The sequence below is a fragment of the Jaculus jaculus genome, chromosome 9 (assembly GCF_020740685.1).
Source record: "Jaculus jaculus isolate mJacJac1 chromosome 9, mJacJac1.mat.Y.cur, whole genome shotgun sequence".
Taxonomy (NCBI): Eukaryota; Metazoa; Chordata; class Mammalia; order Rodentia; family Dipodidae; genus Jaculus; species Jaculus jaculus.
This window is the reverse complement of record NC_059110.1, coordinates 99,463,788-99,534,659: the sequence shown is the minus strand read 5'-3', so window position 1 is coordinate 99,534,659 and position 70,872 is coordinate 99,463,788. Positions and strand designations below refer to the sequence as shown.

Sequence of the window (70,872 nt, the reverse complement as noted above, 5' to 3'; positions counted from 1 at the left end):
GACTGATTGAGAGGGGGAGGGGATATGATGGAGAGTGGAGTTTCAAAGGGGAAAGCGGGGGGAGGGAGGGAATTACCATGGGATATTGTTTACAATCATGGAAGTTGTTAACTATATAAAAAAAATTTTAAACAACAAAACAAAACAAAAAACTCCAGACTCACGTGCCACCTTGTGCATCTGGCTTATGTTAGTCCTGGGGAATTGAACCAGGGTCCTTTGGCTTTGTTGGTAAATGCCTTAGTGGCTACGCCATCTCTCCGGCCCCCAGTTGTTCCTGTCCAGGAGCCTCTTGCTCACCCCACTTTTGGGTCCTGTTGTAGCCCCAGTTGTTGTTCATGCCTCCTTCAAAGTACCACCACCTCCATAACATGCTAGTTTCTTCCCTCATTTCATTCCTTCATTTCTTCAGCTTCTTCTTTCTACAACACTCAGTCCCTGCCCCTTCTCCTTCCCACAAACCTGTCTTTTCTGGGATGGGGTCAGAGAGGTCAACAGAGTAGAATAACCCCTCAAAGCTTACATAACTTTAAGCCATTCACTTAACTCTATAGCCTGGTGTCTTTATCTGTATTTGGGGCTAACGTTAATCTCTACCTCAAAGGACTGTGGTGTGAGTGAATCAAGTCCACACATCATGATATGCGCAGAAGAGCGCCTAGCACAGGACGCGTTCAATAGCTGTGGGCGTTGGGAATGATGACCCTGCATCTGCGCTCAGGCGCAGTGGGCTGAGGACCAGTGCCCGCGCTTCCTCCAGACTGCATGCGCCCATGGCTGCTTCACGTTCATCATGACACATCTAGAAATCATCATGCCTACATGCTCGTTGCCAGAGCTTCCGTCCTGGATAAGAACACATCTCATTCAATAGAGTTATTCACAAGCAAATCCCACAATAAACTCAGCTTTTTTACTTTGTTAATATTTTTTTTGGGGGGGGGGGTGTTGAGGTAGAGTTTTACTCTAGCCCAGATTGACCTGGACCTCACTGTGTATTCTTGAGCTGGCCTTGAACTCACAGTGACTCTCCTGCCTCTGCCTCCCGAGTGCTGGGGTTAAAACTGCACCACCACACCAGGCCTACTTTCTGAACTTTTCTGGAATGTGCTTTTGCTTCAGTCCCATACTCTGCCCTGGGTCACTCTGCCTGCCATCTGATCCTCCCCCGTGCTGGTAGGGTTTTTCTGAAGACTGGTGATATTTCCCAGCCTGTTAAATGAGGTGAGTGACTTTCCCATTGCTTAGAGAGTCAATTTTAAACTCGGCTGTAGTTTCCATCTGCAATGTCACTCAAAGGCCCATAAATCAAAGGCTGTTTGGTGCTATTGGGAAGTGGTGAGCCTTTAGGAAGTTGAGTCTGATGGGTAGTTTTCTCGCTGCCTCCCAGGAGGTCACTTGGTGGCATGCCCTCAAACGGGATAATGGGACCCCAGTCCCTTTTTCTTCTTCTCTTTCACTTCCCATCCATGGGATGCGTAGTGTGGGCTCAGCCACATGTCCCTGTCACAGTATGTTGCCTCATCACAGGCCCCCAAACAATGGATCATGGACTGTGCTTTACGTCTGGTTTTCAAGAGCAAGGCTTCTGAAACTTTTTCCACTCCTGACACCCCCTTACCCATGAAGTTTTTACATTATCCTAGGTATAAAGGAATATAAAACAGGTATATAAATCAAGCATTTACTGATAATAAATTGTGAAGCCAGGCGTGGTGGTGCATGCCTTTAATCTTAGCCCTTGGGAGGCAGAGGTAAGAGGATTGCTGTGAGTTTGAGAACACCCTAAGACTACCTAGTGAATTCCAGGTCAGCCTGGGCTAGAGCAAGACTCTACCTTGAAACACCAAAACAAACAAACAAACAAATAAATAAATAATTGTGGAGAAACTTGTTTTATAACAATTCTTTGTTATACATACACTTTTACCATTCATTAAAGAAGAAAGCAAATTTGCATACTATTAGATGATGTGCTTGTTTATTGTCATATAAAGATTCAATCTTGGCTGAATATTTGAGACCACATCTTCAACAGTTTTCAGAATTGATATTTTGACTTTATAATCATCACTGATGAAAATGCCACTTCCCATAGATATGCAGTACAACATGGCAATAATACGTTTAGGCCATTTCAGAAATCTCTGGAAATACTGTCCTAAGCCCAAGCCAAGATCTATCACATTCTTTATGGAACTCAAGTCAACAACCCAAACATAAACTTTTGAAATCCAACACTGGGCTGGGGAGGTGGACCCAGTAGTTCAGGGTGCTTGCTCAGACACCTAGAAATCAAGCTGGAGCTGAGCTGGAAGCCTTCTCCCTATAGACTATGTGTTAAGATGCTAAAAGGAACTATGCCGTCTGTTGGAAGAAAAAAGTCGCCAGTGGTCTTAACCAGTAATAGATTCTGCAAGCTACATGCCTGGGCAGCCAGGCCAAGTGTACCAACTGGTGCAATGGTGGCATATCCGTTATAGGGGAAACCAACTGCTCTCTGAGTGATTTGAGGCTCACTCCACAGGAGGGAATTCATGCCTAGGACTGAAAAGCTATGAAAAACCCATGGTTAGGAGGTCATAAACCCTAAGGAGAGGAGAAACTCCTACTGATATTTGGCTAAATGATTACATTTTACCCACCAGACTACCCTCTACTTATGTTTATGTCCATATATTAATGCTACTCTCATTAGAGAAGCTTCTCTTTTTAGAGGGTGGTGACCACTGGAGAGACTCAAAACTCACCATAGAGCTGAGAAGTGGCAGTGAGGTATTCAGCACTAAGTGAGACATCTCTATCACAAGGCTCAGGGACCATTGCAGAAGAATCTAAGAGCCAAGCTGGGGAGAGGGCTCAGCCATTAAAGTCACTGGGTTCCAAAACCTGTTAGATTGGATTCAATTCCCCAGTATCCATATAAGCCAGATGCACAAAGTGGAAGATGCATCTTGAGTTTTTATGCAGCAGTTAGAAATCCTGGCCTGGGATGGGATACCTTCCAGTGAGTTGTTGGCCAAGGAGGTCCCTGATGCCCCCAGACCATTACAGGCCATTGCTGAGGCTCTTGGTTTCCCACCAGGAATAGATGGTAAGACTCGGTTGCTGAAGACTCCACATGCTTGAGCTACAAGGTCACTGTGAAACCCTGCTGGAACTGAGCTGAAAACCTCCTCTGTGCAGACCAGCTGACAGAAAGCTGGAAAAAGGTACACTGCATGCAGTTCCATTGGAAAGAGAAAAGTCACCAGTAGAGATAAACAATAGTGGACACTGCATGCCTTAAATCTGACCAGCCAGGCCAAATGAGCCAATGGGTACAGTAGTGGCATGCCTGTTATAGGGGAAGCCAACTGCTCTCTAATTAGACTGGAGGCCCACTCCATGGGAGGGAATACATCCCTGATACTGAAAACCTATGATGTGGGAAGTCATGAACCCTAAGGGTGTAACATCTGTTGGTGCCTGGCTAAATGTATTTACTATGCTCACCAAGTTGCCCTGTAAGCCCCTCTGTTAATGTTCATACCGATATGTTAATGCTGCTCTCACTTTTGGTTACAGAAGCTTCTCTTTTCAAATGGCAGTGACCTTGGGATGGCTCAGAAGGCACCATGGTGGTGAGAAGTGACAGGAGTGCTCAGCACTAAAACGTCTCTATCACACCTTCCAAGACTCAGTGTTCATTGTGGAGGAGGTGGCAGAAAGAATGTAAGAGCTAAAGGAAGAGTAGGACTCCTTACAATGTGCTCTTCCAGACACAAAATGGCCTGGATATCCATGACCTCACAGTGCCTGACACTACCTACTCAATGCCATCAGAATAGGAGGAAAAGATCATGACCTCAAGATAAAAGAGAGACAGTGAGGGGGGAGGGGATATGATGGAGAGTGGAGTTTCAAAGGGAAAAGTGGGCAGAGAGAATTACCATGGTTTATTGTTTATAATTATGAAAGTTGTCAATAAAAAATAAATAAACCAGGTGTGGTGGTGCGTGACTTTAATCCCAACACTAGGGAGGCAGAGGTAGGAGGAGCACCCGGAGACTCCATAGTGAATCCCAGGTCAGCATAGGCTAGAGTGAGACCCTACCTCAAAAAAAAAATAAAATAAAATAATAATCCCTGGCATGCCCATGTACTTTCTTTCTTTCTCTCTCTCTCCTCCCTCCTTCCTTTCCTTCTTCTCTGTTTGCAAATAAAAATTAAATCAGCCAGGCATCAGAGTAAACACATTTAATCTCAACACCCAGGAGGCAGAAGTAGGAGGATTGCTGTAAATTCGAGGCCACCCTGAGACTGCGTAGTAAATTCCAGGTCAGCCTGGACTAGAGTAAGACACTATCTCAAAAAAAAAAAAGAAAGAAAAAAGAAAAGGAAAAATCAATTCAGACACTGTAACACAGTACAATCCACAGATATACTAATTTGATACTTACATGCTGAGGACGGATGGTAGGAAAACATTCCAGGGCTGTTTTACATAATTAAACCATTATGTTTCTGTAAGAACAGAAGACTTCACATGCACAGTAAAAACACCACAGTTCATGGCACGCGGTAGTCTTCTGTCTGAGCAGGGCGCTTCAAGCAGCTCTCCTTGGCACTGTGATGGCACGCACGGCGCAAAGCGCTTATGTTGTGAGTTCAGAACCAAGGCTGCAGTGAAGTCATGTGATGAAACACAGATGAGAGCTGTCAGAAACATTTCAGATTCATTACACACTGATCTTGAATTAATTTTTGGTCACTGGCCATTCAGAACCTTTTACAGTTGCCAATTTTTTGTGACCCTCCTTGCCCCCCGCCATTCAGTTATGCAACTGCATATGGTGGTCACACCTAGTTTAAGAAACTGGACTTGGGCTGCGGAGGTGGCTTAGCAGTTAGTTAAAGTGCTGCCTGCAAAGCCAAAGGATCTAGGTTTGATTCTCTAGGACCAACGTAAGCCAGATACACAATGTAGCATATGCATCTGGAGTTCGTTTGCAGTGGCTGAAGGCCCTGGTGTACCCATCCTCTCTTTCCCTATCTGTCTCTGCCCCTCTCTCTCTTAAAAAAAGAAATAAACAGGGCTGGAAAGATGGCTTAGCAGTTTAAAGCATTTGCCTGTGAATCCTAAAGGCTCTGGTTCAATTCTCCAGGTCCCACATAAGACAAATGCACAAGGTGGTGCATATGTCTGGAGTTTGTTTGCAGTGGCTGGATGTCCTGTTGTGCTCGTTCTGTCTCTCTCTGTCTCAAATAATTAAATTATGTATAATTATATAATTATATATACATATACATATATATATGATATATATACACACACATACATATACATATATATACGTATATATATTGGTTTTTAGAGGTAAGGTTTCATTCTAGTCCAGGCTAACCTGGAATTCACTATGTAGTCTCAGGCTGGCCTTGAACTCCTGGTGATCCTCTTACCTCTGCCTCCCAAGTGCTGGGATTAAAGGCGTGCGCCACCATTCCTGGCTATAAATAAAGTATTTTTTAAAAAGAAATAAATAAAAAGAAACTGGACTCTAGAGGAATAGAACCAACAGAATGTGTATATCTATCATATGTTAATTATATATCATATTATAAGGGAGACATATTAGATTGTTTTACGTGGTGGAAATTGGTTAGTCCAACAATGGCCGTCTACTGAAAACCAGGGAGCTGCTTCTTGGTAAAGCTGGAGGCCTTAATAGACCCAATCTGGCACCAAAACCTGGAAGATCCCTGGAGAATGGCTAGTATTCAGTCCACACTGAAAGGCCAAAAGGACAGTGTCTGGTGTCCATGGGAGAAATGGACACTTGCTCAGGAAATAGGGAAGGCAAGCAGACATGCTGCTTTTTTCTGGGATTTCTTTTTTTATCTGGGAAGCCCATTTGATGGTGCTGCCCACATTGAAAGTAGGTCTTCTGTGCTACAGAGATCGCTTAGTGATTAAGGCACTTGCTTGCAAAGACAAAAGACGCAGGTTCAATTCCCCAGTACCCATGTAAAGCCAGATGCACCAAGTGGCCTAGAGTTTGTTTACAGCGGCTAAAGGCCCTGGTGTGCCCATTCTCTCTCTCTTTATCTGAGTCTCTCTCTCTCAAATAAACAAAATAAAATTAAATAAATAGCTGGACATGGTGGCACACACCTTTAATCCCAGTACTCAGGAGGCAGAGGTGGGAGGATCACTGTGAGTTCGAGGCCATCCTGAGACTACATACTGAATTCCAGGTCAGCCTGGGCTAGAGTGAAACCCTAACTTAAAACCAAAAAATTAAAAATTAGTTAATTAACTAAAAAAGAATGTGGGTCTTTCCTTCCCAGTCACAGTTCCACATGTCAGTCAATCCTCTGGGGAGATATCCCCACACATGGGTTGGGGGGAGGGGTTGCACCAGTGGATGTTTCAATCCAACCAAGTTCACAAGGACCAGCCTTCACAGATTGGAACCTCCTAAAGCGTGATCTAAAGTTGCTCTCTCTTTGTAAGGTGATGGTCTCAGAAAAAACACATAGTTCGGGCTGGAGAGATGGCTTAGCGGTTAAGCGCTTGCCTGTGAAGCCTAAGGACTCCGGTTCGAGGCTCGGTTCCCCAGGTCCCACGTTAGCCAGATGCACAAGGGGGCGCACGCGTCTGGAGTTCGTTTGCAGAGGCTGGAAGCCCTGGCGCGCCCATTCTCTCTCTCTCCCTCTATCTGTCTTTCTCTCTGTGTCTGTCGCTCTCAAATAAATAAATAAATATTTAAAAAAAAAAAACAAAAACACATAGTTCTTACAGCAGTTGTTTCCAGTGTGCCCTTAATCTACTCCTCTCCTTCCTGTCACCATGGCATCCACTGGACTGTGCTCGAACCAGCTCAGGACACTTTCCTTTTCCATAGAGCAAGCAGGCAGGTGACAGTGGAAGCCTTTTTCTAGGTTCTGCTATGCCAGGCTCTGGTGACTGGGAGCTGTCATTATCTACAGTGAAGATGAAGCTGTGAAGGGTGTTGGGCTCCAGCTGGACCACAGACAAGATACTCCCTTGTGGGATTTCTCTAGCTCAGGGCCAGTGCCAGGATATTAATGGTATGCAAGGGCAAGCAGCTGGATGTGGTGGCACATGCTTTTAATCCCAGCATTCCGAGGCAGAGGTAGAAGGATCACTGTAAGTTCGAGGCCAGCCTAAGACTACACAGTGAATCCCAGGTCAACGAGACACTAGCTCAGAAAAAAAGAAAGAAAGAAAAGAAAAGCAAGGGATGTAACCACCCAGATGATTTGGGTAACCCTACCTCTTTCTCTCTCTTGGCTGATTAAAAAAAAAAAAAAGAAGAAAGAAAGAAAGAAAGAAAGAAATGTTTAAAGCATCACTAGAAACATGGAAGCAGTGACAGCAAATAGAGTGAATGAATGAATAAATAAGTAAAAAAATAGCCATTTGTAGGGGGATAATAATTAGGTGGATGTCTAGGGGGTTGAGAATTCCATGCCCACCTGAGAAGGTTCCAGAGCCCTGTAGACCCTTCCTCTACACAACATTTGCCTTCCTGGCAGTCCCTGGGTTGAGCAGGGAGCTTAGAGAGGGCCTGGAGCTCACCGCCGCGTAGCTGGTTTCTGCAGAGCTTCTGGGAGGTAGGGGATGTCTCAGAGTCTGAACCTCCCAGTCCAAAGCCCAGCAAGCCCCAGAGAGAGAGAGTAAATATTTGCCAGAGGACCAGCTTCTAACAAGTGGGTGAGACATGCCTTGTTTGCCCTTTACAAAAACCATATGTTTTTGTCTTTATTGGCAACAAATCTAGACCCTTGGATCCTGCCTTTCCACACAGAGGCTGCCCAGCTGGCTCTCTACAAGGCCTGGAGTGGAGATTAGACACAAATGGTGTAACCATTAAAATTGGTTTCAAAGTGCATTTAATATCTAAGAACAGTCCTGACACAATGTTATGGGAAAAGAATGTCACAGAAGACTCTATACAATATGATAGGCCGGAGAGATGGCTTAGCAGTTAAGGTGCTTACTTGCAAAGCCTAAGGACCCAGGTTCAATTCTCTAGGTCCCACCTAAGCCAGATGCACGTGGTGGTACATGCATCTAGAGTTCATTTTCAGTGGCTAGAGGCCCTGATGCACCTATTCTCTCTCCTCCCTCCTGTCCCTAATAAGTACATTAGAAAACAAAAAGATGATACCACATATTTGCTGCTAGCTAGTTACCACACAGAAGCCAAGACTAGAAGAAAATATGCCAAAACATTAGGAAGTGTTGAACAAGCACTTTATAGATAATTTTCTTTTGTTATTCATATTTTGCTAGGTCTTATAAATTTTCTACATTGAACATTTATCTATTTATGTATTTACTTATTTGGTGTATTTTTGTGTGTGTATTCAGGAACTCACAGGCCACATCTGAACCCAGGTACTCAGAGTTTTGTAGCAGGCATTTTATCCACTGAGCAATCTCTCCAGCCTACATTTTGTTTTTTCTTTTTAAAGGTGTGTACCACCACACCCAGAAAAGCTGGAATTCACTGTGTAGTCTTAGGGTGGCCTTGAACTCATGGCAATCCTTCTACATTTGCTTCCCATGTGCTTGGATTAAAAGCATGCCACCATGCCTGGCTAACATAAGGTTCTTTTAAAAAAATATTTTTTGCTGCGAGTGGTGGCGCACGCCTTTAATCCCAGCACTCGGGAGGCAGAGGTAGGAGGATCACCGTGAGTTCAAGGCCACCCTGAGACTACAGAGTTAATTCCAGGTCAGCCTGGACAAGAGTGAGACCCTACCTTGAAAAACCAAAAAAAAAAAAAAAAAAAAATATATATATATATATATATATATGTATATATATATATATATTTATTTTTAAAAAGATTTTTTTTATTTTTTTATTAGAGACAGGGAGGAGGTTGGAGGAGAGAAAGAGAATGAGAATGGGCACGCCAGGGCCTCTAGCCACTGTAAATGAACTCCAGACACATGTGGCATCATGTGCATCTGGCTTACGTGGGACCTGGAGAATCAAACCTGGGTCCTTGGGATTCGCAGGCATGTGCTTTAACCACTAAGCAATCTCTCCAGCTTTATTTATTTATTTATTTGCAAGCAGAGAGAGATAATGGGCATGCCAGGGACTCCAGCTGTTGGAAACTAACTCCAGATACATATGCTACTGTGCATTTGGCTTTATGTGGGTTCTGGGGAGTTGAACCTTGGTTGTTAGGCTTTGCAGGCAAGCATCTTAACCACTGAGCAATTTCTCCAACTCTAACATGGGATTTTCAAAATATACTTTTTTTTTTCTTTTTCAAAATTTTTATTAACAACTTCCATGATTATAAAAAATATCCCATGGTAATACCCTCCCCCCCCCACACTTTCCCCTTTGAAACTCCATTCTCCATCATATTCCCTCCCTATCTCAATCAGTCTCTCTTTTATTTTGATGTCATGATCTTTTCCTCCTCTTATGTTGGTCTTCTGTAGGTAGTGTCAGGCACTGTGAGGTCATGGATATCCAGGCCATTTTGTGTCTTAGGGGAGCACGTTGTAAGGAGTCCTACCCTTCCTTTGGCTCTTACATTCTTTCTGCCACCTCTTCCACAATAGACCCTGAGCCTTGGAAGGTGTGATAGAGATATTACAATACTGAGCACTCCAGTCACTTCTTTCCAGCACCATGATACCTTCTGAGTCATCCCAAGGTCACTGCCATCTGAAAAGAGAAGAATCTCTACCCAAAGTGAGAGTAGCTTTAATATAAGGGTATGAACATTAACAGAAGTGCTTACTGGGCAGTTTGATAAACATAGTATATACATTTAGCCAGACAGCAGCAGACATTACACCCCTAGGGCTCATGACTACCCCTGTTTTAAGTTTTCAGTATCACGGATGTATTTCCTCCCATGGAGCGGTCCTCCAGTCCAATTAGAGGGCAGTTGGTTTCCACTATGACAGATGTGCCACTATTGCACCCATTGGCTCATTTGGCCTGGTTGGCCAAATATAAGGCTTGCAGTGTCCACTGTTGAGTATCTTCACTGGTGGTTTCTCTCTCTCCCATTGAACTGCATGCATCATGGCTTTTTCCAGCTTTCTGTCAGCTGGTTTACATGGAGGAGGTTATCAGCTCAGTTTCAGCAGGATTTCTCAGTGGCCTTACAGCCCAAGTATGTGGAGTCTTCAGTAATAGGGTCTTATTCCTGGTGGGAAACCAAGGGCCTTGTCTGTAATATTTTGGGGGCATCAGGGACCTCCCTGGCCAATAACTCACTGGAAGGTATCCCATCCCTGGCACTGAAAATTTTTCGGTAACAATCTATGGCTCCTGAGAGTTATTGTCCCCCCCCCCCCAAAAAAAAGGATTCCATATGATTTATTTATATCCTCTTAGATTTTGATTAGCCCTCCCTCCACCTTTCCTTTAGTCAATCTCTTCCCCTGACCTCACTTTGGGCCTCAAAATATACTCTTATTAATTTTACTTGAGAGAGAAAGAGAGGGAGGGAAGATGGCACATCACAGCCTCTTGCTGCCACCAATGAATTCCAGATGCATGTTCCGTTGTACGTCTGCCTTTATGTGGCCAGCAGGCTTTGTAAGCAAGTACCTTTAACCACTGAGCCATCTCCCCAGCCCCAACATGGAGTAGTTCAACCCCATTCATAACCATTTTTGTTCATCTCCCAATGCTACACTAATATGAAAACTGTAGCATTTCCTTCCCACCGCTATCACTAAGTCTAAGAGGAAGGCAGAAGCTGATAAACTGGTAACTAATAACAGATACTGTGTGCCACTTGCTGACATGTGACATGTGTATCTGTTTCTGGGCCACACAAGGAGGAAGTTAGTTCTGTTGGGGTAGGGATCAAGGAGGGTACCATAGAATTGCTAGTGCGAGGGCTGGAAAGATGGCTTAGTGATTAAGGTACTTGCCTGTGAAGCCTAAGGATCCAGGTTTGCCTCCCCAGAACCCATGTAAGCCAGATGCACAAGGTGACGTATGTGTCTGCAGTTTGTTTGTGGTAGCTGAGGCCCTGGTGCGTCCGTTCTTTCTCTCTCTCTCTGTCCCCACCTCTCAAATAAATAAATAAAATATTTTAAGAAAAGAAAAGGGGTTCTCCATCATGGCGCAGGACCAAGGTGAAAAGGAGAACCCCATGTGGGAACTTCGCATCTGCAAGCTCTGCCTCAGTATCTGTGTGGGGGAGAGTGGAGACAGACGCCAACGTGTTGGAGCAGCTCACAGGCCAGACCGCTGTGTTTTCCAAAGCTAGATATACTGTCAAGTCCTTTGGCATTAGGAGAAATGAAAAGATTTCTGTCCACTGCACAGTCTGTGGGGCCAAGGCAGAAGAGTCTGAAGGTGAGAGAGTACGAGTTAAGAAAAAATAACTTCTCAGATACTGGAAACTTTGGTTTTGGCATCCAGGAACACATTGACCTGGGCATCAAGTATGACCCAAGCATTGGTATCTATGGCCTGGACTTCTGTGTGGTGCTGGGTAGGTCAGGTTTCAGCATCGCAGACAAGAAGCACAGGACAGGCTGCATTGGGGCCAAACACAGAATCAGCAAAGAGGAGGCCAGGCGCTGGTTCCAGCAGAAGTATGACGGGATCATCCTTCCTGGCAACTAAACCATCCAAATGGCCAATAAGATGTTTTCTGTGACATGTTAAAAAAAAAGAAAATGAAAAAGAAAAAAGAAAAGGGGCCGGGGGCTGGAGGGATAGCTTAGCAGTTAAGGCATTTGCCTGCAAAGCCAAAGGATCCAGGTTTTATTCCCCAGGACCCACGTTAGTCAGATGCAGAAGGAGGCACACGCATCTGGAGTATGTCTGCAGTGGCTGGAAGCTTTGGCATGCCCATTCTCTCCCCCCCCCCCTCTCTCTGTGTGTGTGTCAAATAAATAAATAAATAAAAATAAAATATTTTTTAAAAAGGAGCTGGGCGTGGTGGTGCATGCCTTTAATCCCAGCACTTGAGAGGCAGAGGTAGAAGGATCGCCGTGAGTTCAAGGCCACCCTGAGATGACATAGTGAATTCCAGGTCAGCCTGGGCTAGAGTGAGACCCTAATTGAGAAAAAGAAAAAGGAAAAAAAAAGAATTGCTAGTGCCAGAGCTGAGCTTTGACAGGTGGAAACGATTAAGTTGGGCAAAAACATAGAGGTAGGGCCCGAGGCATTCAATGACAAGTGCATATGTACTGTGGCCCCAGGGATAGATGGTATCTGCAGGAGGTGAGACTAGTAGTGAGGTTTATCTGTCTGTCTGTCTGTCTGTGAACAGCAAGGAAAAGTTAGGTGGTTAGGACTGTGAATGTCCTGTAACATAGAATTTAGGACTCTACTGTCGATGTGGAGGGGACATCCAGGGCTTCTAAAGAGGGAGAATACTTGCAAATTAACTGTGAAATTTACTCTGATCTTCCTGGTAACAGCAAGTGCTGAGGCAGTAAGGTCTTCAGTCCTTGGAGTAGTGGTTAGGTACAGCCGGCCTGGAGTTAAGCATTTGCTACAAATAATTCACAGAGATGAGAGGAGAGCTCACTGTTCTCTGGGCGAGGTGGTTCTGCGTGGCTTCCACCTCTTGAACTTCCTCTAAATCCTGAGCATATTATAGTGACCAAGTGCTCAGACCTTCGTGCTGGTCAAAAATGCTATATTCGTTTGTGGAAAAGCCTTATGTGATCCCAGTACTTGGGATGCTGAGGCAAGAGGATTGCTATCAGTTCAAGGCCAGTATGGGTCACAGAGTAAGTACTAGGCTAGCCAGGGCTACCTAGAAATATCCTGTTGAGAGAGGGAGTGGAGGGAGAGAAAGGAAGAGGGAGAGAGAGAAAGAGCTGCTCCTCCCTGAGTCACAGCTGACCTTTTTGTGACATGACCACCCAAAGCAATAGGACTAGGTTTCTGGGGGTAAGCCCCATTCAGCCTGTAGGGACTGCTCCCTTGGCAGCGGTATGTGGGTAGAGCCCAAGGCAGTTAAGTTCTGTCCCCTAGCCAGGCAAGTGCACTTTACTGTAGCTGGTCACAGGACAGTGTATCTAGTCAGTAACAGGGAGAAATCCACCTCCCACAGCATGTCTGCTTCACAGGAAGGCTGAGCTGAGACTTAGACATTGATTTATGGATTCAAGGATTGAATAGCTCCTTGTATAGATTCAAGGATTGTCATTTCCTCCAATAGCTTAGAATTTATTATCATTATTACTTATTAGATTGTTCTTGATTGAGCCATTTGATGTTCCCAACCTTCTGATATATTCCCATTTCCTTTGAACACTTTCTTGCTTCTTTTATAGTATATGTGTCTATGTGTCCACGTGGTGCCCCATGCTTGTGCCTGTAATAGCTGGAGCAGAATATCAGGTGTCTTCATCCATCATTCTCTTACTGATCCCACAGCTTAGTGTTTTGAAAATATTTATTTATTATTTGAGGGGGGGGAGAGAGAGAGGGAGAGGGAGGGAGAATATGGGTGTGCCAGGGCATCCAGCCACTTGCAAATGAACTTCAGAAACATATGCCACTTTGTGCATCTGGCTTAAGTGGGTCCTGGGAAATTGAACCTGGGTTCTTAGGCTTTGCAGGCAAGTGCCTTGACCGATAAGCCATCTTGCCAGCCCGTTTTTTTTTTGTTGTTGTTGTTGTTCTTTATAAGCTCCAGCTTGCTAGTCTCTGCTCTCCATGATAGAACTTGGGGTCACAGATGTGTGTGGCCATGTCCAGTTATTTATATGGGTTTTGGGCATCATACTGAAGCAAGTCTCTCAGGCCTCCTCAGGCCTATTGCTTAGACAGGAGATGGTCTTAACTGATGAACCATTTCTCCAGCCCACTTCCTTGTGCAATTAAGTGTTCGGCCCATTAGGGTAAAAATTGAATCAGACCAATCTATGTTAATCCAAGGGAAAATCCTGATGAGGACTAGGCTTTTTGGATAGTCTCATCTGTTTCCCCTCAGATTGCTTATTAGTTGTGTGTGGGGGGCATTATGTGGTGGGAGAAATTAGATAACACTATGAAAATTAGTGTCATGTCTGAGGGACATCCTGTACTTCCAGATGTGTCTCCCTGAGGACATATTTGCCTTTGCAGTATTCTAGCTAACAATATCATGAAGAAAAAAATGTTAGACAATCAACAAATTGAGGCTTTCCACAGAAAGAATTAAAAAGTAAGGAATATGTATCTTTAAAAATGCTTGGGAGGCCAAGGTAGGAGGATCGTCATGAGTTCGAGGCCACCATGAGACTACATAGTGAATTCCAGGTCCCTCTGGGCTAGAGTGAGACCCTACCTCAAAAATGGGGGGAGGGGCAGGCGCGGTGACACATGCCTTTAATCCTAGCACTTGGGAGGCAGAAGTAGGAGGATCACCGTGAGTTCCAGACCATCCTGAGACTGCATAGTGAATTCCAGGTCAACCTGGCCTAGAGTGAAATCCTACCTCGAAAAACAAAACAAACAAACAAATAAAAACCAGTGAATAAAAACGAGAAGCATTCCTAGCATATGGAAAGGCATGACCAAAGGTAAGGGCATGTGACATAAGTGTCATGACACCAAGGCCTGGCGCTGTCAAAAGGAGTGAAAGGCTAACCCTGGCCTTCCCTGGATGTGCAAAAATGCAGCTCTTCACAGCTCCCATCCGTCCGTCCTTTCCCTCCCAAGCACATGTGTGATTTGGATGTAGGATACAGGCCACCCTCGGAGGGGCCAGCACGGTTACCTGGGAGCACGACCCTCTGAAAGAAAACCACGGAGCTGACCTTTCGGTCTACAAAGCACAGGCTCGAGTGCCGAGGGCAGACGGGGAAGCAGCAGCCGTAGAGGAGCAGCGCTCTCCGCGAAGGAGCGCGCTGACCAGCACTCGACCAATCAGAACGCAGGATTCCCCAGCCAATCGCAGCTTGGCGATGCTCTCAGCGGGCGGGGCTGGCGCTCCCAGGACTCGTTTGGCTCTGGCCCACCCCCACCCCGGCCGTACCCCGCCCCGGCTGCAGCTGTGTTAGGAAAGAGGCAGAGGGAGAGGCTCACAAAGTAGATTACGCCAAAATGCTGGTCTAGAAGGGTGTGAGGCCTCTCGCCTCCATCCCACCTGAGCAAACGATAGTGCTCCCATTCTCCTTGGGAAGATTCCGGAGGGTGGGGAGCTGGCAAAAAAGTAAAAAGACGCTGGGGAAGCAAGGTGAGAAGAACCGCCTCTCCCAGATGCCCCCCCCCCACCTCCCCCCCAGGCATCAGCGCTCTCCGGGCTCCCAGCCTGGTGATGCTTTCCTGGGCTAACTTGAACTCTGCCCACCGTATCTGAGTCCAGCCTCATCTAGCTGCTTTTACTATCGCATTTTCTTGCTCCTGGGATGACACTTCAGTTCTAATGCTGGTGGGTACTGCCTCCCAGCCCGAACCTCCCGTCTGAAGTGCGGAAGCAATGCAGGACGGCACTCAGCAACTTTGCCAGGACTTCTGACCATGCAGTTGGTGTCTTTGAGCAAACTGTTGTTGTCATGACTGAGTTGAGAAGCAGGAGGACCAGGGGCCGGAAGGTGTAGCTCAGGGCTAGGGAATATTCTGTGCTGAACACTACCAAACAAAACAAAAGCAAAATAGGACAGGGTGGACGTAGCGTGTATTGAATTTGAGGTTCCAAACTCTATGCCATGCTCTGTGCTAAGCAGTTTTACACATTGTTATTTCTTTATTTGCCTGTGTGTGTGTGTGGTGGTGGTGGTGGGGTGATGTGCGTGCCATGGTATGCATATGGAGATCAGAAGACCACTTCAAAGTGCCTGTGCTCCACTTTCTCTGAGACAGGGTCTCTTGGCACTGCAAAGAGTCTGGCCTATGAGCTTCAGATACTCCTGGTTCCTCCTCCCACTGTATAGGCATATTGGGATCACAGACCCATGTCTCACTCTGTGACATCTATATTATGTGAGTGCTGAGGAACTGAGCCCAGGCCAGCAGACTTTGAAAGTCAAAGTCCGTTTACCTGCTGAGCCATCTCCCCAGCCTGGGCTAAACATTTCATATGAACTAGATCAAAGCTGTAACAGTTTGACTGTTATCAGCTTTATTTTACAGCTGAAGGCCAGAGGGGTTATAAATCTTGCCCAAGGTCAGACAGCCCCTCACATTGCTCAGGTTAGATTTGCTATATCCATGAATGTCAGATTCCAAGCCTCTGAGATAGTTATTTATTTATTTGCAAGGAGGGAGGGAAGGAGAGAAACAGAGAGACAGAGAGAGACAGAGAGAGAGAGAGAGAGAGAGAGAGAGAGAGGGGTGGGGGGGGAGAAAGAAAGGAGAGGAGAGGAGAGGAGATAAGGAATGGGAAAGGAATGGGCATGTCGGGGCCTCTAGCCCTGCAAATGAACTCCAGGTGTATGCACCACCTTGTGCATCTAGCTTTACATGGGTGCTGGGAAATAATCAAACCTGGGTCATTAGGCTGTGCAGGCGAGCACCTTAACCACCCAGCCATCTCTCCAGCACCCTGAGCTATTGTTTATAAGGTGGGTTGTCCCCATGTAGTCCCATGCTGCCCTCAAACTTGCAATTCTCCTGCCTCTACCTTCCAAGTACTAGAATTATAGGCATGTGCCACATATCTGGCCAAGTCTCTGCTCTTGGTCACAACCTGCAATGGTCCCTTGTCCCCTGCACTCCCTGCATCTGTCCTTCACACCAAGTGTCCCTTTGCTTTCTGAATCCTCCAGAGGCTCTCATCACGTACCATGGTGGGTGTTCTGGTCTCAGTGGTTAGCTCTGTGTTGTATTTCAGGCCTCCTCATCTATACAGGGCAGACTCAGCAAAAGTAATAGGTTTCTAGGAGCCCACTAATTTGGTACCAGAGATTTAGGGGTGTTGCAATGTTTGTTTTTTAATTTTTGTTTTGGGACCCTATAAGTCCAATATAAGAACCAGCCTCAGGCTGGAGGGATGGCTTAGCGGTTAAGGCATTTGCCTGTAAATCCAAGGGACCCCGGTTTGATTCCCCAGGACCCACATTAGCCAGATGCACAAGGGGCGCAGGCGTCTGGAGTTCATTTACAGTGGCTGGAAGCCCTGATGCACTCCATTTGCTCTCTCTCTATCTCCTTCTTTCTCTGATAAATAAATAAATAAATATAAAAAAATGTTTAAAACAAAAAGAAAGAGAAAAAAGAACCAGCCTCCCTTTCTGGTGTGCTGGGCTACTTCTATATTTATTCTTTTTTTTTTTCTTTCTGTATTTATTCTTGCAGGAGTAATGGAGCCTTGCACATGCTAGGGAGTGCTCTGAGCTACATAGTCCCATTCCCTTTTCTATTTCCTTCTTTCTTTTTTGTTTTATTTTTATTTTTTTTACTTACTTGAGAGCAACAGAGAGAGAGAGAGAGAGAGAGAGAGAAAGAGGCAGATAGAGAGAGAGAATGGGCGCACCGGGGTCTCCAGCCACTGAAAACCGAACTCCAGATGCGTGCACCCCCTTGTGCATCTGGCTAACGTGGGTCCTGGAGAATCGAGCCTCGAACCGGGGTCCTCAGGCTTCACAAGCAAGTGCTTAACCGCTAAGCCATCTCTCCAGCCCACCTTCTTTCTTTTTTAAATATAATCTCATGATTTTATTGTCTTCATAACAAAATCACTTGGCCCTTTCTCTTCTCGTCTCCTCCCAGTTCAAAATGCATCTCTTAATTGCCAGCATTCTCTTATATCTGCAGCTGGGCTCGACACAAACTTCAGCACAATCTTTTACATAGTTTTAGCCTTTTTCTGGAACATAGGCTTAGTCTGCCCACCACAGTCACTCTGCTTCCTGTCATGAAGTCGCGTTTCCTGGGCATATAGAAAACTTGTACCCTTGTTGTGTGTCACCATGTGGGGGTGGTGCTTGCCATATTTCTTGCAGAAAGCCCAAAAGTTTTAGGGCTGCTTACCATGTTTGTGGGAGTGATCTTACCAACAGCTCCCCCTTTTTTTTTTCTCGAGGTAGGGTCTCACTCTAGCCCAGGCTGACCTGGACTTCACTATGTAGTCTCAGGGTGGCCTCGAACTCACGGCAATCCTACCTCTGCCTCCCGGGTGCTGGGATTAAAGGCGTGCGTCACAATGCCTGGCTTTTATTTCTTTTTTTTTTTATTTTTAAATTTTTTTTTTGTTCATTTTTTATTTTATTTATTTGAGAGCGACAGACATAGAGAGAATAGAGGGAGAGAGAGAGAATGGGCGCGCCAGGGCTTCCAGCCACTGCAAACGAACTCCAGACGCGTGCGCCCCCTTGTGCATCTGGCTAACGTGGGACCTGGGGAACTGAGCCTCGAACCGGGGTCCTTAGGCTTCACAGGCAAGCGCTTAACCACTAAGCCATCTCTCCAGCCCGGCTTTTATTTCTTCTTTTGAGACATGGTCTCACTAAACTGCCCATGCTGGCCTTGAACTTGCAGTCTTCCTGTCTGAGCCTTCTGAGCAGCTGAGATTACAGGCCTGTGCCACCAGGCCTGGCTCATTTTTATCTTGGCATATCCCTGGTATACGAAGGAAAAAATTAACTGACTGAAGTTTCAGAGACAGCAACATTTAAATTGGACTCTGCTCGATGACTAGGGTTTATAGCAGAGGAAATACATTGAGGTGCTGGTTCTAGGGAGGGCACTCTAGGCTCAGAGACCAGCAAATGCAACTGCACAGCCTCCACTCCCTTTCTCTTCCCAAAGACCCTCCACCTTATTCTTGTTTTTTAGGGATCTCTGAGGTCAGAGCCTCTGGTGTTGACCAAGAGGCGGAGCTCCTTAGTTGGACAGGCACCATTGGAATCAGGGCCTACGTTCTTGGGATGGAATGCTGCGATTTCTGGAAGGGATGAGTCCCTCCTTTCATTAGGAAGCCTGCTCACAGGCCCATATTGCATGAGGGTTCCTTCCTAATGAATCCTTTTCTTTCTCTCTTCCTCTCTCTCTGAGACAAGGTCTCACGTATCTCAGCAAGCTGACTTCAAACTCTCTATGTAGCCAAGAATGACCATGACCTTAAGCCTCCAATCCTCTTGCTTTTGAGTGCTGGGATCAAACCCAGGGCTTTTGTGCACACTAGGGAGGCACTCTACTAATTGAGCTTGGTTCCCAGCCCCATGATTTGAATCTTATGGCCTTTTTGTTTTGTTTTGCGAGGCAGGGTCTCACTGTGGCCCAGGCTGACCTGGAATCAACTATGTAGTCTCAGGGTGGCCTTGAATTTATGGCAATCCTCCTACCTCTGCCTCCCAAGTGCTGGGATTAAAGGCATGCGCCACCACGCCCGGTTTTTAGGTTTTTTCAGTGACTGATTTTGTTCTTTATCTGGCCAAAAAAAGCACATCTCTTTTGCCTATTGACAGAAGATGAAATGATCACATCTGGTTTGAACGAGCAGCGTGACTGCAAGTCCCTGGAATAATCATGTCCAGCTCATGACAAGAAGACAGAGGTAGGAAAAGGGTTGAAGCCAACAGACAAGTACCTTGTCTGCAAACTCTATCTCACCCCTTCCGTAGTCTCTTGTAACCTCAGAGACTTCCTTGTCCCCTTCCCGTCCTTCGCCCCACATACACATGACTGCGTTCTCTCTGGCTCTTTTCCTACCATTAACAAAGGCCTACCACTTTTTTGTTTGTTTGTTTTTTGGGTTTTTTTTTCGCTATTTTTCTTTTTTTCCCAGTAGAATCTCACTCTAACCCAGGCTGACCTGGGATTCATTCCATAGTCTCAGGCTGGCCTTGAATTCACAGCAATCCTCCTACCGCTGCCTCCCAAATGCTGGGATTAAAGGTATGCAAACACGACCAGGCCCCTGGCCGAGTCTGTGAAAAGATGCTAGGGATCTTCAACTGTTGCTAAGGTTGACAAAAGCCTAGTTTTCAGGCTGGAAAAATGGCTCAGCAGTTAAAATGACTTAGCAGTTAAAAGTACTTGCTTGCAAAGCCTGACAGACTAGGTTCAATTCCTCAGTACTCACGTAAAGCCAGAAACACAAAGTGGCACATGCATGTGGAGTTCATTTGCAGGGGCAGGAGACCCTGGCACATCCATACTCACTCTCTCAAATAAATAAATAAATATTTTTTTAAAAGCTTCCCATGCCAGTCTCTGAAGCTGGCTTTTTCCTCCATATCAGGTATGTTTGGCTAGCCTTGGACTTGAACACTTACTGTCAGACTGAGCTGCTAACTTGACCATGTACTAAAAGGGCACATCCCTTCCCTTCTTAAACTCTCCAGCTGTCATGTCAAAGGAAGAGCTCCCTGGCAGAATGGAACACTTTTCTCAAACATCTACCTTCATATAGCCAACTGAAGGTTTACCTCACTGTGAGGAGACCCCCATAAACAAGGAAAATTTATTAAAAAAAAAAATCCCAGAAAGTCTTTCCTGTGTGGTTCAAAAAATTCACTCCAGGGCTGGAGAGATGGCTTAACGGTTAAGGCACTTGCCTGCAAAGCCAAAGGACCCAGGTTCAATTCCCCAGAATCCACGAAAGCCAGATGCACAAGGGGGTGCATGTATCTGGAGTTTGTTTGCAGTAGCTAGAGGCCCTGGCACACCCATTCTCTCTCTCTGCCTGTTTCTCTCTCTCTCAAATAAATAATAAAATCATTCCAGTGAATGTGGTTTCAAGTTCTTTTGTGATTGGAGAAATGGCTTAGCAGTTAAGACGTTTGCCTGAGAAATCCAAGGACTCAGATTTGATTTCCTAGTACATAAGCCAGATGCACAAGGTTGAGTGCATGCATCTTACAGTGGCCAGAGGCTGGGTGTGCCTGTTTGCTCTGTATCTTCCTCCTTTTCTCTCAAATAAATAAAATATTGAAAAAATCTTTATAATTTCTTTATTTGTGAGAAAAGGGAATGGATGCGCCAGGGGCTCCCGCTGCTGCAAACAAAATAGTACATGTACTATTTTGTGCATCTGGCCTTACATAGATACTGGGGAATTAAACCCAGGCCACCAGACTTTACAAGCCAGCATCTTTTTTTTTAATTGTTTTTATTTTATTTATCTGAGAGCAACAGAGAAAGAGGTAGATAAAGAGAGAATGGGTGCTCCAGGGCCTCCAGCCACTGCAAACGAACTCCAGATGTGTGTGCCCCCTTGTGCATCTGGCTAACGTGGGTCCTGGGGAATCGAGACTTGAACCGGGGTCCTTAGGCTTCATAGGCAAGCGCTTTACTGCTAAGCCCTCTTCAGCCCACAAGCCAGCATCTTTGACAGCTGAGCCATCTCTCCAGGCCCTCAAGTTATTTCTATGTGCTACTCAAGGATATATTTAGGATTTAGTAGGGAGGTGAAATGTCAAAGATACAGGTGAAAAAATTCCTGGCAAAAAAGCCAGTGGTGGGCTGGAGAGATAGTGAAGCCTGTGGTGCCTGTGAAGCCAAAGGACTCTGGTTTGATTCCCCAGGATCCACATAAGCCAGATGCACAAGGTGGCACGTGTCTAGAGTTCATTTACAGTGGCTGAAGGCCCTAGCACATCCATTCTCTCTGTCTCTTTCTCTATCTGCCCCCCTCTCTCAAATAAATAAAAGCTTAAAAAAAAAGAAAAAGCAGCCAGGCGTGGTGGTGCACGCCTTTAATCCCAGCACTTGGGAGGCAGAGGTAGGAGGATTGCCATGAGTTCAAGGCCACCCTGAGATGACAGAGTTAATTCCAGGTCAGCCTGGACCAGAATGAGACCCTACCTCGAAAAACAAACAAACAAAAAAAGAAAAAGAAAAAGCCAGTGGTGATTCAGAACCTGTCAAGGGCCTGTCTTGGGAACAAGGAAAACCAGGCACGTGGGCAGGTCCAGGAGAGGGTCTAGATTTCATGACGACCCAAAGCCCTTGACCCTCTATTCCTTTCTTGGGAACTCAGATTGCTTGTAGGTAGTCACCAAAGGAAACTGGATTTTGGGAAAAGCTCAGTCAGCACTCAGCCTTGGATCACTGTACACTGACCTGCCTGCCTGCCTGCTCTAGAAGGGCCAGAAGGTGATCCACTTACCTTCCAGGGGCAGGTCAAATGGGCTAAGAGTTAAAAGCCAAACGGGCACAGATGGTGGTGAAGTTTTTCAGGCTACAAGACTCTTCAAGGAAGAAGTGGAAGACAATGCAGAATTAAGGGCTAGATGCGTTATAGCAGGAAAGGGACAGTGATTATAGGCCCATAGACAGGTTAGATTTTCTGTCCAGTGGTCCTTGCTGATACTATTATGAAAACCTCCACTATCCCCTCTACATCTCAAACCCAGCTCTCCCCAGGACCAAACTACAGGGCCTCTGAAGAGCACAGATACCTGGACACCTGAGACTGGGAAGATTAACTAGCAACTTGGCAAAATAAAACTTCCCAAAATTCAAACGTGGTGATGCACGCCTTTAATCCCAGCACTTGGGAGGCAGAGGTAGGAGGATCACCCTGAGTTCGAGGCCACCCTGAGAATACATAGTGAATTCCAGGTCAGTCTGAGCTATAGTAAGAGCCTACCTCAAAAAATCAAATAAGTAAGCAAAAATAAAAACTTCCTTTGTTCCTAAGACAAAAACATCACAAGAAACATGATTCCTTCCATTGTGTCCAGTCAATAAAGACACTAAAGCAGTTGTCACAGGTGGAAAGCCTCAATTCTATATAAAACAGATGGGGGCATCCAAAACTTTTCCAGAAATTGATGTGTCATAATCACCTCCATCTTCAGCTTAGTGGTACTGTCACTTGGGTAATTGTGTTACCTGCCTAACAGCCTCTCTGGAGGCAGTGACCTTGCCCAATCACCTTCATGCCATAGTACCTGCCAACACAGGCACACTGTTGGTCCTCACTGGAGCTGCATGGCAGAGGTGCTTTCCCACTTGCCCTTCCTGCACCATCAAGATACCAAACAACCCAACACCACCCTTCCCTCCCTTGCACAGCCCAACGCTGAGAGGTGTGCACCTGGGGAAGAAGGGCTTCTTCAATCATTTTTCTACCATCACAGTGAACTCAGTGATGAAGCTTCTGAGGTATTACACAACCCATCATGATATTTGTGACTGGTTAACTTTAATTTGTCAAAATAAATCTGCAGTATTTTGCATGTTAGTAATACAGTGCTGGTATTGACAGGTAAAATCATCATCTGCTTACATAGAAACCTTCATTTAAGAGCATACCTTAGGAGGGAAATGGATACACAAAAGGCAAAAAAGGCAGGCCAAGCAGACAGCCCTAGAGCATAACAGGCTGGATGTCAGATTTGAGGATTATCTAATACAACTGTTTAGCTGCCAATCTGATAAAGGGACAAACATACTCTGTCTTTCCGTAGAGCGGTGGTCACCATGCCTTCCACACCTGGTTGAGTCAGTTCATCAGCATCACGACTCAATTTCACATCCAAGACACGGGGAAGTTCGTGCACAACCTGCCTGTGCCCTCTCTGCAGTGGCCCACCCTCATCTCCATCCTGCCCTCAACTCTCTCCCTCCCCAAAGACACGACGTGGCTTTATTATTGCAGATAAGCTTCTTAAGTGAATAAAGAATGCATACAAAATAGCATTTTAACTGAAGTCATACAATGAAGTCTCACTCCTGTTTTTATTATACAATTATAAAACAATCATTTCTAGTATATATCCTTTTTTTTTTTTCTTGTAAGAACTAATACTTTCGGGATTCTGATGGCCACGCTGCAGCCTGGGGGTAGGGCTCACACCTGCCCCCCATGAAGAATAGCTGTCTGAAACACTGTGGAGGGAGGCTGGGCTGTATGAACCATGAAGAACCATGACTGCCAGCACACCAGATAGATGACAGGGTCTGGCAGGCAGAGCCAAACCCAGCCTTGGGTCTGCATGCCAGAAATGTGGGTTTCCTCCACATATGGCCACTGCCCTCCCTTCCATACCAGGTCTCAGCAGGGCCACTCCTGGGCCTTTCCTATACAAGTCCTTCCAGTAGTCCACACATGATGCTCTACATATTAAAACAAACCATTTTGTTATGTGGGTAAGAACTGTTGTCACAAAGTCATAGCTACATATTTTTCTCTACATTTTGTTTATTGAGACAAACTAATTAAAAGGCACAAACATAGGGCATGTTTACATGGACATTATAACAAACATATACATTAAAAGTGTAGGAATGTGTTGCCTTCCTGCTACACAGAAAGTTCCTAAGCTTTAATATATACAAAAGTTGTACAATTTAATGTCCTAAAGTACAAAAGATCATTTATAAAATTATTTTACACTAGGTACTATTTATTTCATTTTTTCTCACTATGTAGTTCAACCCCCTAGAACTGTTTTGTATAATGACACACAGATACCTGTCCCTGATGTAGGAAGTCTGCCTCAGTATTTTGATGTTTGTACTGACACAGTGGGGTATAAACGGAAGTCATCCAGTTTGATGGTCCTGCAAGCATTTTGCAGGATTAACACAACTAATTTCCACTTCTCTTAACTGCAAGATTAACAAATGAAAAAGACCAAAAACATATTGCAATGTAAAAAATAAAAGTTACAGTGTCTTGATTTTAACTTTTCAACACAATGCTTTGAAAATATGAATGTGTGGCATGATGGTGTGGAGTATCTGTTTCACTAGGTTTTGGTTTCTACCTTATGTACAGGGATAAAACATCCTGCTAAGAAATAAAAAGCACATGTCTCACCGTGCACAATCATTACTGGGTTTCCATGTAGAGTACAGACAGCTGCATCCCTGAAAACACCACAAAGCAGATACAAGTGTTTTCTCAAAGAAAAAAAAAGGTGATGTCCATATTTACAAAGTTTAACAAATCTGCACAATACTTGATTAAACAGAAGGAGGAAAAAAAAAAGATACACTCTGCTTGTTCTGAAGGGGCATACTACCTAGTTAGTGGTTAGAATAAAAACTGTATACAATTTCATATAAGACATAGACTCTAGTGAGCATCTAACACATTTGTGCCTATTGCAACATCAACAGGCTCTGATTGGGAGAGAGAGGGGCCTATCACATCCCAGTGCCTCCAACGTCTTCCAATTTAAAGCAATATCTGAACGGTTCCAAAGTATGCCTTAGCTCCTGAACATGAGTCCCACTGGCCTGTTAGAAGCCTGCCTGCTCACACACCTGACTCCTCTGTCAGTTGTGGCTTTTTTTTTTTTTTTTTATCAAAACACAATTTGTATTTTTTAATTTTTTTTTTTTAAAAAAGTCAACTACAATGCTATTTTCCATCAGGATTAATATGCTGAGCAATATTTACATCTCCAAATATCAGGTCACAATCCCTATTATATGTTGAAGTTAGAATGATAAATTATCATATGCTTTGCATATCAGAGCTGGTATCACCTTTCCCATAGGGAATGCTGCTCAAAATTAACATATTCCCAAAGGTAAAATGCATATTCTCTGAAATGCATTTTATTATGACAATGCATCTATTTAGTCATAAAAACAAAAAAAACTCAGACAATTCTACACTAGCTCTCAATCTGGATTTAGAACTTCAGGTTAAAACAGCTACCTGTACTTTGTACAGAAGTATGAGTTCTGCTAGTGTTTAGAATAAAATTATTTCTTGGGATTAGAAACAATAATGCTGCCTTTTCCCTTGCATTTTGAAATGGGTTTTGCCTTTTTATGACTGTTTTTAATTCTGGCATTTCATCTTGCCAACTACTATGCTGTTTAAGCAATGCTGTCACCTAAAAGGAATTTCTGATTAGACTAAAATGGTCCAGTGATAAGTTACATATACACCCTACTTTGAACAAACCCAGCCAAATTGGAGCAGAATGCTACTACACTCTTATTAACTAGTGTAATAAAATCTTCCAATTTCATGGTTTGTGTTTTGCTTTAATCAACTAAAAGTAAATTGCTGGTAAGTATTTACTTGAACCCATACTTTGATTTCATAACACTGTTTACCAAGGCGGTGATGTAGGCAAAGCTTGGGGCAAGAAAGGCATGCTTTCTACAGGCCTCATTGCTATATTGAGAGGAGCAGCTAATGTCATAGGTGTGGGCAGGTTCATTGGAGATGTGATGGTGACAGGGTGTGCTATATTCACTGGGGCAGTTACAGGGGTGGGGAGGTTGACTGGGGTAGTGAGTGTTAAAGGAGAGGTCATGGATAATGGACTGGTTATAGTTACAGGATGCCCTATATTCATTGGGCTGGTTATGTTAACTGCACTTGAAACATTTACTGGACTTCTCATGCTCATTGCAGCTGCCACTGTGACTGGGTTTGACATAGTCCCAGACGACACAGAGGACGTTATATTGAATGGAGTAGTGAGAGTCACAGGTGTCGTAGCAGCCGTGGAGGTTTGGCACAGGTTGGCAGCTTCTAAAATGAGAAGACAAAAGGACCTTTAGACTCTCAAAACTCTGAGCAAAATTCACAATTCTGAATCACCCTTTCCATTAAAAAGGACCAGCATATAATAAATCCAATTACAGTTTCCTACCAAGTTAACAACAGGAAGAGAGGATCCTTCTAAGCACAACAAACCTGGTAGCCGGGGATCCCAGGGTGTGAATATCTTCTCTGATGTCTGTGAGGACTTAGGCAACTTCCTTAGCCTTGCACTTTTGGCTTCAAGTTCAGATTTACTTACCTACCTCACAATGATGGGAGGACCAGTTAACTTCTTCAAGGCACTCTGGGGAGCAGAGATACCAAGTAGGGCTAAATGTTCTCACTACCATTTCATACAGTTCTTCTGAGTTTTAAAGACTTTCCTGGGAAGAGCCAACCACCAGCAGGCCAGGCGAAAGGCTTGTTTACAGAGCTGAGCCAATGGTTACACAATAACAGATAATCAGAAAAATCTCATAAGGCACACTGTTAACTAGCAGAGAGAGAAGAGAGGTGTGTGTACTCAGTGACATGTTAAAGCCTTCTTAGATGTGAAGCCATGGTGTTAAGGTTTTAAAAATGCATAATTAGGGATGGAGAGACGGACGGCTCAGTGGTTTAATCTGCCAGCCTAGGTTGACTCCCCAATACCTACGTAGAGCTAGATGCACAAAGTAGAATATGTATCTGGAGTTTGTTTACAACAACAAGAAGATCTAGTGCACCAACTCTCAATCTGTTTCTCTCTCTTTGCTCATGAATACATAAAAATACTTAAAAATGCATACTTAAGCACATCTTCTTTAATACCAGCATTTGGGAGGCAGAGGTAGGAGGACTGCCATGAGTTGAGGCTACCCTGAGATTACATAGTGAATTCCAGGTCAGCCTGGGTTAGAGTGAAACCCTACCTCAAAAAAAAAAAAAAAAAAAATCAATGCTAAACAATCTATTTTAGTGTTATCTATCTGTTGGAGTCACAGGAAAACTGTTCAAGCTAAATAACCTTGTAGTTAATGATTATGTTTCTTCATTCAGAACTACTCAATAGTAGTTGATGGTGTTTGTTCCTTCTCACTCCCACTTCCTCTTCTTTCCAGTGCTGATAATAATCACATACTTTCTACCCAGTTATCATTTAATTGCATGTATTACACACACCACCAAGCATACCAAGGAGGACTAACCAAGCAAAAAAACCTTGTAGCACAATGCAGGGTCCTTGTTCCTTGTTATCCAGCAATGTCTAAACACTTGTGGAAGGAAACACCCCAAAAATGCCCCTCTAAGAAACAGCACCACCAACTAGCGTGGTACAAGATGGTGGTAAGGAATCAGACCAGTGCGCAGGTGGTAACCTGGCCATCAAAACTGAAGTGGAATCTCTGCATAGTCCACATGGGGTTCTAATAAACTCTGGTAGAACCTTTAGTCAATAAAGAACCCTTCTGCTGGACTGGAGAGATGGCTTAGCGGTTAAGCGCTTGCCTATGAAGCCTAAGGACCCCGGTTCGAGGCTCGGTTCCTCAGGTCCCACGTTAGCCAGATGCAACAAGGGGGCGCACGCGTCTGGAGTTCGTTTGCAGAGGCTGGAAGCCCTGGCGCGCCCATTCTCTCTCTCCCTCTGTCTTTCTCTCTGTGTCTGTCGTTCTCAAATAAATAAATAAATAAATAAAATTTTAAAAAAAAGAACCCTTCTGCTATCAGTATGACATTACTCTGGCATACTGTGTTGGATCATGAGTTTCCACACTTGACTGGTGATCAAAACCATTTGGGAGCTTTGTGTTTGTATGTGGACACATGCACACCATGGCACTTGTACGAGTGAGCACAACCTTCTGGTCAACCCTTGCCTTTCTACCTTACTGAGACAGGGGATCTCTGCTGTACTTTTTTTCTTTGGTTTTTCGAGGTAGGATCTTGCTCTCACCCAGGATGACCTGGAATTCACTCTGTAGTCTCAGGTTGGCCTCGAACTCATAGCAATCCTCCTTTGCCTCCTGAGTGGTGGGATTAAAGGTGTGTACCACAGCACTGCGCTTGCTATTATGAACTTCTAGGAAATTCTGGCTTCACCTCCCATCTCGCCATCAGCCTGCTGGGACTATGTAGCCTGGGAGTTGGACTTGAGTTCTCAGGCTTGAGCTTCTGTAAGTGCGTTACCCACTGCACCGTCTCCTCAGCTCCCCCACTTGTGTCTGCAGGTATGTGTGGTGGTCAGAGGACTCCAATGCCCTTCTCTACTGCTCATGTACTTACTTCCTTGAGTGCATAGTTCCTTGAGATGGGGTCTATCCCTCAACCTGGAGCTGGGTTTTCAGTGAGCCCCAGCGATTATCTAGTCGCCACTTGCAGACTTGGGTTACAGATGTGCATGACCAAATACAGCTTTTTTGTGGACTCTGGGGAAAATACTGGAGGGGTCTCAGACCCTCCAAAGTGATCATGCTTAAGCAGCAGGTGTTCTTAACCACTGAACCATCTTCCCAACCCTTTCCTGCAATACTCAATAGTGAAACAGAAAAAATTTAAAAGCTTCCTCAGTGATAATTTGAGTTTTATCCAGGTTTGGGAACTTATATACTTTTATTTATGTCTAATATTTAAAAGGACAAGTTTTAAATTTTCATTAGGTTTCCAGTTCAGTGGTCTTCTCTATGTTCAGAATGTGACATTTACTAACATGAACACAGCGGTTTCTAACATCAGTGGTCATTTCCAGAGAGATTCAGACTACAAATGGGAACATAATAGCATTTTGTTTCATGAAGGTCAGAAGATGAGCTAAACAATCAAGTCTTATTGTGCAAAGCAAACTGAAATATAATACCACACAGAAGAGTGCAGAGAGAGTGCCATGGGAGAGAACAACTTACTTCTGAGGTAATGTTACCACTGCTTAAAGTTATTCTCCTCTTGCTCTCTTTCCCTCAAAGAAGGAATTTTCACACTGAGTGCCAAGTCCCCACCTTTCCTCTAATCTAAGAGTGGTTTCCCCTCCCAAGTGCTCAGGATCATATCCATGGCACTGCATGTGAGAGGCAAGTGCTCTATCCCCGAGCTACTCCCCCAGTCCTGACAACATCCCTTGCTATAACTTAAAACACTCTTACTCCTTGTCTAGTTAAAATATTCTTCATAGTATACTTTCAACCCACGATACCATTATCCTCATACTACACTTTTTTTGCTCCCCACTACAAGTCCCTACTTTTCTTCCCATTTTCCACTACTTCACAAAAAATTTTATATCAAAACAATGACAAATTTTCATTTGGAAAATGGCAGTAAGATGTACTCTTTTCCTCCAATGCCAGTGGACGCTTGAAAACAGGAGTTATTCTTTTTGTTTTATCCTATATAGGATGCTTAGAAGGGATCTGGGGAAAGGAACAGCCACAGTACACACATAAGAGCAAAAGATGGAAGAAGACACATAGCAAAAGATAACATACGTAAGAGCCCTTAGGCAAAATAATCCTTCAGAATTTAAAATAAAGCAGCAAGATATGACAGGTGGGAGAAGGAGATAAAGAATAGAGGAGCTGTGGGCTGGAGGGATGGATTAACAATGAAGGTGTCTATTGCCTGTAAAGCCAGAAAAAAAAAAAAAAAAAAAAAAAACAGGTTTGATTCCCCAGGACCCACATTATCCAAATGCACAAGGGCACATGCGTCTGGAGTTCGTTTGCAGTGGCTGGAGCCCTGCATGCCCATTCTCTCTCTCTTTCTCTGCCAAATAAATAAATAAATAAAATAAAATATTTTTAAAAAGAATACAGGAGCTGTACCACAAGGCTGATATAACAGTGACAAAATGATTTACTTAACTAGAATGTCAAAAAATGCTCAGAAGTGATACTTTAATTGACCCTTTGTGAGATACACAGAAAAACTAATCCAACTATTACAATGATTAAGAGTAAAGTCCCTAACAGCAGAGGGGCAGACACATTAAACTCAGGCTAGCTCTGTAATAAAACTGAAGATGAGGGATGAAACCAAGAGAAAAGATGCCAGGATTATAGAGTGTGAATCATGCACTAAAACATCCAATGCAGAGCAGGGAATGGTGGTGCACACCTTTAATCTCACCACTTGGGAGGAATTAAAAAACAGCTGGGTGTGATGGCACACACCTTTAATCTCAGCACTTGGGAGGCAGAGGTAGGTGGATCACTGTGAGTACGAGGCCACCCTGAGACTACCCAGTGAATTAAAGAAAAAAGAACTCCAGGAAGTACTGAGGATTTTTACTTCTTAGTAATGCAAACTTATGTGAAGCTCTGCTGTCAATAAATGAACTTTAGCAAATACTCCCAATCATGTAGTATCTATATGCTTCCATGAAGCTAACTCCCTAAACTGCTATCACTCTTGTGATCACCTGGCACACTAAAGTAACCCTTCTCAAGTCACCCATGAACACCTGAAGCCCCTCCTTACCTTTCTTTCTTGCTTTGACAGCTTCTTCCCACAGTCTCAGTGTCTCTACCTGCTTCCCTGGCCAGCTTGTCACATGTTGCTGCTGCTGCTGCTGCTGCTGTTGCTGCTGCTGCTTCTGACTGCTGGTCTCTTCACTCATGCATGCTGCTCCAAAGATAAACCACAAACTCTGTGTTTACCTTGAAAAAGGTGGCCATTTAAAAAACCCAAACCTAGCGGGTATGGTGGTGCATGCCATAAATCCCAGCACTTGGGAGGCAGAGGTAGGAGGATCACTGTGAGTTCAAGGCCACCCTGAGACTCCATGGTGAATTCCTGGTCATCCTGAGCTACAGTGAGACCCTACCTTGAAAAACCAAAAACCAGCCCCCCCCCAAAAAAAACAAAACCCCAACCTAGGCACTGGGGGTGTAGCTCAGTTGGTAAAGTGCTTGCGCTGGGCATAATGGCACATACCTTTAATCCCAGCAATCGAGAGGCAGAGGTAGGAGGATCGCCGTGAGCTCAAGGCCACCCTGAGACTACGTAGTGAATTCCAGGTCAGCCTGGACTAGAGTGAAGCCCTACCTTGAAAAACCATGAAAAAAAAAGTGCTTGCCTACTCTGCACAAAGCCCTGGATTCTACTCTCAGCACAGAATAAAACCCAGCCTGGTGACCACTTTCCCATAATGCTGGCACCTGGGAGGTGGAAGCAGGACGATCTGAAGTTCAAGGTCACCCTTCACTATAGGGTGAGTTCAAGACCATGCATGAATGGGTGATTTGAAAAAAAACATGGGGCTAGAGAGATGGCTCAGAGGCACTTGCCTGCAAAGCCTAAGGACCAAAGTTTCAATACACCAGTACCAACAAAAAGCCAGATGCACAAGGTGGAACATACATTTGGAGTTCATTGGCAGTGGCTAAGGGCCCTGATGTGCCTATTTTTTTTCTATCTGCTTCTTTCTCCCTCTCAAATAAATAAGTAAATAAAATATTAATTAAAAAAAACACAAACAGCTGGGCATGATGATGCACACCTTTAATCCCAGCATTCAGCAGGCTGAGGTAAAAGGACTGCTGTGAATTCAAGGATAGCCTGGACTACAGAGTGAGTCCAGATCAGCCTGAGCTAGAAAATTGCTTAAGAAAACAACAAAAGCACCTAGATACTTTAACTTTTCCATACCATTTAACTAATAGCTCTTGTTACAGTACAGGTTTGATAAAAATAAGTAAATTTGGGGACTAGAGAGATGACTCAGTGCTTAAAGATCTTTACTTGCAAAGCTTGCTGGCCTGGAAGGGCACTGACAGCAGCAAGAAACCCTGGTGCGCGCGCACGCGCGCGCGCACACACACACACACACACACACACATAAATTAATTTTTTAAAAGTTCATTTAAAAATCTATAGAAGGGCTGGAGAGATGGCTTAGTGGTGAAGGCACTTGCCTGTGAAGTCCAAGGACCCAGGTTCAATTTCCATTTCCCAGTACCCATGCAAACTAGATGCACAAGGTGGAACATGCATCTAGAGTTCACTTGCAGTGGCTGGAGACCCTGGTGCACCCATTCTCTCTCCCTCTCTATCTAATAAAGAAAGCAGGGTTTCACACTAGCCCCAGGCTGACTTGGAATTCACTATGTAGTGTCAGGGTGGCCTCAAACTCATGGGGAACCTCCAACCTCTGCCTCCTGAGTGCTGGGATTAAAGGCGTACGCCACCATGCCCAGCTATTAAAAGTATATTTTTGTAAAGTATAGCATGTCAGATAATAAAGCAAATGTATTCACAAAGATGCAATAGTACGTCAGATTAAAACATATGCAACTTTCTCATTTACTTAACCCATCTATGGTCATCTGTTTTTTTTGTTTTGAGAATTTGACATTTCTGCTTCATGAAGCACATATATAGTAAGATATTGGGGCTGGAGGGCTGGCTAGCTAAGGTGCTTGCCTGCAAAGCCTAATGACCAGGGTTCAATTCCCCAGCACCCATGTAAAACCAGATGCATGGAGTGGCGCGTGCGTCTGGAGTCCATTTGCAGAGGCCCTGGTGCGCCCATACACATATTCCCTCTCCCCCTTTGTTTGTGTGTGTGTGTCTCTGATTGCAAATATTTTTTTAATAATTAAAAAAAAATTTTTTTGTTGTTTATTTATTTGAGAGCGACAGGGGGGGAGGGAGAATGGGTGCACCAGGGCCTCCAGCCACTGAAAACGAACTCCAGACGCCTGCGCCCCCTTGTGCATCTGGCTAAAGTGGGTCCTGGGGAACTAAGTCTTGAACCGGGGTCTTTAGGCTTCACAGGGAAGCACTTAACTGCTAAGCCATCTCTCCAGCCCCAGAAAATATTTTTTTTTTTACTATTTTATTTTTATTTATTTGAGAGAGGGAAAAGGGGGGAGAGAGAGAGAAAGGGAGAGAGAGAATGGTTGCTAAGGCTTCCAGCCACAGCAAATGAACTCCAGATGCATGTACCATCTTTGCATCTAGATTATGTGGTTACTGGGGAATTGAACCAAGGTCCATTGGTTTTTCAGACAAGCACTTTAACTGTAAGTCATCTCTCCAGCCCTAATTTTTTTTAAAAAGAAAGATATTGAAGGCTGGAGAGATGGCTTAGCGGTTAAGCGCTTGCCTGTGAAGCCTAAGGACCCCGGTTTGAGGCTCAATTCTCCAGGACTCATGTTAGCCAGATGCACAAGGGGGTGCACGTGTCTGGAGTTTGTTTGCAGTGGCTGGAGGCCCTGGCACGCCCATTCTCTCTCTCTCTCTCTCTGCCTCTTTCTGTCTCTGTCACTCTCAAATAAATAAAAATGAACAAAAAAAATTAAAAAAAAATATTGAATTAGGAAAATAACTTCCCTCTAGTGGTTAGGGAAATCTTAAAAAAAAAAAAAATTGGATAAATTCAATATTAGAAGCCAGGCATGGTGGCACACACCTTTATTCCCAGCATGCAGAGGTAGGAGAATCATTGTGATTTCAAAGCCACCCTAAGACAACATAGCAAATTCCAGGTCAGCCTGGACTAGAGTGAAACCCTACCTTGAAAAACAAAACAAAACAAAACAAAATTGTTTAGCCGGGCATGGTGGCATACGTCTTTAATCCCAGCACTCAGGAGGCAGAGCTAGGAGGATCACTGTGAGTTCGAGGCCATTCTGAGACTCCATAGTGAATTCCAGGTCAACCTGGGCTAGAGTGAGACCTACCTCGAAAAATACACACACACAAAAAAAAATTCAAGTATTAGATTTTACCCATAAGTCTCTGGAATAGTCTATCTCCAACTCTGAATTTAAGGCTACCAAAGTATTTAAACTGTCAAATGTATATGATATCCCATTTCTCTATAGGCTTTGGCTTGAAAAACTCTCTCTCCCCATCCCCCATTGGTTTCTTCTTTCTTTCTTTTTTCTAGGTTAAGACCTCCATGTGGCCTAGACTAGCCTTGAACTCTCTATGTAATTGAGGATGGCTTTGCACTCTTGATCCTCCTGCCTTCAGCTCCTAAGTGTTGAGATTACAGGTGTTCACCATCATGTCCAGTTGAAACTTATTCTAGATGTTTTTGAAACTTGGCCCAGAGTGGCTTTAGACATACTATGCAGCCAAGGCTAGTCTGGTTCTCCCTGCTTCAATTCCCAAGTGCCAAGACTCTAAGTGTGAACCATCACACCCAGCTGCTGCCTCAATGCTAACAACCAGAGCCTTTTATTCAAGCACAACACTAAAAGAACACAGTGAAAACTAGCTGTGATGAAATTCTGTTCTGTTGGTATAATTATTTGTGGGCAATGGACTGAAAGTAAATCCGTAGGAAGCTCATCAAAGCTGTCTGAATGCATGCATGTACAGTAGAGTTCTCATACTAACATGCTTTCTCCACTGGTGTCTAGCTCATTTTGGTGGCAGGAGGAAACATGATGATTAATATAGTCTTGAGAGCAGTGACAATGCCCTTGATATCTGAATAAAAAATGAGATTTTGTTAATATGAAATGCAAGATGCTGTGAACTACCACCTACTTTTGCTGATGCCTTGTTTACACGTGTTACAGTTGATACTTTGGCTTTGCCCATGTGTCTTTAAGTGGCTGGTGATGTATGCTGCACTCAGGAGTTTCCCACAGATGTTACATGAGACCTTGCCTTCGTGGCGCACCATGTGTGTCCGTAGTCTGTCTTTGGTGGCAAAGGCAGCAGTGCATGTCTGCATGAGGGAGGAAAACTTTTTTTAAATATAGACTATCCTGTTCAACTCATTTTCAAGTCTGTATATTTCACACATGACCCTAGCCACATCAGCAAGCTGACTGAGCTAGTTGGATTTTCATTGCACACATTACTTAGCATCACAGATCATACTAAAACATCTGGTGAATTCTAGATGGTTCCATTTTAAGGAAAAGAAAACATCAACATAATGCTAGTGAAAAGATCTGAGGCTTAGAATCAGTTAAAGCACAATTTACAGCTGGGGTATACAGCCCAGTGATAGAGTAACTGCCTCATGGGTTCAATCCCCAGAGCAGCAAGAAAAACAAAACAATGGAAAACCTTCTTTTTAAACTAAGTTTCACAATTCATGAAACAGTCTAATGTTAAGCAAGTGTTATGCTATCTGATGGATCTTTATCTGGACAATAAGTATAGTAATGCCTATCACAAAATTGCCAGTGGGTTAGGAGCCTTGCATACATAGCAGGCACTCACTCAAAGATACTAGTTTCCTTCCTTCAGTTAGATTTTTCTTAGAATTCAAATAATTTACTTAATAAAATTAGTCACTAACAAATTTAACTGAAACACTGAACAACTTCCAGTAACAAATAAGAATTAGTAATGCCTACTACAGTCATTTGATTTAGCAAAAATTCTTAACCCTTTCATTATCACAACTTAAGTCCAATAAAATCATTAATCTGAATGTATTTCCAAATAACTAGAAAATTTCCATTAATTTTCATTAACAGCAGACAAAATCTAGTCAATGATAAAAGGTGGAGGAAAGTTTGTTTTCTATTCCAATCTAAACATCCTTATCCATTAACCCAGAAATTAACTGAAAACTCTTCTTTTATTCATTTCAAATATACAACAATCTTTGCATGACTATAATTTTTTTCTTATATCAAAAATTACTATTGTCCAAGCAAAGGTAAACACAGCTTAGCAAAAATACACCTTTAGAATGATCTTGTCACACAGAAACAGATTCTGTCAGTCCTATTTTATAAAATTAGAATGTAAACGGACCCCATCTACTCAAACAAGTGATCTGAAAACTATTCAAGAACCATGAGCTTTGACTGGCTCAACTCTCCAGATAATGTGCATTAACAGCTATTCTAAGGATAAGTCATTTTAACTCTTACTTGGCATTTGAAGGGTCTTTCTGTTGAATGAACATGTTTTACGTGACAGCTTAAGTGGTCAGGCCTGTGAAAGAGAGTTTCAAGCAGAGGTTGTAATGGAACACAGATACAGAAATGCTACTTATGCGATGCTGCGTGCTTGGCAGATCAGGCGGGAGCATTTCACAGGAAGCCAGCAGAATCAACCAACTCCAACTCTCCCACTACAAGTCTCCTCACCTCTCTTAAACCACAAGCCAAAAAAGTCTTAATCCTTAACCTGTTAACTGTCTCCCAGTCAACATCAAATCATATTGTCTTGATTTCTGATATTTACAAACACCCAACGTTTTAGCTCTTTTCAAAGTTTTGTATTGACTAATTCTGTGTGTACATAGTGTATTTTGATCATAATCCCCTCCCATTACCTTTTTTTGTCCCCTTTCTCCTGTTAACTCTAATAGCCTTAAAAATATATCAAATAGTATCCACAGAAACATGGGGCAGGGTGGGGGGCATTCTCCTTAAAAATTATACTAAAAGTATAAAGTCATCCCAACCAATAGGACATAGTTTCTTGGACCTGCACAGTGAATGGCATATCTAGTCCCTGAAATGAACCTGAACTAATGGTTCTGCAGTGTCAAGTATCTACGGGCCAAGTGAAGGCCTGACTTTCTACCAAGGTGGACTTAAATGATTTAACAGGTTAATTGCTTTATCACCATTTGTCAACCACACCAAACCAGGGTTAGAAAAGGCATAGTATTTATCACCCACCTCCTCTAATACCATATGCATTCTTACATCTCAAATACAGCTAGATCACAGAGACAAATTTGAAGTTAATGAAAACATAATGGAAAATACAAAGCAAAATGCAGTACCTCGAGAAGCCTTTCCCACAAACACTGCAGGTATAGGGTTTGGTGATGCCTCCTTCGTGAGACCTCACATGGTAAGTCATCCGGTCCTTCCTCTTGAAACGCTGATTACAAATAGGACACTCAAAGGGCTTTTCGTCCGAATGGGAGAGCTTGTGTCGGTTGAGGTGGTACACATCTCTGAAGGCCTTTCCACACATCTCACAAGCATGGTTCTTCTTGACGGGCTTACTGGGTTTCTTGACAGACTGGGTCACAGGCATAGCTGTGGTGCTGGCACTGCTACTGGGGTTGGTGCCCGACGAAGATGTAGTGACTGTTGACAAGATGCCTGCAATGGTTGAGACCAACGAAGTTCGGCTGCTGTCCCCAGCGATGGTAGAGATAAGGGGAACCACCGTAGTGGGGGTTTTCTTTGCCCGAGACACCAACTTGATCCCTGTGTGGCAGGATTGGTGGCGCCTCAGGTGATAGCTGTCCCTGAATGCTTTACTGCAGTAAGTGCACACAAATGAAGTTTTGGGTTTTTCTTTTTTAATCCCAATGGTATCTTTTAATGTTTCTGGTGCAGTCTGAGGTTTCTGCGTTATTGGTATTGGAAGCAATGGTTTCTGATCGGGGGGCTCCACAGCAGAGCTCAGGAGGGGCAGCAGACTGTTCTGTGCTGCCTGCTGTTGGTGGTGGGAGGCTTCATGGGCCTAAAACCAAACATTTACACTTGAGAAACTCAGCCTCTCACAGTGAGCCAAACAATCGAATGTGGTGCACATAAGAGGGACCAAGAGAAAACCAACCAAGAGCCTGTGAGCTCTCCATGCAGCAGAGATCCAGCAACCACCGACTCTCAAGAGCTGCCAATATCCAACCCTGAAAGTCACTGTGCAGATTAAAACTTCTGCAACTATGCTGCTCACAGTGATTGTGCTTCCACAGCCAACTAAACTGCATACTACCCTGACTCATGAGGGGCATACTAATTGATGAAACCAGTTTGCATTAGGCTGTCAGTACTAAAACGAAGCTTAAATAACTTGTTAAGAAGACTCTCACCCCAGATTTAAGTATTAAGTAGTACCTTACACTGTAACTGACATACACATACACCACACACACAGAGGATATAATGATGTACTCATTCTTCCCCAGGAAAGGACAGGTACCACCCCACTTTCTTCTTTATAAGAAAACTTGGTGATTGAGAAAAGGGCTGCTGCTAAGTGCTGAAGGGAATCTAGTTTTCTGAATGCATATGCTAGTTGTTAAGTCTACTTGTAATGTCCACTCAACACTACTAAGATTCAGTCGAAATGATGCCTGCTATTGATCAAGCTGGAAGGCATCTGTGGAGGTTGCTAACACCTGCCAGTTATTTTCCAGAGCCTGTCATCTTCCGCTGCAGTCTGCATCTTTCAAGCAACATGCTCTCATAAGAGAAAAAACAAACTGCAACCATACTCATGTCCACTTCTTCGAGCAGCTGCAGGTTTTAATAAAGTATTAGCTATTTGCTGTTATAATGCATTCTCCCCTCCAAAATTGGAGGCTGGAGCACTGTCTGGAAAGTTTAAGAAATGATGGAAAAGTTACTGAAATAGCTCTTCCTAATATGTTGTTCTTTACCAACATGATTTTTGAAACTCTTGAGAGTACAACCAAGCCCCAATGTACTGTAATCCTAAGAAGACACAGGCTAAGAGTTCCTAAGATCCAAGGAAGAGCCCAGACCAACATCTTAGCTACTTTAGACAGTGTTTCTCTCTCTTTCATCACTTGAAAGGAAATACAATCACAAATCCCACAAGAAAACCCATTTAGCTCTTCTCCTGACAAGAGCAAAAGCATCTATCTCACATTGTTCCATGTTTACTTGACATCAGCACAACTACACCTGGAACTGCTCTCCCCGAAATGGTTAGGAGATGTGGTACCCATAGTTAGAACTTTCAATTTAATAATTCTGACTTAAACACACTTCAGGTTTTGAACGGACACTCAGAAACCACGTGGTGACTTACAAGCGAGTATTTTTCTAGACTTAATGCCCTACTGAATTACAGTCCACCTCTCATCTAATTTGTGGAGCTCTTATGACTACTGGAGTCTACCTACCAGGTGACAGCAGGAGCAGCTTTAATTTGAACTCAAATCTTAGCCCTTGCCCAACCAAGCTGTAGGATACCCAAGTTTCCATACAAAATACAAACAGTTAATAGTTGAAGATAGCTTGAGATATACAATTTCAAAGGCTAACAGATCAGATAGTATGAAATGCAAATCTTCTGGACAAAGTTCAAACTTTTAACATTTAGAGGCATTTTCCAGTTCTAAACAACTTTAAATATGGTGGGCTAAAAAGCACCTATTGCTATTTTACCAGTTCAGATGTCTGTGGCAATACAAAGTATTTACAGCACTGCTAACGCACAACCTCACAGGAGGGTCACACCGTGTCTCCGTTTCTTGAGTGAAATGCTGGACAGCCACTATGAGAATCTGTCTGAGGGTTCCTAGGATCCCTGGACTTCTACATGGTGCCAAAATGGGAGCTGACATTTCCCAACCAGTCTGACTTCAGTTACTGATTTATTGCAAAAATGTAACTTCTAGGTGGGTTTTTATTTGACTAGTGGCATCAAATCAAAGTTTAAATTGTGTCTTCTAAGTGCAAGGCTTTTTAGCTCTGCCCAAGCTTTCCTTTTTTCTGGGGCTGGCAAAACAAAACAGAAATGTTATTTCATCACCCAAGGTGGTAGGATATAGAACCATGAAATCTCCAGTGCCAGAGGGTAAAAGATTTTGTACTGAAACAAATTAGCATCGGTGAGTCATATCTTGAATGTCCTGTTAGGAGAATCATCCATCAAACATTTTAACAGCTATGGCTTTCACTTTCCACCAGGTTCTCTGGCATTCAAAATCACTTTAGACATATATTCAACAGGATGCTCCAAGAAACGTAGTTTAATTCTCCATTTTCCCAGTGAAAGTTTCTTAAGATTGTAACTGATTGTCTATCCCTATCTTTCTGCTCATCCAACAGTCCTCAAGTCTACGTTTTCCAACTGTCACTGCACACATTGCAAACACAGGGTCAAATATTAGCCGTCACATTTCTCCATCAGGTGTAAAAAATTCAATAGCTTGGCCAATGTTTTATCCAGGAAAATAAGAAACTTAAAAAACTACTCCACAAATCTTTAAAATAGATTCCCAAAGGTGAGTTATTTTTTTTAAATTTATAACTTGTTTTATTCAATCTCCATTAAACTTACAGATACAAGGTTTAATATGGCTTTGATCTCATAAAAATCATTTTAATGGCCCCTCAATCCTTTCCTTTAAAATGACCACGTGAGATTCTTAAAGGCACGTGCCATCTTTGCAATAATCCCCATGCCAACTAGTCATGTAGATTTCTTCTGATGCATTAAGTTGACCAGTTTTTTTTTCTCAATTTTTATTAACATTTTCCATGATTATAAAAAGTATCCCATGGTAATGCCCTCCTTCCCAAGTTGACCAGTTATTAAGCTCATTAATGCGCAATAAAAATACTAGATCAGAAGGAGAAAAGGGGGCAGTTCATAACAATTTTAAGAATTTTCAATTAGGACACCCATTGATTACTTAAAAATCAAAATGTCTGCATTTGAAATATATCATAATATGATAAACCATGTTATACAATAGGTAATTCTGAATTCCCCAATTCCCCATATTAACTTCATTGGGATGAGACCATATGCTGAGAAGGTAATGTTTTGAAGATTCTGCATTCGTTCTTGGTTAGTTCCCAAAGGTCTCCAGCGCCCAAATTACGCGTCTGGGATTTCACAAAGTAGTCAAAGGAAAAAACTCTGGGGTCGGCGGGAAGGACACTCTTAAAAACTGATGAGCTTCCTAACCTCCTTCGGGTTCCGAAGTTTCCCTGTGAGCTCATCACTACTGCCCACTAAATGCTTCGTTTGCAAACAGAAACGAAGCAGAAGGGGGAAAAAAAAGTTCTAGCGTATCTTACATCTTCCAAACGGGGGAGGGGAGAGGTCTCCCATCTAACGTGGTAGGAGAGGGATTATGGCCAATCTATGGCTGCTGTCACTTTTTAAAGTTTCTTGCAAAAAGCGAAGCCCAACAACCCAACGAGCGACTCATGGGGGCTTCGTCAGCGAACCAGCGTTCTGCACTTTCCCTCGCTCCCCTAGGCTGGAGCAAAGGCTCGCGCGGGCCGGGCCGGGGAAGCGCTCCAGAGAAAGAAGGTCGGCGCGCAGGAGTCCGGCCCCGTCGCTCCCCGCGCCCGCCCGCCCGCCCGCCCTGCCCTGCCCTGCCCTGCCCTGCCGTGGCCGGCTGGGGGATTCCCCCGGCTGAATGGGACGGCGGGAGAGCTGGACAGAGGAGAGGGTGCCAGCTGCCAGGGCTCCGGAGAGGAAAACGAGAACCGAGGGGGGAAAGTTTCTAGGAGGGAGATGCTTGCGCCCCCCCCCCACGGTAAACAGCAGGGGGCGGCGGAAAGGGGGAGTGGCGGGGAAGCCAGAGATACCCGCTATTCGCGCGAGGTGGGAGGAGGGTCAGAAAGTCAACACACACGCAGACATACAAAAAGAGGCGAGACCGCGAGCGAATGATGGGGGCACTCGGGGCAGGACTTGGGGACCCCCTCACTCCACCGTGCGGCCCGGGCCGGGCGCGCAGCGGCCCCGGCGGCCCGCACGATGCAGCGGCCCGGCGGCCTCCTTTCTCCGGGCCGCGGGGTGGTGACAGCGACCGGCCTCCTCCCTTCCCCTCCAGGGCGGGAGTGAAGGGAGTGTGTGGCGTGTGTGCGTGTGGGGTGTGCGAGGGGGGCCCGGGTTCACCCCGAGGCCTGCGCTCTCCCCCGCACCCCGTGAGGCCGCCTCCTTTCACCTCGGCAGCCCCGCTCGGCCGGGGCGGGCGGGCGGAAAAACAAAGGGGGATTAAGGCCGGGCCCGAGAGCGGAGCCCGGAGGGAGGGGAGGAGCGCCCGCCCGCCCGCCCGCCCGGGGCCCGGCCCCCCTGTCCCCCGTGCCCCCCCCGGGGGGCCCCCAGTACCTGGAACAGGAACGCGGTCCAGTTGGCCTCCATGGCTGCGGCGGCCGACCCCCTCCTCCCCGCTCCCCCCGCTCGGGGAGCTTCCTCAGCCGGAGGAGGCGACAACAAAGCGGCGGCGGCGGCGGCGGCAGCGGCAGCGGCGGCTCCTCAACATGGCAGCGCAGAGCGCGGCCACTTCCGGTAACCTCCGGGACGCACCACCGCGGCGGCGAGCGCGGGCGGGGGGGGAGCCCCGGCCCGGCCGCCGCCGCCCCCAGCTGCTCCGACCCCCCGCGGGCGTCCCCGCCGCCGGCCCGCCGCGTCGGAGCTCTGCCAGCGCCTGTGGGCGGTGGGGTCGGGGCCCCCGCGGGGGGGCTGGGGTGGGGCCGGGGGCGGGGATGGGGCGCGGCGTCCCCCCCCGCGGGGGTGTGTGGTGCTGCGGTCCGCGGCTCCGGCAGCTGGAGCAGGGGGAGCTCTGGAGAGAAGATGGAGGACACGCCAGGGTCTGGTGCTGGCCCGCTGGGCACCGCCGGGCCGTCTCGCGTGACTCGGACGGTGTCCGGCAGCGCAGCGCGTCCCTAGTGGACCTTCCGTGGAGGGCACGGGCCATGTCCGTCAGCTGGCTCTTCAGTCACTTTGCACTTCACAGCCCCCACCTCCAAGCTAGGGGACTCTGGCTCCCAGCCCTGGCGGTTCATTCCCGGCCCGCTAAGCCCTCATTGCCCTGAGTAGCCTTCAGACTCAACGCGCAGTCCCTAGTCCCAACCCGGGTACAGCCTCACACCCGCCTAGTGTGTAGGGAACTACTTCCCACGCGCTGAGATGTCATTGCTGGGTTATTCTTGGGTGCAGGGCTGAGCTTCCCCATCCCATCCTCCCTTTCACTCCAAATATGCAGAATTCTACTCGATGGGGATTAAAAAAAAAAAAAAAACAAATGAGAAAAGTAGACACGAGCTTATTTTAGTCCTTTAGTAAAGTCTACTTCTTTCACACACATACCCCAAGACAAAAATCAAACTTCTGGTTGGACAGCGTCAGATGTCACTGAGGTGACCCCAGCCTGTTTGCAGTTCCAAGTCTTCTGTGTAGGCGTCACTGCTACAGACTGGAACTTTGTAGATCAGGAGCCTGTATGATGTCCTGAACGTTTTCTATCCTTTCCTCACATAGAGGTAGCTACTGTGGATATTAGAGACAAGCTATTATTAAAACATGTGTCTCCAACCTAAGAAGTCTCTGTTGGGGAAATGAAGGGGCAGTTTATATCAATGATATTTTTTATAAACTAGTTAAAAAATTCCTCAGATGCTGGGCGTGGAGGCACATGCCTTTAACCCCAGCACTCGGGAGGCAGAGGTAGGCGGATCGCCTGAGTTCAAAGCCACCCTGAGAGTTCACAGTGAATTCCAGGTCAGACTGAGCTAAATAAAGTGAGATCCTACCTCGAAAAGCAAAAACAACAAAATTTCCTCACATGGGCATTATTTCAAGACTTTAACATCTTTTAACTCTTATCACCTCCAAACTTCAAATGAAGGATTTATACACAGTATAAATAATAAGGCTGCTGAATTCTATGGTAACAGAAACTGAAGAGGTACAGTAGTAATTGGACTTGTGGGGTTTTCCATCCAGTATACAAGTACACCCCTCTCCCACTCTTCCATCAGTCACCAGAATGAAGGGGCTGGAACAGTTGGTCTGCTTCCTTTCCAAGCTGATTCCCCACTGGATACTGCCTTGGGTATATGGAGAAGTTCTGCAGTTTGGATCTTCAGTAGTAGAAGCAGGTAATCATCAGAGAACAGTTTAGCCTAAGACAGGAGGGGACAGAAAATGACGAAGAGTTTCTGATACATTCCTTAGCTAAACTGCTAGATGGCCCCTGTGTCTCCTACAAATGTCTGTTAGTCTGTTTTGGAAAGAAAAATGTTTCTGGAAGTCTATGTTTATATATGCATACAAAGGAGAGCTAAGATGCAAACTAAGGAACTAACAAACTAAAGTCTTTATATTCTTGCTCTGACCTTGGGTGTTGCATGTCCTTGTATTTTTTCATTCAGTGTATATCATTCTCTGCTGCTTCTGCCTTAACACATTCACGTCAAGGTCTTTCTAATGCGTCTCCTCAGTTTTCTTCCTTCCCTTGATAGCCTCTTCTCTTTAGCTGCTGTTTTCAAACTGTGGTGAAAATGAAGCTTCAGATTAAGAAAACTAGTCCTTATAAGTACTATGATCCTAGTGATAGGATGGACACTTGCACATCTTACTCTAGGATGTAAAAACACTTCCCAAGAGTTTTTATCATAGCACCTCTGTGCAGGGTTTCCCCCCACAAACAAGAAGCAGAGGTCAAGTGAAAACAATGCAATTTGCATTATGGTAGAGCTGGGATTCTGTACCCACCCACTCACTCCCCCGGCCCCCCCCACCCCTGCCCCAGGTAGGGTTTCACTCTAGCCCAGGCTGACCTGGACTTCACCATGTAGTTTCAGGGTGGCCTCAAACTCACAGCGATCCTCCTACCTCTGCCTCCCAAGTGCTGGGATTAAAGGTGTGTGCCACCACGCCCAGCTGGGATTCTGAAGTGTCACTCTTCTAGGGGGAAAATGACTTTTTTCCTCTACCCATAAAACAAAATCAGCCAGGTGTGGTGGCACATGCCTTTAGCCTAGCACTTGGGAGGCAGAGGTAGGAGGATCACCATGAGTTTGAAGCTACCCAGAGAGTAGAGTAAATTCCAGGTCAGCCTGGGCTATAGGAAGACCCTACCTTCAAAAGCAAAAAAAAAAAAAAAAAAAAAAAAGAAAGAAAGAAAAGAAAAAAGAAAAAAAAAGGACAGAAATTCTGTTCCCCAAACTCTTAGAAAATTAACTTTTAAATTCAGCTCCAGCTGTTAGTGGAATGCAATCAAAACAGTAAGGTGAAAAACTACATTCTTAGAATGGCAGTTTCTACCTGTAGGGAGGGTATCTTTAGCCACAAACAAAATAAGCCGCTCATTACCTTATACTGGAATCTAGACAAAAGGCTACCAATGTGTACAGACAGTAGTACACTTATCTCAGTTACTAAAACCAACTTTGATGAATGGATCAATGTTACTTTCAGACACGAGTATCTAAATATTTGGTGTCTGAGTAAAAATTATGTTGTACCTACATCTCCCCAAACAAAGGTCAAATTCCCCTCCTCCTCTTCTACCAACTGTTATGATCTGTCACTCTTTCAGGGCCTCATTTTCCTCATCTAAAAAAATGAAACCAAGCTACCTATGTCACAAGGGCAACTTGTGGCCTAAATAAAAAATGTATGTAAAGGCTTTTTGTTTTGCTTTTCAAGGTAGGGTCTCACTCTAGCCCAGGCTGAGCTGGAACTCACTATGTAGTCTCAGGGTGGCCTTGAACTCACAGCAATCCTCCTACCTCTGCCTCCCAAGTGCTGGGATTAAAGGCATGAGCCACCAACTCCCAGGCAAGCCACTACGCCTGGCCTGTAAAGTTTTTAAAACACTCCTGAAATATAAAGGTGCTAGGTATTGTTGTTGCTGTTGTTAAGTGGCTCTAAGTTAATTGTGGGGCTGCGAACTCAGCACACAGGCTCAAAATTCTCAAACTTTCTTCTCAAAGTGACAGGTTTTTCTTTCAGATTCTCATTCAAAAAGCACTAAGGTAAATGCCCAAAGACTGACACATGGCTCTAAGAATAGAAAGCAGGTCTGTTATCAACTGTCTGTCCAGGGTTAAACTGCTCAAAAAAAATAAAAACCAGCCAGACATCATGGTGCCTGCCTTAAATCCCAGCACTCAGGAGGCAGAAGTCGGAGGATCACTATGAGTTTGAGGCCACCCTGAGACTACATAGTGAATTCCAGATCAGCCTGGGCTGGAGTGAAACTATGTCTAAAAAAAAAAAAAAAAAAATCAAATCAAAACCTCCAGTAGAGAATATCTAGTTAGTTAGAAGAAACTTCAAACTGGCAAGGTAGGGGCCGGGGAAATGGGGGAGATGGGTCCGCAGTTAAGGACCCTTGCTTAAAAAAGCTGCTGGCCCAGGTTCAATTCCCCAGCATCCACATAAAGCTAGATACAAAAACTGGGGCATGTGTCAAGTACTTTTTTTCAGTGACAAGGGGCTCTGGCACATGCACACATACACACATAATTTTTTAGTTGGAAATAAAATGAAACTGGCAATAATCCTAAAACTGGTAATTCTACCAACTAACTGTCATCACTGGTTATATCTGTTTTAACCGGCAAGATGAGGAAGAGAAAACAATGAAGATTTCTTTTTCCTGAAGACCTATTTAAGAGTTCCTTGAGAGCTGGAACACAGTCACAAAGGCACAAATTCACTCATATTTCTCATAGAGTTCAACTAGTATTTGAAGGTTCTTAATTAAAACAATGCTGTTTTACAAAGGATTATAAACTCAAGACTCAAAAAAAAGTTCAACATCATAGTAACACATTACCTTAACTGTTTTGACTATCAAAAATTCAGTATTATCTTCATAAGGCATGTATGTAGAAATACTAACTCCCATTTACAACTCTTAGATGACTGACAGAATGTCCAACAAATAAGGACTGGGTTATCTCAGTGGCAAAACACTTGTCTATCATGTCAAAGCCCTATGTTCAATACCCAACAAATAGCATGCAAAACAGCCTAGGCCACCAGCAAGAAAGAAACTAAGACATGTCAAAAATACACCAACCAAGAAATTCAATACATCTGGAAAACAACACTCTCAGGCACCAACATTTATTCTTTGGACACCTGTTACTCACTGCCCTTAGATGCCCCAGGCACCTGGAGCAATAGCCAACTTGGAGCATGGGGAAAGGACACTTAACAGTCATACTAACTTGGTGGGCCTGAATCAAACTACAAAACTTAGCAAAGATTACAACATCAAAACCCTTAAAAGTTGCTCTGATATAGAGGCAGGCCTCCTCTTTTCAGTGGCTATAGCCTCTTCAAATACATCAAGAGGATAAAATGAAACTCAACAGTTTTGTGCCACCAACCTATACTAAACATGCTATTGATGTGGTTTCTATCTTTTTTAATTAACTGTAATGCCTGTCCAAATGATTCTTTGAAGAGAGGAACAGGGCAAATTCCTAGTGAATGTTCCACTGGGCCAATGTGATGATCAGCTTGCAGTAGTGAAGAGAGCAGGGCAATCATGAGACCGGTGTGGAGGAACTGAAGTTCCCTGGGTAAAGGAAGTAAGTGACATAGTCTAAGACACTGATGTGACATCATGAGACCAGCCAGACTATGTAAGCCTTAGGAAAGCTGCTGCATTCTAGAAAGAAATGCCTACCAATGTCAACACAAATCCAGGCCAACATAAAATGTGACTTGGGTTCCCAAAAAACCCAATTAGCTCTTTTAAGGATGTTTTTTCACCTGGCGTCTTTTAGAAACTAAGTAAAGTTCTACATTTGGTCCTGTAGTCCATACACATGTGACATGAAGGGGCCAAGAATAGTAGTAGTAAAGAGCTTTACATAGGGACAAAAGCTATACTCAGCATTTACTCTTACAGTTGCAAACAATACATCAGGCTTACCTGTTGCTGTCCAAACACTTCACCCTGGTTTGCCTGAGCACTGGCAGCAAGCTGTCTGCTTGGTCTGTAGAAATTCTAGGAGGCCAGGATAGATTTTTGACCTGAAGAACAAGTCACTAAGGTACACAGGAAGAATGCAGATTTTTTCCCCTTTAAAAGTATCTGGGGTCTCTTAACAAAGTATTCAAATGACTCTGTTCCACTGACAGAAGTAATTAGCTTTCTGCTCCTAGGGCCTGACCCTGCCTTCTGTATTTTGTTTTATTGAACTTATCTGAGTTCCACCCTCTTAGCTTCCAGCTGTTTCCTCTTATTTCTCTAGCTTCCTCTTCCCAGCACTCCCTTTACTTTCTCTCCCCTTCCATGCAGCTTAGGGAACAAATGGGAAGTAATCAACCTGAGGTAGTGAAAGTTTCCTGTGCACTGGATATAAAACCCAGAAACACTAGAGCTAGAATATGCATAATGCTAGAGCTGGAATGTACATTTTTGTCTTCTAGAACTCATTTTAGATAGGAAAATCACAATGGGCTTATTTTTCACATGTAAAAGAGCATTTTCAAACCATTTACTAGATAAACTGAAAAAGAAAAATCCCTTAGTAACAAGAGGGTTGTTGCAATTTGTTCTGAGCTGCCTACATATGACACTTAGTGAAACTGATGTGGACACCTGAGGAAGCCCTGCACATGCTCAGCACACATTCAGCTGAAGTAGTGACTCTTCACTTAAGAAAACCACATGGGCTGGGTATGGTGGCACCCGCCTTTAATCCCAGCATTCAGAAGGCAGAGGTAGGATGGCTCTGAGTGCGAGGCCACCCTGAGACTACATAGTGAATTCTAGGTCAGCCTGGGCTAGAGTGAGACCCTACCTTGATAAACCAAAAAAAGAAAAACAAAAGCAAAACTTGGAGGGACAGTTACAAGAGAAAACCCTGAACAGAAAATCATAGCTTATTACAATCCACATGATCTGATATGGCTAGTCTTCTGACTAGAGAAGAACTATGAAGTCAACTTGACTAATAGGTAAGAGGGTAGTTCAGGGCCGGGGCTGTGGCTCACTGAGAAAGCATTTGCTTGGCCTAAGAGTGCCTGTTTGATTCCTAACAGAGGGAGAGAAAAAAATTCTTCAGAATAGTTTTAGGATGGAAATTCCTATGAAAAAGGAGGGAGAAAAGGATAATGACATGACAAACCCAGCATCTCAAATTAGTGGTGCACTTTTTTGGAGGCAGGTTCTAACTGTAGCCAGGCTGACCTCACATCTTCATGTTTAACCGTTGTTAAACCCCAGTCCAGACTAAGTCTCTCCTGGTGGGCTAAGGAACTTGAGTAAACATCCAGCTCCAGAGACATCACATAGATTGTATCTCAGCGGAAACAGCTTAGATATAGTTCCAAATCAGGCTGTGATGGGAATTCAAACATACAGCAATGCACTGACCATTTTGAAAAAGGTCAGCCAGGGCATCCCAAGGACAATCTTCCCAGTTCACAATGAGTTTTAATTAGCTTGAGGACGAAAGACCTCTTCATGGAAAAAAATGGCTCATATGTACAACTTACTACTATTTCAATATTTATTAAACACTTATCAAATGCCAAACAGTAGTAGCCACTGGAAATTCTCAATGGAGGAATCAAGACTTGTAAAGAAACAATTATAAACCAGTTGTACACATTTGTACCAAATGACCAAGCAGCACTGGGGAAAAGGCAAATTTTTAAAGGGCTATATACTCCCTAGTTAATACCAAATCCAAGATAACAACACATGAGCTTTCACACAAATGATGGCTTTAACAGTGCAGATCTAAGGCTGCTGAATACAAACCCTGATACTAGAAAGCTGTACTCAAGCTAAGTGTAATGCAGACATTTTTACTGCAAACTGGAAAATGGAAAGACCACCTCACACTGGCTTCAAGAATTCACTGGCCCAGTGGTAACAACACAATCTTGGTTATGCTTTTATGGACCTATTTACTATTACAAATTTTAGTATGTATCTGGCTATCAAAAGAAAGGCAAACATAGCCGGGCATGGTGGCACATGCCTTTAATCCCAGCTAGAGGTAGGAGGATTGCCATGAGTTCAAGGCCACCCTGAGACTACATAGTGAATTCCAGGTCAGCCTGGGCTAGAGTGAGACCCTACCTCAGAAACAAACAAACAAACAAAAAATGCAAACATTTGCATTTATTCCAAAGTTCTTTTGTATGCAGACTTACAAGGTGGCGGCCCAGCTACTGTATGACCTGCTGTTCTTCCATGGGGTCTAAAAGGGCAAAGGCTTTTCTGAGAGCTGGCTGTGCACTGCACACTGGGAAGCCAAGCATCCCACGGTCTTGGGGCTGGGCTCTGAGCCAAGGTCCTTCTTAACTTCTTGAACTCAGCAATCAGGGTTAAGAACATAGATCAAAAACAGTACCATGGGACACCCTGGTGGTATCAGGTAGATATTACAGGTGATATTCACTTAAGTTACCATTCCCTCCCTAAAAACAAACACAAACAAGAAACTCCCAATTGGAAAAAGGAGACTGATCAAAAACAATGTGGCAGTAAACACTTGGACACAAGTTTTGGCCCTACTTCAGCATCTCTGGGGATGTTTCCTTAAACTGAAAAATGAAGTTAATAGCACTTAATGGGTAGAAAGTGTAAAAGAACTTTGTAAAACAGCCACTATTTTGAGAAACTTCAAAGCTCAGCAGGGGTAGAAGACCCATGAGTTCAAGGCCAGCCTGGGAGTAGGGTGAGTTCCAGGTCAGCCTGAGCTACAGTGAGCCCCTGCCTGGAAAAAACAAAACAAAGAAAATAGGCTGGCATGATAGTACATACTTATCCCAACATTTGTAAAGATAGGAGGATGAGGAGTTCAAAGTTATCTTCAAGAAACATAATAAGTTCAAGGTCAGCCTGGGCTACATGAAACCATCTCAAAAAAAAAGTTGCCATATGTTTTCCCATTGAAAAAGATAGCAAGATGGGCTGGGTTCATTCCCCAGTACCCACATAGATACATGAAGTGGCACATGCATCTGCAGTGCCTTTGCAGGTGCAACAAGCCTTGACAGGCCCATTCCCTCTCTCAGCTTGCAAATACATGAAAATATTTTAAAAAGTTGACCCATTCTGACCAGAGGGACACATGCGTGCAGATTTGAGCTATGCAATAGGACACCTGCCTCAGATTTCATTAATATATTTACAAACATCTACCAAGGTGTGTATGCTGGCATAACAGGCCTCACAGCTTTTATTGTGTGGCTGAGGACACAAAACATGAAAAGTAGACAACAGAGAATGTGTGAAGTATATGCATGGACACACTAAACAAACAGAAGAAAAGTAAAATACAAGTAAAATGCAATTAGCTCCACAATGTTTCAGTTATTAGCTGTTTAAAGGAATGTTTTTTGTGTAGGGTCTCACTCTAGCTCAGGCTGACCTGGAACTATGTAATCTCAAGGTGGCCTTGAACTCACAGTGCTGCTCCTACCTCTGCCTCCCAAGTGCTGGGATTAAAGGCGTGCGCCACCATGCCCAACTGAAATTTTTTGAGGAATGGTCTCACTCTAGCTCAGGTTGCCCTGGAACTCACTCTGTAATCCCAGGCTGGCCTCAAATTCAGTGATCCTATCACCTCTACCTCCTAGCACTGGGATTAAAGGTATATATCGCCACACACAACTAAGGGATAGAATTTTTTTTTTCCCGAGGTAGGGTCTCACTCTAGCCCAGGCTGACCTGCAATTCACTTCACTATGTAGTCTCAGGCTGGCCTTGAACTCACAATGATCGTCCTACTTCTGCCTCCCCAGTGCTAGGATTAAAGGCATGCACCACCACATTCAGCTAGGGATAGAATTTTTAACAGCTAAAGGAAAGGGGCTGTTTGAGAACTGAGACAGTTTAGTATCCGAAGCCAAGAAGGCCTAGCTTTTAAAAAATATTATTCCAGAGAAATGAGACAGAGAATGGGTGTGCCAGGGCCTCTAGCCACTGCAATTGAATTCTGGCTTATTTGGTACTGGGGAATTGAGCCTGGGTCCTTAGGTTTCACAGGTAAGTGCCTTAAACACGAAGTCATCCCTCCAGCTTAGTATTTGCATGCAAGGTGCCCAGCTTTGGGAAATTTGCTTTGAGCTTGGTTTTCCATTAGCCTAGAGACCAGAGTCAAGGATCTGAGTAACTGTTTTGAGGCAGGGTCTCATTCCACCCTAGGCTGACATGTTAACTCTGTAGCCCTAAAGTGGACTTGGAAAATTATGCCAATCCTACCTAAGCTCTAGGCAATTTTTCTCTAACCCAACAAAATTCATCTTAAATCCTTATGTATGAATTCCTGTTAAATGTCCACAATTAAGCAAAAATGATTAAACCCTGAGGAATCTGTAAGGATTCTCATAAGGCAAGACTACAATATTCATAGACTATTTAGACTTCCGTTGTAAGGATCAAGCTCAGAAAGTTGCAAAAGCCAGGTATGGAGGCTGTCAGGAGGGCTGCTGTTGCAAGCCAACTTGGGATAGAGCAAGACTCCCTTCAAAAAGGGATATTATGCTCTTTTTCTTGTTACCATCCCGTCTCAGCCTCCCAGCACTAAGGTTCCTAGGGTTATCACTATGCAAATATCAACTTGAGTCTTTTGTGTTTTGAGTCCTGTGTAGCTCAGGAAGCTCTTCAACTTGATATCCTGTCTCACTCTAGTCTGCAGATTGGATAATCACAGGCAATGTACCACTATTCTTGACTTTATCTCACCTGCTATTATATGATAGTATATTGCATATAATCTATATTATGTGCATAGCATACCAAGTAACTTTACTAGCAAGAGCAATTTTTGGGGCAATGTTTACAGTTTAAAAAATCTTTTAAGCTGGGCGTGGTAGCATATGCCTTTAATCCCAGCACTGGGAAGGCAGAGGTAGGGGAATCTCTGTGATTTCAAGGCCACCCTGAGACTACATACTGAATTCCAGGTCAGCCTGGACTAGAGTGAGACCCTACCTCAAAAAAAACACAAAAAACCACAAACAACAAAAAACCTTTAAATAACTTTATGCATTTGTGAGAAAGCAAGCGAGCATACATGGGCCAACTGGGCCTCTACAGTGTAAATGAACTCCAGACACATGTAACATATGTATTTAGCTTTACATGACTACTAGGGAACTGAACCTAGGCCAGCAGGCTTTGAAACACAAGTGTCTTTAACCACTGAGCTATTTCCCCAGCCCAACATTTACTTTCCTATATGTAGCATTAGTGATTTGAGAAAAACAGAGAATGGGTGCACAAGGGCATCCAGCCATTACATGTACTACCTTCGGCATCTGGCTTACGTGGGTCCTGGGGAAATCAAACCTGGGTCCTTTGGCTTTACAGGCAAGCCCTTTAACTGCTGAGCCATCTCTCCAGCCCTGAGTAGCATTTTAATTTGAATTTCCTGGCTTCACATTTACAGACATGTGGAGCTGGAGATGGCTCAGTGATTAATGTGCTTGTCTGCAAAGCCTAAGGACTTAAGTTTGGTTCCCTAGCACCCATGTAAAGCCAAATACACAAAATGGCCCATGTGTCTAGAGTATCCATCCTCCCTGCCGCTTGGGCTAGGGAGATAGATGGCTCAGTGGACAAAGCACTTGCTGAACAAGTGTTAAGGACCAGGTGGTCAAATCTCTAGTACCCAGATAAATGCCAGGTACAGCAGACACCAATAATCACAGCACTGGGAGGTAGAGAAAAGGAAACCCTGGGCATAAATGATTGTACTGAGCTGGGCGTGATGACGCACCTACCTTGAAAAAACAAAAATAAGTTTAACGTTTCAGTAATATAAAAGTGGAGATCAAGACACCAGACATCAGCTTTTGGCTTACACATACATGCCACACACAAAGTATTCTTATGCCCTGTCAGTATTCATTAACCTTTTTTCCTGAGGTAGGGTCTCACTCTAGCCCAGGCTGGAATTCACTATGTAGTCTCTGGTGGCCTTGAACTCACAGCGATCCTCCTACCTCTGCTTCCTGAGTACTGGGATTAAAGGTGTGCACCACCAGCTGGTCTTAACCTATTTATTAGGTACAGCAGCACTGCAAATACAACTACTAACATCCCACTGGGAAGGAAAACTTTAACATATACAAAATATTTAAATGTGCTAAGATAAACTGTAAGGGGATTAGATAAAAGTATTAAGAGGCCTTTTAGTAGGTTGCTTTTTGTAATTCAGGAATGTGGTATGACTTCAAGTGGACTTGAGGGCAGTTAGGCTTTTAAGACCAGTAAAAATCTGAAAATAAGCAGACTATACCAAAGCAAAACCAAAGGTCAGTCAGAATTGACTTGCAATGGTGATAAATTAGAAAAGTACAATATAATCCATCATTGATTCACAGGGGGAGTAACAATGTTTTAGGAAGTTTAAACTTGATAGCCAGGCTGAAGTATCACTGAACCCAGCTAAAAATACATTTTACAAATAGACTTGAACACACAGACAAGAATGTAGGAATGTCAAGTAGGGACAGACAAATCCAAATACCAAACTTTGAAAGCCTGGAGTATCCAGGTGTGGCAAACATCTGTAACCTAGGCACTTGGGAGGATTTTAAATTCTAGAACACTGTGGGCCACCTTTGGTTTCAAGAAGCCAAAACATACTGAGATTTAAGAGCTTGACTATTATCTTGCCATAAGCTACTTCCTGGCTCTAGAAAACAAAGGATCAGGTTTTTTTTTTCTTCATTATATGCTTACTGTACTGCTAAAAACTTTTATGTCAAGATATAAATGCCACTGTTATGGGTAGAGTCAGTGTAGTGTTTCCAGTTCTATTGTAAAGGCTGTATGCTCCCTGACAACTGCAGTAACCTTAAGAGAACTCCAAGCTTAACACATAAGATTCCCTAAATAACTCCCATGCATTCCAACAATCTTAGTCCCACTTTTTTGCAAAGGAAATTCTGTATTGCTCTTGGAGGCTAGAGTGCCTTTTTATGTTAGATTAGTAAAAGGCCCTATTTTTTTTTTTTCAGGGTCTAATCTTTTCTCTACCTCCCAGTGCTGTGATTATTGGTGTCTGCTACACCTGGCATTTTATCTGGGTACTAGAGGTTTGAGACCACCTGGTCCTTACACTTGTTCAGCAAGTGCTTTGTCCACTTGAGCCATCTCCCTAGCCCAAGATGGCTGTGAATTGCCAATCCTCCTGCCACGATCACATGCATAGCTGAATTACTTTTACCATAAGGGTAGACTACCCAAACTGTAGCTAGGCTGCTATCAGCCACTACCCTCTGCAGCTACCCATGCTACAAGTTAACACCAAAGGGAAATTCCTATCTTCTCACCTTGGAAATATGACTAATTTCCATCAAGGGGCCTAAAAATTGTTCATAGTATTCTTAGTGATTAACTAAAGCTTAGTAAGTACAAAAGCATTTGTGTCCTTTCACTTTTATAATATAAACTTGCAGGCATGAGATGAGTTCAAGGCCACCCTAAGATCTCACCTCAAAGAAAAAATTGGGATGGCACAGTAGTTTAGTATTTGATTGAAAAACATGTAGTGACTCCTGAAACTGCTTCACACTACACACCCAACCACCAAAAAACCTTAAAAATCTCTATGTGCTGGAGTGGCTTAGTGATTAAGGCACTTGCCTGCAAAGCCTAAGGACCCACATAAGCCAGTTGCACAAGGTGGTGTATGTACCTGCAGTTTGTTTATAGTGGCTGAAGGCCCTAACATGCCCTCTTTCTCAAATAAAAATAAATTATTTCTAAATTAAAAAAAAAAGTCTCTGGAAATAGACTCCCTTTTCCCTGTACAATTATGACTCGGTTTTCATATCTACTCTTACAGTCCTGGTCCTACTAATAAGATAACAAAGGCAGAAAAACAAGCAGATACACGTCCTCACCAAGTCTTCAAAGCCCCAGAATCTATAGATGATTTCCAATTTATATAGTTTAGTATTTTTAATAAGCACCATTCAGAACCTACATGGATAGAAAGATGAAAAAAGGAAGACATTGCTCAAAATATAGAAAGGCAATAGTGATTACAGGAAGAAAACTTACCCAATTTCATTTTAGAGCTGATCCAGTGGGTCAAGGTACCTGGTGCCTTTCAGCAAAGCTAGTTTCCTAGTTTTACCATAGCTCCCTCTAGTGGGTATCATTTATCCCAAAAATAACACTGCAACCAGACATCCTACAAAGCAGTTTTGCTCCAAGCCTATGCGGTAGAGTATCCTGGACTCTTACCTACCTTTTCTCTCATGTTGATAGGACTAATCAATACCTTAGCTAATCCTATGATGTATGGCCCAGGGGTTATGTTATGCTGTGCCCACTTAAATGGTACTTAAGACTTTTCTCCCACTGATAATCCAACCTATGAAGATGTTGTATATACTGCCAGGTGCACATCTTTAATCCCAGCACTTGGGAGGGAGGCAGAGGTAGGAGGATCACTGAGTACAGCTTGAGACTCAGGTCAGCTTGGGCTAGGTTGTAAATGGGGTCTGGGAAATATCATGTCCAAAGCTCTGGCCTTGGGTTCAAAAATCAACCATACCCCAAAAGCCTTTAAACCCCTGCAAAAATGGAAGGTACTTTTTGCTCTTGAGATTTTTGGATTTAACATCTATAAAAGTTGATTCACTTTCTGCATAGCATCAAGTGATCATTTGTAACATGAAAAAATACTTTTAATCCTTACAAACCACCTTCAGGGATATCTCTAATTTTCAAAACTGGCAAGCAGTACTAGCAAGCCTGTGCTACAGAATTCCTGATCAATTTAGGCTAGACCCTACCTCAAAAAAAAAACAACAACAACAAAAAAAAAACCCTTCTCCAAAACAAGACAAACCCAAGATTAATGGAGTCTTACTTGCTCTATCTTCTATACTGACAGAACAGTGTGGGTGATTAAATTCTTTTCTAGTGGCTGCTTCCGTTTAAAGAGTAAACTCAGCTGGCACATGCCTTTAATCCAGCACTCAGGAGGCAGAGGTAGGATGACTACCATGAGTTCGAGGTTACCCTGAGGATAGAGTGAATTCAGTGTGGGCTATAGAGACTCTACCTCAAAATAACAAAAATAATAAATAATAAGCTGGGTGTGGTCACATATTTTTCATTTCAACACTAGGGAGGGCTAAGAGGATCACTGTGAGTTTGAGGCCAGCCTGGGCTAGACTGTACCTTGAACAAACATGTATAACTTAAAATCTCACTAAGTTCCAAAGTAACAAGTTTGTTTTCACTCACACTCAAAATCACACAGTAGCATTAAACCTGTGTAGTAATATAGTTCTACAATCCTGTATATGTCTCAAATATATAACCCTAGTTATATATTTGGTACTCAAATCTTACACAAAATGTATACCAAAACCGGGTGTGGTGGCACACGCCTTTAATCCCAGCACTCGGGAGGCAAAGGCAGGAGGATCGCTGTGAGTTTGAGGCCACCCTGAGATTCCATAATGAATTCCAGGTGAGTCTGGACCAGTGTGAGACCCTAGCACTAAAAAACAAAACAACAACAAAAAGGCTGGAGAGACGGCTTTAGCAGTAAAGGCATTTGCCTGCAAAGCCTAAGGACCCAGGTTTTAACTTCCCAGTACCCACATAAGCCAGATGCAGAAGGTAACGTCTGGTGTCTACAGTGGCTGGAGGGCCCTGCAGTACTCATTCTTTCTCTCAAATAAAAACAAAGGAGTACATAATTATTTCTTCAAGAAAACTTGCCATGCTAAGCCAGGCATGGTGGCGCATGCCTTTAATCCCAGCACTCAAGAGGCAGAAGTAGGGGGATCATCTTGAGTTCGAGGGCACCCTAAGACTAGAGTCAGTTCCAGGTCATCCTGGGCTATAGACCCAACATAATCCCCCCCAAAACAAAACACTTGTTATGCTAAGCACAAATGAAAACATTAATTCTGTGGTACTGTTTTCTAACAGTGCAGAATTGTGGTTAACAGATTGTCAATACATCTTCTGTCTTTACTCTGTATGAGGGAAATAAACTAGAGGTGGTTGTTACAACAGAACTTCAGTCTAGTATAATCGACTTTCATTCCTAATTGCTCTACAAACTTATTTACAAAGCAAAAATACCCACACAGAATTATCTTTACCACAGAAAGTTGAATATATTAGCCCTGAAGAAATAAAATTCATAACTAAGAAAAGATGACTTTAGAATCTCATTGAAATCCAGTATTATTTGATTTAGCAGCACATTTTAAATGAGGACATTATTCACATTCTAGACAACACTAAAAAATACTAGTTCTTAAATAAAAATTCAGATCCCAAACAATTAGGAATCAGAAAATGAGTTTCTTACCTTTGTCTCCAGTAGGATGTGAGCTGAACAGCAAGGTGGGTTATTCAATCAGATGTTACAAGAAAGTATTTGCTTAGAGACTTAAGTGCTTTCTTGGTTAGAAAATTAACTAGTCATAGGTCCCTCCAATATCAATATCTAAGGGGACATAGAAGGGGAAAACACCCAAGAAAATTTCATAGTTCCAAAATGGTGAATTATGCAAATATGGGCATTTTCTGAGACCGACGAGCAGTCTGTCCAAGTTTTCAGCTGTGTGCTAGTCTTAGTTACAAACTCTGCCTTTCCATAATCATCTCTAAAATGTCAAATTTAAGCCTAAAAATGGTATTTTCTCATTTCAATCTGGGGTTGTGACTAGTGAAACTTATAGAGCAAATCACTGAACAGAAAACATGCTTGAATGACCATTTGTTGTGGTCCTATTTCCAAAGCATTAAAAAATGAGTGTAGTTTTGCTTGAATCTAGCTAATTTTTAATTAGCATTTCAAAATTATTTTAAGCCAAGCCAGGCATGGTGGATCACACCTGTAACACCAGCACATGGGAGGCTGAGGCAGGAGGACTGCTGTAAGTTCAAGACCAGCCTATACAATATAGTGAATTCTAAAAACCTAGAGAAAGACCCTATTAAAAAAAATCTGACCTTTGATAATTTCCCTCTGATCATTTGTTATGTAAAGACAGTACACATAAGATCAAAACTTGAGAGCAGTGTAGAGTGGCTTACTGCCTTTTTATCCCAGCACTCTGGGGGCTGAGGAAGACTGAAGAGAATTCAAGTTCAGCCTTGAACAGTGAAACACTGCCTCAAAAAACAAATAAAACTTGCCTAATTCTTCACAAATGTTCTTAATAAGAAAACCCTACTGCTTCTTGGTTTTATTTTCAATTATTACCTAACTTCAGCTACATAACCATAGTGAATATACACCAAGAACTTTACCTAGTAAAATCCTATTCCTAAACCTAGTATCTATTGACATTCTAAGGTTTATTAAAATGTATAGGTTGAGTGAGCTTATGCAAATCTCCAAGAATCCATTTCCTCCACTAAGATTTCTTGTCTCCTGTTGTAATTCACATGACTTGAATAATCACCTTAAATGCAGCTTGTGAGTATTAGTACCCAAGGGATAAGTTACAGATCTAGTCATTTCTGTTGGGATAGAGTGCCAGCTGGGAGGAATTCAGTTTACAATGCTAAATAAAATTACAGTTCCCTAACTGAAAACTTAGCATCAAGGACTGTCAGTAAATATGTACAAACTATAAGATAAAATTATTGCTTTGGTACGGCATACTTAAAAGTCTGGGGACATAAAGATATTTATGGCTGAAAAGGCTTACAAGGCAAAGATTCAACCAAATATGCAGTTAATCTTCCAGCATATTGTTCACATTTCAAATAGGAAGTGATTTGTGTTCCATTCAAAATACAGATCTGCTAAAATTAACAATACTGAATGACAGTTTCAGAATCTCAAAAGCACCTCCAAGCTAATACAATTTACCAAACTAGCCGCCAATTTTGCACAAAAACCGATTTTGTCTAAATCATCACAAAAAAGCACCTATAAGCTCTTCAATATTAAACACCCCCCTACAATTGCCATATTACATACATTAACTGCCTTATACTCACTTTTCACCATTTTCTTAAGACTTTCAACAATTAACAGTAAGAGACAGTTAATACCATTTATTAGATTGCCTTTCAAGCACTTTTTAATTTGCTAACACATAAACACAAGAATCACAATCTTATCAATTAAAACAATTATCTGACAGACTAGTCACCCAGTTAAACTCTTATTACATGAAGAGGAAAAAGGACAACCATGCATCGTTTTTTAAAAAATGTTTATTTTTTCAAAGAAAAACGGCAATAGCCAATTGGAAACCTACTTATTCTTCAACTCCAATTTTGTTTTCTTTAAAATTTAGAAGTGACTTACTGATTTACTATTTTAAACAAACCCCCCTTTCCCCTTTAAACGTTTACCATCTACTCGTGCTGAATCCTTCCAAGGAGATTGCTCCAGCGTACATCTCCAGGTCCTCGCTTTGCTCCTTTTACCAAAAAATGCAACACAATTCCATCGTGCATCTTAAGGGCTCCAATCGTCAAAAATAGGAAAAAAAAAATCTTTGGAATAGCCAATTAAGTTGAATGAAAAAAATCCACACGAATGCGGTTTGGTTGGGGCAGGAATCCACTCCTATGTTCCTGGTAATCTGATCCCGCTCCATGAATCCTTGTAATTCATCCTCCCTATCCTATCCACATTATGATTTGAATCCAATGATCCAGCTCCAAGGATTGGGATCCAGTGAGCCCTCTCCAATCCAAACCTTTATAACCAGCAAAACCAAAAAAGAGGAGGCAAAATGTTAGATACTGTTATCAAAAAGGGTTTCTGGGGAATGATGAGTTATGTCTGTCATCAGTTTAACAGATGTACATCAATAACTATCAAATTCCCCAAAACAAGTTTCTGTATGGTGTTTAATTTTAGAAACTTAATCATTATAGAGACTAATTGGAAGAAGCATTTTATATTTACAGTTCAACTGATAATGCCAACACTTGTTACTGTACAGCGTATCACAGGCTTTGTGGTTGCAAAAAGTTATGTAATTGAAATTTACTGGTATTGCTACCCATCTAAACTAAAGTCTATTGCTCCCATCTGCAATTGAGTTTGTAAATTAAAGTGTTTTAAGCATGAGTCAATTATGATTATTAAAGGGGAAGCTGAGACTTAAAATGTACTCCCAACTAGATTATCTACACTATTAAGTTGGAATTCCATACTTTGCTGTCATTTTGACTTTAAAAAAATGAAATAGCAATGCTCTATCAGTCACACAGAGGACATGCAGATTTAGCAGTATTGATATTATACTCTATCTGGTTGGAATTAAAAGGCACCCTGTACCCACATGTACACCAACAGTAGGCCACACATTAACAGTTGTAACTAAGCACTGTAACAAATTAGCCAGTTCTTCCCACATTAGTCCCTATTACAACAAAAAAGTGGGGAAGGGAGCAAATTATCATTACAAAATGGGCAATGAATTTTGCCACAATTGCCAAGGTTTAAAAGAGCAAAGCAATTGTAGGTTACAGGTAACTGCATAAGATATTTGCAAGTGTTTTAAGGGAGATATAATTTTCAACCCTTGCCTTTTAGTATAAGGTCAATACTGCCAATTTCATCTGTGACAATAGCACTTGGAGTCATACCATTGCCTCCATTATTGATCTGATCCTCCTCAATCCTCCTTTTGACAATCCTAAAATGATTGAAATGTGCTCCACAATCCTTAATCCAAAGCATTCTTAATCCATCTCTTCAGATATGTCTACAGAAAGACACATGAAAAGCAAGATAAACATAAGAACTTCCCCAGGTAAGATAACCACAAACACCCCCACCAACCCAGTTCACACAAACCAGAGCAGAATAGACATTTACACAATATCACAGTCTGAAGAGCATGGAAGTTAACTAAAGTCCTGTCTATGACATCACTTAAAATACAGTTTACCAAAGACATGAGGGGAATGTAGATGTTAGGAGCAAGGGGATATTACACAAGAATGCAATTCAACACTTTAGCCCATTCTAAACAAAACAGTTTGAATTAAAAAATGAAAAGATTGTACTGAATAAAGGAAAACTGTATACAACATGGGTTCTACAAAAAGTGTCACCAATCATCTTATGTACGAGAGCGAGATCTGCTATGACGGGGAGAATAGCGTGGTGATCCTCTGCTTCTCCTTGGGGAGTAACTGCGACTCCTGCTGTTGCTTCTGCTACGGCTTCTGCTACGACTACGGCTTCGGGATCGAGATCTTCCATAACTTGGACTTCTGGGCCCATCAACTTTAACCCGGATGTAGGCAGTTTCTCCCTATTGGATAGACAGAACTTTCCATTGAAAAATCTAAGCTTCCACCTGTCTTCAGGCATGCTGAATGAATACAAAGTAAGTAAAACCAGGTATCTGGTGATTTACTTGGACACCCTTGCCTGTATCCTTACCTTCACATTCCACTGTCAAGACCACTGTCTCCAACTCTGGCCAAAGAAAAAAATAAGTGTATAACCTACCTCATGAGATCTAAACTTAGTGTTATCCAGTTTTCGAACTGCATAGGTCATATCTTCTTTCCGTACAAATTCCACGACACCAGTGCCATCTCGGTAAACATCAGCATAACATACATCACCTGCCTCACGCATGTGATCCTTTAAATCCTGCCAGCTTCCACTTGGAGGCAGTCCTGAAAAGGGGATCCCCCCTCTCCGTTAATGTCATTTATACTGCTTCATATTAAGTTCACATGATTACATTATTCGTAGTAAGCGTACTTAAGTACCGCCCCCCCAGGTCAAGAGCTGGTAAGACTGAGACCCAAGAGTCCAAACTTATTTATGAAGAAACTTTCACCCTCTAGCACAGCAACCAAAGGCTGAAGCCACTTCACTATCTAGTTTGGGACAGCTTGCTAAAGTGACAAAGCCAGTCGCGCAAATGCCGCCCCACCCCGCCCCCGTCGCGGTCCACTCGACTCACCAGAGACAACCACTCTGTTTTCGGAGCGCCTGGACGGCGGGCCGTAGCGGCCTCGGGGAGCTCCGCCGCCGCCGCCCCCGCCGCCGCCCCGGCCGGTCCCGCGGCCGCTTCGAGGGAACTCCACCCGCAGACGGTAGCCGTCGTAGTCGTAGCCGTCGCGACCGTACACGGCGTCCTCCGCGTCTCTGCGTGACCACAGAAGCAAGCGCGAGCGGATCAGCGGCGAGCAGGCGGGCGGGCCGGCGCACATGCGCACCCACGGCGGACGGGCCCACATGCGCGGAATAATAGGGCCGACCCCTCCCCCACCGCCCGGACACCCGGCCAGGCAGGGGGCCCCACGCCGGGCCCAGTTTCCCGCTCCGGGACGGCACATGGGACGGTCCGGAGGGCGACGACACGCGGGACTCCACTCCTGTAGGGGATCAATAGCGCCTGCTCCCCCCGCCCCCACGGGGTAAGGCGACCCCCCCTTTTTCCTCCATTAAAACCGCACAGCATCTCCGCACTCCACCCACCCACCCCACCCCCCCAAAAAAAGAAACTACTCCAGCCCATCTCCTCCTCAAGGCCGCAAGCCCCACGCTGCCTCACCGCGGGTCCTCGAACTCCACGAAGGCGAAGGGCGGTCCCCCGCGGCGATTCTTGAGGTCGATGTCGCGGATGGCGCCGTACTTGTAAAACACGTCCTCAATGTCCTTGGTTCGGATGTCTGGAGGTAGGTTACCCACGTAGATGCGGCAGTCGTTGTTCCCGGCCGGGCCACGAATCACACCACCTCCCGACATGGCGGCGGCGGCGACGGCGGCGGCGACGAAAAGCGCGGACTCGAGAAAAGAGGCCTTCCCACCAAGCCTAGCGAACGGCGGAGCGAGCCCGCAGCGGCACCACCACGTCTCCCGCGGCCCGTCCAAAATGGCGCCTTTATCAGCTCGGCGCACGGATATGCGGGGGGGAGGGGAGGGAGGGGGAAGGAGGAAGAGGGAAGCGGCGAGTATGTGCCAGTGCGCACGCGCGCCGGCGTAACGGGCGCTGAGCGGCACGCTCGCGCAGGCGCGACGTCACCCTCCGCGCGGAGGGGAAAAAGTCCCTCGCGTCCCAGGCTGGTGGAGGGACGGGATTAAGTGGCCAGGTCCACCCGTTTGGTTAAAAAAAAAAAAAAAGGAAGCATCCTCGGGAAGTGTGTTATGAAATCTCTGCAGCGCCCTCGAGGATACTCGGTTTCCGCAGAAGCGAACTTCTTTGAAAGAAACTCGGCGCCTTGTAAAGAGCTGGTGAAACCTAGCCTTGCAACCCGGTCGTCCCGCCATGCTCCGCGGCGGTAACGGCCTTTGGCGGGAAAGGCTCCGGGGGGTGGAGCCAGGATGGAGAGGCTGGGCTGTTGCTCCGGAAACCTGAGCATCTTGTCGGCAGGCGAGTTGCAGGTGATTCGATTATAGCTGGTTTCTCCCCGACCCCGCTGCTTCTGCGAGCAGCTGATGGCTGCCGAGACAAGCAGACCAAGGCTTTAATTTAGAAGAACCCACTTTAGATTGCTTCATAAATACGCCAACTGCCGTTCCACGTTCGCTGCAGAACTTTGTGTTGGCTCAATTCAAACGCCGTTCAAAGTGGTGGTGTGTTGTAGCCGGATCAGCCGACCACACTGTAGACCTCTGCTTCTCTGGTCAGTTTCCTGTCGGTGACTTGCTCACGGAAGAATGAGTCTTCCAGAATGTTGGCTGAATAAATTGTACCCTGTGGTTTCTCTTCCTCCTTCCAAAGAATTAGAAAGGAAAGATAAATGGATGCGAAAAGTCACAACCACTGGAGGCCACAGTTGTCGCTCAGCACCGAGGTCCTGCTTACATGGTGGCCTAGGGAAATGAGCATCGTAAAAAGTGCTTTTTTTTTCCCCTGACATGTCTGAAATAAGGATATTTTTGTTATGTTTTGTAGTTTTGAGAATAGAATCAATGTAGATGGAACGTAAGGCCTCCTCCGGGAGATCACGGTGGGGGGGGGGGGTTGTTCAACGATAACGAGCAGGGTTAAAAGTAAAACCTGGGCTGGAGATGCATGTACCTACCACTTTGTGCAGCTGGTTTACGTGAGCACCGAGGAATCAAACCTGGGTCCTTAGGCTTCGCAGGCAAGAGCCTTAACGGCTAAGCCGTGTCGCCCGTCCTTGTTTTGCTTGGATTATTTTGAGTCAGGGCTTCATGGAGCCTGTATTGGCCTGAAACTCATTACGTAGTTGAGGATGATCTTAAATTCCTGGTCATCCTGCCTTTAACTCCTTAGAGCTGAGACTACACTTGGCTATAATCACTAAGCTCGACCCAAAAGAAACTTGCTAAATACTTTACTAAGCGTAGTGAATATTCCTTGTTAAGTGGGAAGGTCAATGGGGTACTTGGGCTAGAGTGACCCTCTGCCCCCCCAGTCCCACTGCCACCCGCGTGGTGGCGCATGCCTTTAATCCCAGCACTGGAGAGGCAGAGGTAGGTGGATCACAGTGAGTTCAAGGCCACCTTGAGACTACATAATGATTTCCAGATCAGCTTGGACTAAAGCAAGACCATATCTTGAAACCCCCCCCCCAAAACCATAAATACTTCCCAATCATTGTAGTATATGGGAGTGTTAGCAGCATGCTTCACCCTGAAGATGGTGCCTTGGGAGAGGAATTCAGAATAGATTTCTAGTGCTAAGGACACAACTAAGTGGTAAAGGGCTGGCCTAGCAAGCACAGGGCCCTGGGTCCAATCCCCAGTACTGCAAAAACCTCACCCAACACAAAGGCAGAATTGATTTCTATAAAGTTTGAAATCACAGGATCTAGTTTTTTCAGCAATTTGCTTAATCCTTGGAACTTACTTGTGGTAATAGTTGAACAATTCTGTGGCAGTACTAAAAATCATTGAACTGTACACTTGGAGCTGGTAATTGTATATAAATAAATTGTATATAAATAGTAACTCACTAAAACATAAGAAATAATAGGCCAGGTATGGTGGCAGCCATCTGTAATCCCAGCATTCTGGTGAGGCAGAGGCAGGAAGATAGGATTTCATAGTCATCTGGCTACATAGTGAGTTTTGAGGCCAGCCTGGGCTATGTGAGACCCTGTCTCAAAAGGCAATAATAGAGCTGGAGAGGTGGCTCAGTGGTTAAGGACCCAGGTTCAATTCCCCAGGACCCACATAAAGCCATTAAATGCACAAGATGGCGTATGCATCTAGAGTTTGTTTGCAGTGGTTGGAGGACCTAGTGTACCCATTTTCTATCTGCCTCTTTCTCCCTCTCAAGTAAGTTTTTTTTTAAATAAAAGCAGTAATGAAGCCAGGCATGGTGGTGCAGTTCTTTAATCCCAGCACTCAGGAGGCAGAGGTAGGAGGATTGCTGTGAGTTTGAGGCCACCCTGAGACTCCATAGTGAATTCCAGGTCAACCTGAGCTAGAGTGAGACCCTACCTCAAAAAAGCAAAACAAAACAGAACAGTATTGGCCAGGCACACACCTTTAATCTCAGCACTTGGAAGGTAGAGCTAGGAGGATAATCCTGAGTTCGAAGCCACCCTGAGACTACATAGTGAGTTCCAGGTAGGCCTGGAGTACAGTAAAGCCCTATCTTGAAAAACTACACACACACACAGTAGTAATGACTGGGAGGAAACGTCTATATCCCCATAATCAGCAAAAGTACTTCCAAGGACCATGATTCCAAAGGGTTTATTAGAGGTGATTGCACCAAAATACAAGTTTCCTAATTTAGAAACTGTCTTTACATGTGCTAACCTTTACTGCCCTTCTTGGGGATAAGTCTGTCAATTTTACTAGAAGGGAAAGAGGCACAAAGTTATGAATGCTTAATTGCACTGTGTACAGGAGTTAACTTCCAGGAAAAATTCACTTGCTCCAGATGTTTAGTGGTAATATTTTTAGAAAAGGGAAGAACTACCATATATACCTGTTTCATGTATATATGTCTCATCTTCCCTTGTAAAATTATGTTGAAGATACATTTCTCCTGTAACTCTCTGATACTAACACATTCTCCATTAAGATCAATACTCTTGGGCTGGAGAGATGGCTTAGTGATTAAGATGTTTGCCTGCAAAGCCAAAGGATCCCAGTTTGACTCTCCAGGACCCACATAAGCCAGATGCACAAGGGGGCCCATGCATCTGGAGTTAGTTTGTAGTGCCTGGGGGCACTGGCACGCCCATTCTCTCTCTGTCTCTGCCTCTCTCTCTCTCTCTCTCTCAAATATAAGTATATTTATAATATAAATATAACATAAATATAAATATATTTATTTGAGAGAGAGGTAGAGAGAGAATGAGTGAAACAGGGCCTCTAGCCATTTCAGATAAACTCCAGACACATGCACCACTTTATACATCTGGCTTATATGGGTACTAGGGAATTGAACCTACATCCTTAAGCTTTGCAGACAAGTGCCTTAAAGGCTAAGCCATCTCTCCAGCTCAGTATCAATATTCTTGAGCCAGGCATGGTGGCACGTGCCTTTGGTACCAGCACTTGGGAGGTAGAGGTAGGGCGATTGCCCTGAGACTATATAGTGAATTCCAGGTCAGCCTGTGCTAGAGTGAGACCCTGTCTCGAAAAACCAAAAATTATCATAAAAATATACAAATTTTAAAACTATTTAAAAAAATTTAAGGGGCTAGAGGTATGGTACATGCCTTTAATGCCAGCATTTGAGGTAGGAGGATCACTGTGCGTTCAAGGCCAGCCTGAGACTAATTCCAGGCCAGCCTGAACTAAAGGGAGAACCTGCCTTAGGGGGAAAAAAGATGAATATTATTGACTATTTACTGACTGCTCTTTGGAAAAAGTAGACCAGTAAGTGAGCAAAATGTTGTTTCTATGGAAACGTCTTCTGTAGACGTGTTGCTGTCAGTGGATAGACAATGGTTACAAAGATTGTTTTTCACAGTATAATAAAAGCCACTTTTAAAGCTCAACTAAGTCATCTAATGTAGTCATGGTGGTTTTATTTTAGGACTGTCTCCTCCATCCTGTGACTCTTGTTTCATTTGTGACTGAATTGTCCCATCTTTCTTACCCCATTATTGATAATTATAGGATGTAATTTTCCCAGAAAACAGTTTCTTAAATTGTTTCAAAAAGACATATTGCTTTCTTCATATTCCTGTTATAGCTCACTATCCCTCTTCCTGCTTTTTTCTCCTAAAAAAAAAACAATCAAAGTAAGTTCATACTTCCTAGTTGAAGTAAGTGATTTTTTAAGGTATTATATTAAAAATATGGGGGCTGGAGAGATGGCCTAGCACTTGCCTGCGAAGCCTATGGACCCAGGTTTGACGCCTCAGAACCAGATGCACAAGATGATGCGTGTGCACAAGGTGGCACACGTCTGGAGTTCGAGTACAGTGGCTAGAGGCTCTGGCGCACCAATTCTCTCTCTCCTAAAAAAAATTTGAGAGCTTGCTTTATCTGCTGAAAGTGCTACATTGTGTGACTATTTTATTTTATTTTCATGAGTCCATCTTTTTCTTTAACTTTTAAAAATTATGTGAGTGTATATGTACTTGTCAGGGTCACTTGCAACTGCCAACTAATACCCTTCCAGCTTTATGTGGGTGCCATGGAATTAAACCCAGGCCTGCAGGCTTTGCAAGCAAGCATCTCTAACCACTGAGCCATTGCCCCAGCTACTATCCTTTTATTTCTCCCTCACCCCCAACCTCATTGACTCTAGCCCAGACTGACCTGGAACTCACTCTGTAGCTCCAGGCTAGTATTAATTAAATTCAAGGCCATCCTCCTACCTCGGCCTCCTGAGTGCTGAGATTAAAGGCATGTACTACCATGCCTGACTCTAGTACTGTTTGATCCAAGGATTACAAAATGAGTCAGGTGTGATGGCTCACGTCTATAATGCTAACATCTGGGTGTCTAAGGCACATGGATCTCCAGGAGTTCAAGGATACCCTGGTTTACATCATGAATTCAGCCTGGGCTACAGTGACTCAAAAAAAAAAAAAAAACAGTGATATAAAATATTAAACTTACATGCTGAAGAATGATAGTAGGAAAATATGAGAAGTCTGTTTTCCATAATAAAATTATGTTTCTATAAGGGCAGAAAACTTAGGGCACAGTAAAAATACTGCAGGGTTTTTTGATTTGTTTTGTTTTTTGAGGTAGGTTCTCACTCTAGCCCGCTCTGACCTGGAACTCACTTTAGTTCCAGGCTGGCCTCGAACTCACAGCAATACTCAAACCTCTGCCCTCCCTAGTGCTGGGATTAAAGGTGTCACCATGCCCAGCCCTGCAGCTCTTATTCTTACCATACAAACAGCCTAGGTTTTCAGTCCACGGTCATTGTGGTAGTGTGGTGTGACAGCATGTGCACTGTAGGGTGAGCACGAGGTACATTCAGAACCAAGGTGGGAAAGAGTTGCACAGAACAACATGCAGAGCACAGTTTAAGAAGCTAGGACTGGGGCTGGAGAGATGGCTCAGCAGTTAAGGCATTTGCCTACAAGCCCCAAGGACCTGGGTTCAGTTCCCTAGTACCCATGTAAAGTCAGATGCACAAGGTGGTGATGTCTTTAGGGTTCCTTTGCAGTGGTCAGAGGCCCTGGAGCACCCACTCTTTCTCTCAAATAAATAAATAAATTAAATATTGAGGGAAAAAATGCTAGAGGGCTGGAAAGATGGCTTAGCGGAAGAAGTACTTGCCTGTGAAGCCTAAACACAGACCCATGTTTGATCCATCTGGAGGTAGTAGTGGCTAGAGGCTCTGGCGTGTCCATTCTATCCTAAATAAATAATAAAATCTAGAATTTAGAGAAACATAAGTGTCTTTGTAGAGCATAGCTTCTAATGCTACTGGAATTTGTAACAAAAGAAAACATAATGTAGCTCTTTTGCCTCTTTATTTTCTAGAGGTAGGGTCTGACTTTACCCTAGGCTAGCTGGAATTCGCTATGTAGTTTTTGGCTGTCCTCAAACTCTCAGCTGTCTTCCTACTTTTGCCTTCCAAGTTCTGGGATAAAGGGTGTGTACCACCACGCCTGGATTTACCTATTTTTTTTTTTTTTATTGAGCAATCAATTTAATCAAGACATGAAAGCTATGCACACTGAAAACTACCCAGATGAAAAAAAACAAATAAAGGTACAATCAATAGAAAGACATACCCTGTATATGAATTAAGGGATTTTATATTGATAAAACATCTAAACTACTAAGGCTGTAAAATGCTCAAGGAACCACAAAAGCCTCAGAATAACAAAAGCTATCTGAAATAGGAAGAGGAAAGTTACAGCACCATACTTCCTAATTCAAATTTTTACAATAAATCTACATTAATTAAACCAGTACCACATACCAGAGGGACAGAATTGAATAGAGTCCAGAAATATAATTTACCTATTTTTTAAATTATGTAATTATTTGTTTGTTTATTTTGCAAGGAGAAAGGCAGATAGAGAATGGGTATGCAAGAGCTTTCTGCCACTGCAAGTAAACTCCACATACATGCGCTACTTTGTGCATCTGGCTTTACGTGGGTGCTGGAGAATCAAACTCAGGTTGTTAGGCTTTATAGACAAGCGCCTTAACTGCTGAGCCATCTCTCCAGCCCAGCCCCCCCCCTTTTTTTTAATGGGGAACTTTAATATATGAAAAATGAGGAATCTGATAATTTTCTTGTCCCATCATCCCCTCCCCATTCACTGAGGACCCTGCTCTTTTTTGTTTTTATTTATTTGAGAGCGACAGATAGAAAAAGAGGCAGAGAGAGAGAGAGAGAATGGGCTCGCCAGGGCCTCCAGCTATTGCAAATGAACTCCAGATGCATGTGCCCCCTTGTGCATCTGGCTTACATGGGTCCTGGGGAATTGAGCCTTGAACCAGGGTCCTTAGGCTCCACAGGCAAGCACTTAACCACTAAGCCATCTCTCCAGCCACGACCCTGCTCTTTTAAGGTCTTCCTCTGTCTTATTGTCTTGTTCTTTTTGTCCTCTTCCATCCTTGGTGGCAAAATGTGGATGGGCTCAGACTGTGCTGGTCTCCTGGGGGTATTGCTAACCACTGAGGGTCATGAAGCACCAGTCAGTTCATGGAAGGACAGTTCTTTTGCCTTTCTGAGTTTCCAGAGAATATCTAATGTAAAAGCTGACAGGATATAAAGACCTCCTGGTTAATACTTTTCTGTTTTGCTTGAGGATTATTTAGA

At 43.8% G+C, this 70,872-nt stretch overlaps 2 protein-coding genes, 1 long non-coding RNA gene and 2 pseudogenes across 9 annotated transcripts; 1 reads left to right on the top strand and 4 right to left on the bottom strand.

Moving 5' to 3' along the window:
* Positions 1 to 11,121: 11,121 nt before the first annotated feature.
* Positions 11,122 to 11,667, top strand: LOC101611736 (annotated as a pseudogene).
* Positions 11,668 to 17,618: 5,951 nt separating this feature from the next.
* LOC123463544 lies at positions 17,619 to 17,927 on the bottom strand (annotated as a pseudogene).
* Positions 17,928 to 23,027: 5,100 nt separating this feature from the next.
* Vezf1 (vascular endothelial zinc finger 1) lies at positions 23,028 to 42,256 on the bottom strand. Of its 2 annotated transcripts, none has more exons than XM_045158565.1 (6): positions 42,106 to 42,256; positions 37,046 to 37,740; positions 36,180 to 36,243; positions 34,831 to 35,032; positions 30,808 to 30,951; positions 23,028 to 26,346 (listed from the first exon to the last, which is right to left on the bottom strand). In XM_045158565.1, exons 1-6 carry the CDS (start codon positions 42,136 to 42,138, stop codon positions 25,919 to 25,921), a joined length of 1,566 nt encoding a protein of 521 aa, XP_045014500.1. In that variant the 5' UTR covers positions 42,139 to 42,256; the 3' UTR covers positions 23,028 to 25,918. The 2 variants fall into 2 exon arrangements, with proteins under 2 accessions (XP_045014500.1, XP_045014501.1); XM_045158566.1 differs by having other exon boundaries at positions 34,831 to 35,014.
* Positions 42,257 to 43,042: 786 nt separating this feature from the next.
* Positions 43,043 to 55,636, bottom strand: LOC123463614. 4 transcript variants are annotated; one of them, XR_006639026.1, is made up of 3 exons: positions 55,621 to 55,636; positions 44,115 to 44,268; positions 43,043 to 43,901 (listed from the first exon to the last, which is right to left on the bottom strand). It is a non-coding gene; the product is annotated as an uncharacterized LOC123463614 (long non-coding RNA). The 4 variants fall into 4 exon arrangements; XR_006639024.1 differs by lacking the exon at positions 55,621 to 55,636 and adding an exon at positions 47,675 to 48,446; XR_006639025.1 differs by lacking the exon at positions 55,621 to 55,636 and having other exon boundaries at positions 43,043 to 43,266; positions 43,762 to 43,901; positions 44,115 to 44,385.
* Positions 55,637 to 59,908: 4,272 nt separating this feature from the next.
* Srsf1 (serine and arginine rich splicing factor 1) lies at positions 59,909 to 63,581 on the bottom strand. Of its 3 annotated transcripts, XR_006638914.1 has the most exons (5): positions 63,250 to 63,581; positions 62,656 to 62,840; positions 62,190 to 62,362; positions 61,316 to 61,434; positions 59,909 to 60,417 (listed from the first exon to the last, which is right to left on the bottom strand). XR_006638914.1 is itself a non-coding variant. In XM_045158551.1 (4 exons), exons 1-4 carry the CDS (start codon positions 63,441 to 63,443, stop codon positions 61,396 to 61,398), a joined length of 591 nt encoding a protein of 196 aa, XP_045014486.1. In that variant the 5' UTR covers positions 63,444 to 63,580; the 3' UTR covers positions 59,909 to 61,395. The 3 variants fall into 3 exon arrangements, 2 of the variants coding, with proteins under 2 accessions (XP_045014486.1, XP_004670025.1); XM_045158551.1 differs by having other exon boundaries at positions 59,909 to 61,434; positions 63,250 to 63,580; XM_004669968.3 differs by having other exon boundaries at positions 59,909 to 61,989; positions 63,250 to 63,572.
* Between the last annotated feature and the right edge of the window lie 7,291 nt (positions 63,582 to 70,872).

Excerpts from the sequence above, each read along its gene's own strand:
- Vezf1 (XM_045158565.1), bottom strand. The coding sequence starts at position 42,138 with ATGGAGGCCAACTGGACCGCGTTCCTGTTCCAG. Across the intron at positions 36,244-37,045 it reads TGTGGGAAAGGCTTCTCGAG|GCCTGACCACTTAAGCTGTC; the intron begins GTACTGCATTTT and ends TCTCTTTCACAG. Across the intron at positions 30,952-34,830 it reads TAAACAAGGCATCAGCAAAA|CATGCATGAGTGAAGAGACC; the intron begins GTAGGTGGTAGT and ends TCTTTGGAGCAG.
- Srsf1 (XM_004669968.3), bottom strand. The coding sequence starts at position 63,443 with ATGTCGGGAGGTGGTGTGATTCGTGGCCCGGCCGGGAACAACGACTGC. Across the intron at positions 62,841-63,249 it reads GTGGAGTTCGAGGACCCGCG|AGACGCGGAGGACGCCGTGT; the intron begins GTGAGGCAGCGT and ends GTGGTCACGCAG. Across the intron at positions 62,363-62,655 it reads AAACAGAGTGGTTGTCTCTG|GACTGCCTCCAAGTGGAAGC; the intron begins GTGAGTCGAGTG and ends TCCCCTTTTCAG.